The following is a 71,265-nucleotide window of genomic DNA, read 5'->3' as shown; positions in this document are numbered from 1 at the left end:
GGAGGTAGGAGGATCAGGAGTTCAAGGTCATCCCTGGCTGTTTGAGGCCAGCCTGGGCTACAAGAGAACTTGTTTCAAAATTGAGACCTTGCCTCAAAACCAAACCAAACCAAACCAAACCAAGGCTTTGGAGAGATGGCTCAGCTGTCACAGGGTCTCTGCTGCTCTTGCGGAGGGCCCAGATTTGGTTCCCAGCACTCACATGGTAGCTTACAACCTGCCGCTGTAACTCCATGTCCAGGGTATACCCAACATTTCCTCTGGCTTCTGTGTACACACAGTGCACTTACAAACGTGCACGCAGAATATGCAGACACATGATATAAAAATACATCGTTAAAACAAATAAAACCAAAACCCCAAATACCCCCAACAAACAACCAAACAACCACCACCTAATAATTTTGGCAAGTCCAGAGAGAAAAGGGGAGGGGCGCCAGCAGGGAGCCCATCTCTGGAGTTGAGTGTCTGCAGGTCCATAATTATGTCTCTGAATGAATAAGGGGCTGGGGGGGGGGCTGTAGGGAGGTGGGGAGACAGTCCCGTTGAGTGGCCCTGGGTTTTGGCTCTGGGGTGGCCACACCTAGGAAGCCCTGTGTGCGTGGACCTCATCTGTATTTGCTACCAGGCCCAAGGCTCCGGAGACAGGTGGGCAGCGCTGATGTGGGAGAGTGAGCCCCTGGTGTTGGGCGGTGTAGGTTTGGTTGACACCATCCAAATAGACTAAAGAGACAGGAAAGGCCCCAGGTGTTCTCCCACAAGATTAGAGCAGCAATCAGACAAGCTGAGGAAACTCCAGTGATCATAACCCAGAAAACGCAGTCAGTTTGTTTCAGAAAGACCAACCACTGGATGAGGTGGCACACGCCTTTAATCTCAGCACTTGGGAGGCAGAGGCAGGCGGATCGCTGTGAGTTCGAGGCCAGTCTGGTTTATAAAGTGAGTCCAGGACAGCCAAGGCCACACAGAGGAGGCCCAAAGCCAAGCTATGGCCAGCTGAGGAGTCCTTGAGGGCCGTGAGAAATGAAGCAGAGGCAGGCCTCACCTCTGCCCAGAAGCTTGGCTGGGGCCTAAGGGATGACTGGAGGCTGCAAGACTGTGAGCCTCGCCTCCTCTGGGTGAAGTGGGGAGGGACTTATTCTGCCTCTAGCTCCGATGGAGGAACTGAGCCGAAGTGTGACTTACAGGGCCTGCGCAAAGTCAGTTAGTCAAATGGACAGAGCCTGGTTCTGGACTCTTAGATGCCACAATCTTTTAAGTGGAAAATTGAAAGCAATGCAATGCACATGTGAATTACTTGCTGTGCTCATGGCAGTGAACACGGTCTCTGGAGAATTCTAGAAACACACCCTGAAGAGTTCAGACGAAGACACCAGGTTCCAGATGGTTATGAACCACCCAACATGGGTGCTGGAATCTGAACTCTGGTCCTCATGCCTGAGCAGCCAATGCTTTTTTTTTTTTTTTTGGCTTTTTGAGAGGGTTTCTTTGTGTAGCCCTGGCTGTCCTAGACTCGCTTTGTAGACCAGGCTGACCTTGAACTCACATCAATCCACCTGCCTCTGCCTCCTGAGTGCTAGGATTAAAGGCGTGAAGCTGCCGCCGCCGCCACCAGCACCCGGCTCACCTCTTACAGGTTTTAGATACATTTTCTCTACATAGCCTCAAGCACACAGCCCTCCTGCCTCGTGAGTGCTGGAGCTGCGGGCATATGCCACCAAGCCTGGCCTGAACCGTGTGTGCGTATGAACACACCCTGGGATCGGGTCCTGCTGTTTTCCGAGTCCTGTATGGTGTAGCAAATGCTTTCTCACAGCCATACCCTGTCCTTGAGGAAGTCTCCCTTCTTTTAGCTCCGGGATAACCAGGGAACAACACTCACAGGAGAGATCCTTATAAGCAGAGTACCGTGGTGGGGACAACAGGAGGGGCCATTGGGATGGGAACTTTTTAGGTCTTAAGTTGGCCACTGGCTTGCTTGGGTGTCTTGGTCATAGGATCTCAGAAAGGTTATGGATGGCTTTCCCAAGGCCAACTTCCATTACTGTAAACTACTGTAGAGATCCAATGTGAAACTGCTGCTTGCTTCACGAGTCTTCGGGTCTTGTGGAACTCCTCTGAGCCTCGGTTTCTTCACCTGAAAAGTGGAAACCGTATTTTTGCCTTTTTCATGGTGAGACGTGAATACAATCGGATCCATTATTGTTTGAGATGCCTTGCTGTTTATCCATATCATATCACCGGCTGTATAGGGATCGGTTCCATTTTCGTTGTTCTTGTTTGTTGTTGTTCCACAATTCCAGATAGGAAGCCCACAGTTTGAGGTCCCTAATCCAAGATCCAAGTTGGTCAGTAGGGATTGAAGCTCAGGTTTCTGAAACGGAAGGCACAGAGCTGTGCACTGGACCATGAGAGAGGAGTTGCTGCCCTCTGCTGGTCAGTGTTGGTACATCCTGGAAGGGAAGTGTAACAATCTGCCTTGACTCGAAGCCGGGGAGCCTAGTTCAACCTTTCAATTGCTGGGCCAACAGCTCCGGGCAAGCACCAGCTAAGTGCCAAACTCTGATTGCTCATGAAGTGACTGTCCCACGTCAGGACTAATGGCCGCTTTGTCTGCATTCTACCTTAAGTGTTAGATGGGTGTTGTGGCACTGTCATGATTTTAAAGCTCTACTATGTTTGCTATGTTGCTCTTTCTTAAAAAAACAACAACAAAACTTTATTGATCACTTTACTTCTTTAGTGTGTGTGTGCGCGCGCGCGCGCGCGCGCGTGCGTGCACACTCATGCATATGTGTGCAAGTGGATATCAGAGGACACCTGGCCTGGTGTGTCCAGTCTCAAGTTATCGGGTTTGTCCCACAAGCACCTGTACCCACTCAGCCATCTCACTGGCCCCATTGCTGCTTATTTTCTTTTTAAGTGCAATTCTGTATCTGTGATACAAGTAACGAAGAAGAAGGAGGAGGAGGAGGAGAAGGAGGAGGAGGAGGAGGAGAAGGAGGAGGAGGAGGAGAAGAAGGAGGAGGAGGAGAAGAAGGAGGAGGAGGAGGAGGAGGAGAAGGAGGAGGAGGAGGAGAAGGAGGAGGAGAAGGAGGAGGAGAAGGAGGAGGAGGAGGAAGAGGGAGAAGGAGGAGGAGGAGGAGGAGAAGGAGGAGGAAGAGGAGAAGGAGGAGGAGGAGGAGGAGGAGAGGAAATAAGTATTGTTTGTTTGTGTGTTTTTTTTTTAACTAATCCATCTGGGGCAATTTTTACTCGTGCCTGACAAACGTTTGTCATAGGCGTTGTGCCATCTTGCAGACTTGTACAGGCCACACGCGGAGATGTGCACCTCTGAGAGCTTTCTAGTCTGTTACCTCATTTTATCATTGCTGTAACCTTAGGAGGAAGCTGCTTAGTTTTGCTTTCCACACAGTAAATTAAGCTCAAGGTCACCCTGGCCTTTTTGAAGCCAGGGAACTTTCCAAGGCAGCGTGCTGCCACCCTGTGGCATCCTCAGGAGTTACTAACCAGTGCCTCACTAAGTTAGGAATCCCAGAGCTCTCCAACACTTCGCTACGGAAGGGTGCTTTCAGGTTGCTTCTGTGCAATGCCCCCACCCCCTCCTCCCACACTCCCTGGTGCATAAAGGTCTCAGCAGGGGCGTCAGGCATTATTTGCTAGTCTGATCACTAGATATTAGCAGTATGAAGTTCATCACCAGCTCCATGAGTGGGGGAAGAGTGGATTTTGATAGAGGGCTGGAGAGTGATGGAGGCAGTGGAAGCGTACTGTTCGCTCTGCCAGGTAAATGCTCTCTGTGTCTGGAGTTTCTTCTTCTTCTTCTTCTTCTTCTTCTTCTTCTTCTTCTTCTTCTTCTTCTTCTTCTTCTTCTTCTTCTTATTCCTTCTCCTTCTCCTTCTTCTCCTTCTCCTCCTTCTCCTCTCTTCTCCTTCTTCTCTTCTTCTCCCTCCTCCTCCTCCTCCTCCTCCTCCTTCTTCTTCTTCTTCTTCTTCTTCTTCTTCTTCTTCTTCTTCTTCTTCTTCTTTGAGATGGGGTTTCTCTGCATAGCCTTGGCTGTCCTGGAACTCATTCCGTAAGTCAGGCTGGGCAGTGGTGGTGCACACCTTTAATCCCAGCACTGGGGAGGCAGAGGAAGGCAGATCTCTGTGAGTTCAAGGTCAGCCTGGTGTACAGAGTGAGTCTAGGACAGACAGGGCTACACAGAGAAACCTGTCTCAAAAAACAAACAAACAAACAAACACAGTGTTTCTGGTCTGATGAGATGGCTCAGCAGGTAAGAGGACCAAGCCTGACAATCTGAGTTCAGTCCCTGGAACCTACATCATGACGGGAGAGAACAGACACTTGCAAATTGTTTTCTTTCTTCCCTACATGTGTACTATGGCATGTGTACCCCCAACCCTGAGACAAACAAGTAAATAATAAATGTAAAAAAATATGCATCTCTTTCTCCCTGCTATAGCCTCTTGAGAATCTAATAAATGTTCCCCATGTTTTTTTTTTGTTGTTGTGTGTTGTGTTTTTTTCTGATACAAACTGGTAAAGCCTGAAGTTTGTCCCTTGTGGTATTTGTTTCCTAGTCATACTCTTTGGATCCATTTGGACTTGAGCCTTGCTCTGTGTGGAAGTGTTGGGACCTGAGGAACAACCAACACGCCCCCTCAAGGTGGCTGCCTCAGACAGGAGGACTATAGAACCAATTGTGGAGGGACAGGGTGACTTTTTCTTTTCTTTTCCTTTTCTTTTATAATTTATTTATTTTTACTTTGTATGCATTAGTGTTTTGCCCATATGCGTGTCTGTGTGAGGGTGCCAGATTCCCTGCAGTTACAGACAACTGTGAACTGCCATGCTGGTGCTGGGAATTGAACACCTGTCTTCTGGAAGAGCAGCCAGTGCTCTTAAACCACGGAGCTGCCATCCCTCCAGCCTCTTCTTTTGTTTTGTTTTGTTTTTTTAATATAGTGTCTCTCCATGTAGCCCTGGTTGTCTTGGAACTCCTTATGGAGACCAGGCTAGTCTCAAACTCACAGACATCTTTTTGTGTCTCTGCAGTGCTAGGATTAAAGGCCTGTGCCACCACCCCCTAGCTGGCATCTCCAGGTGCGTGGAAGGGCTGTTTCTGTTGGTGAAGGAACACTGACTGGTATAAATTAAGGATTGGAAGGGGTTGAAATTCACCCAGCATTCCCACTATAGTCTCATAATCCATTGCTTCTTTACAAACAGTATGGTCTCAGTCACACTGGAAAGGAGGTGCAGCTAATTTACATGTACTTTGGTCAACCACAAGAGCAGATTGTGGGTTGGGGTCTTCAGTAAGAAAAAAAATCCTGCCAGACATGGTGGCGCACCCCTTTAATTCCAGCACTTGGGAGGCAGAGGCAGGCGGATCTCTGTGAGTTCGAGGCCAGCCTGGTCTACAATGTGAGTCCAGGACAGCCATGACTACCCATAGAAATCCTGTCTTGAAAAAAACAAAACAAAACAAAACAAAAAAAAAAAAACAAAAAACAAAAACAAATCAAAAACCCCAAAGCAAACAAAACCCCAAAGAAACAAAATCTTTCTATGCACAGTGGTGCACATCTGGGATCCCAGCCCTTGAGATGGAGGCAGAAGGATTGTGAGTGTGATGTCAGCCTGGGTTTCATGGCAATACCTTATCTTAGAAAGCGTCCTCTTTAGACTCCATGTTTTCTTGCATTTTGTCTGGGTACTTGGAGGTGTGTGTGTGTGTGTGTGTGTGTGTGTGTGTGTGTGTGTGTGTGTGTTGAAGCTCTGACTTTCTCATAGGCTTAAGATGAGTTCTCCAGCACACTCTGGGGAAACCTGCTCATTCTTCCATGATGTCCTGTGACTGTAGCTGTTTGGTGTATGAAAGCCTTACTTTGTCAAAGGTGCAATGTCTGCAGGTTCTGATATTGCGTTTTGTGGACTAACACTGCCCTACTTTTTCTGACATGAATAAGGCTAGCATCACTTCACAGCACAAGAGATCCACAAATGGGTTGCAGGGCGCATCCTATATAGGAGCGCTGCCTTGAGTTGTGTTAGAAGCCATGTCATGCATTCTGGGAGAGTACAGCACTAGACGCTTGACCAGCTGTGAGAATGAGAGTGTCAGGGTGATGCACAGAGGCCAGATTTATCTTCCCACCTAAAACAGCTTAAACACTGGAAAGCATGGAGCTGGAGAGATGGCTCAGAGGTTAAGAGCACTGGCTGCTCTTCCAAAGGTCCTGAGTTCAAGTCCCAGCAACCACATGGTGGCTCACAACCATCTATAATGAGATCTGGTGCCCGCTTTTAGCATGTACACCGTATACATCATAAGTAAATAATTTAAAAAGTGTAAAGCACACGTGAAACAATAGCTTCCAGGTGTTAAGTGCCAGAGTGATTTTTCCAGAGACGGGAGACAGAGAAGACGAATCTTTCCATTGCCTTTGCTTAGTGACTGCAGGACTTTTACAAGGCTCAGCACAAGGAAAGGTACACCTGTGGAGTACCAGCAGTGTCCCTGAGTTGAGACACAGAGATAGAGAAGACTGGAGAAGACCAAGGGAACTAGAATTTTCCTAGCAGGGTACCTGAGACAAGAGATCTGCTCAGGAGATCTGTGGTATGTCGGAATGTCCTTTACGGCTGAGTATTAATGTGTGTGTGAAGAAAGGAGCCAGGATCCGAGCCAGGAGTACCTTAAAGGCGGAGTGGGGGGAGGGTGTGTTCTAAGCCAGACAAAGCAGAAAACCTTGCAGTCCAACCTTGCCTCCCCTCTGGTCTGCTCTCCGCATTCAGACCTTTGTTCTGATCATCTGATTTTTTGTTCCGCGGAGAGACATAATGTTCTCTCTGTGCTCTGTGACTTTACACATTCTGTCCCTCATACTTCGAATGCTTTCCCACCAGTTATCTGATGTCTGTTCCACATAAGCTCAAGAGTTTTTGACTCCTGGAAAAAAAGAAAATAAAATCTGCCCCCCAAATACAGTCCAAAGGTTGAGCTCTTCTGTGCTTTCAGAAGCTCAGGAAATATTAGCGGTGCTTGATTTAAATGTTTGCAGCAAGGCACGATGGTGCTCCCCAGCGTTTGGGAGGCAAAAGCAGGTGGATATCTCTGCGAGTTCGAGGCCAGCTTGGTGTATGGAGTGGATTTCAGGACAGCCAGGGCTACACAGAGAAACTCTGTCTCACAAAACAAAACAAGACAAAAGTAGGAGATGTACTATCAAGGCTCTGTGAATCCCACCCATTCGAAACCCTTTATAAGCCAAGCTTTAAAAGTCCCCTGCAAAGTAGGAGAGGAGCTTGCAGAGAAGCAAGGGGAGAGCACACACTGGCCAGATTGGAAACAATTGTGGGACACACAGCAGGTCTTCTCAGTTCAGTCACGGAACACAGGAGGCTCAGGAAATGCCAAGGCACACCTGATGGTGGTATACTTTTAGTGACCCTAACTGTAGTTGGGAAAACTATTTTTTTTTTTCTCGAGACAGGGTTTCTCTGTGTAACCTTGGCTGTCCTGGACTCGCATTGTAGCCCAGGTTGGCCTCGAACTCACAGGGATCCACCTGCCTCTGCCTCTGGAGTGCTGGGATTAAAGGCATGCGCCACCACTGCCCGGCTGAAAACTATTTTTAAAACTATATTTATTAGGGCTAGAGAGATGGCTCAGAGGTTAAGAGTACACACTGTCTGCTCTTCCAGAGGTCCTGAGTTCAATTCCCAGCAACCACATGGTGGCTCACAACCATCTATAATGAGATCCGGTGCCTTCTTCTGACGTTTAGGCATATATACAGGCAGAACATTGTATATATATAATAAATAAATCTTTTTAAAGAACCTCAAAAAATAAAAGCTTATATTTATTAGCTGGGTGGTGGTGGCAGCACACACCTTTAATCCAGCATTTGGGAGGCAGAGACAGATGGATCCTTCTGAATTTGAGGCCAGCCTGGTCTACAGAATGAGTTCCAGGACAGCCAGGGCTACACAAAGAAATCCTGTCTTGAAAAAGAAAAAAAAAAAAAAAGATATTAATTGATTGTGTGTGCACACCCCACAGTGTGTGTGTGTGTGTGTGTGTGTGTGTGTGTGTGTGTGTGTAGGTCAGAGGACAACTTGTGGGAATCCATTTTATCCTTCCCACTCTGTTTTCTAGGAAATGAACCACAGTCATCAGGCTTGCACAGCCAACACCCACTTAACCACTACAGCAGCCCTGGCAACTAAGTCTTGACGAGACCTTGGCACCACGGAAGCCGAAATGTTAGGTTCACACTATGTGGCTTTACTGACTGACATCAAGTAGCTGTTGTGCAGAGATTCTTGATTTGATTCAGTGAACCGTCCTGTTGGGAACCTCACAAGTTTGCTTCATTTCCTGCTCGTCAGAGCTGCCTTTGAAAGGCTCTCAGGCACCGGCAGTGACGCACGAGCCCCTCTGTAAACTATTTCTGTTTAGAGCAGCTACAGGATGCTTTGTTGATTTTTATAGTGATATTTTCAGATGGGGGATTTGGACATTACAAAGTCCTGTAAGTTTCTGCCCTCATCCTTCTGGAAGAAACTGTGTATAAAGCTGGATAGAAGTTGGCTTGTGGGAGGAAAGTGACAATCGTCAAGTCTGAGCACCTGCAGCTCTAGAGACAGCAGGGTGCTGATATGTGTGCAAAGATTTGGAATTTTTAAAAAGTACCAAGTTCCTGAAATTCAATAAAATCTTTTTATTAATTTTAATTGAATACAGAGTATCATTGTCTTTTGATGAGCAGATACATCATCTATCTTGCTTTTTAGTCTGTGCTGGGGAGACTCCGGGAGCACAGATGGGCAGCACAGGCTCCGACAAGGCTGAGCGCACAGGGTCTTCATGAGAGCTACGGCTGCACAGGTAGCTGTGTGAAAATCAGTGTGCAAGTGTTTTAAGTTGTGGTTGTCTGTGCTACACCTGCTGAGGTGAAACTGACCAGATTCCAGAGAGTAAGCAAATGGCCAAAGAAAGCTTAGCCTAAAGAGGACAGCTATCAACTCCAATATGACCAAAATTTAAATAAAAGCAGATACTATTAGAACTAGCTGTGCTTCCTACGGTAGAGCAGATATTTGTTGTTGTTGTGTTTGTTTTTCGAGACAGGGTTTCTCTGTGTAGCCCTTGCTGTCCTGGAACTCACTCTAGTCAGACCAGGCTGGCCTCGAACTCACAGCGATCCTCCTGCCTCTGCCTCCCAAGTGCTGGGATTAAAGGCGTGCGCCACCATGTCCGGCTCAGAGCAGATGATTTTTAATACATCAACAAGTTGTAGATCTGAAGAGTTAGCTTTAAAATAAATAAATAAATAAATAAATAGGAGCCAGGTCTGGTGGCACACACCTTTAATCCCAGCAGAGAAAGAAATAGGAACTTGAATGTGCTTTGGTCCATAGGTACAGACTAAACTCATCATAGACACAGAGAGGACCAGTAGTCGTAGGTCCGTGTATGAGGAGCACAGCCATTGCAGGCCAGCGGGGGGACGGTAAGCAAAACTGGACAGTTTAAAGGCCTAAGGAACAAGCAAAGCAAGGTGTCCTGGAGAATAAAAGCAGAGCTAGCTAGCCACTGCAGCTGCTACGGAAGTCCTTGGGCTTTTTTGTTTTGTTTTCATTTAACTGATTATAATAGGTAAAAGCTGAGACTTTTCAACTTTCAGGAATGAAGGGGGCAACAGCTGTTTGAGCAAATTAATTTTCTCATGTTCTAAAATGTGATCTGTGTAATTTTCCTCTATTAAAATCAAAACTTGCAAAAAAAAAAAAAAAAAAAAGTTGGCTTGTGGGGGAGGACCATTTCCCACCCAGACTTCAGAGCTACAATCTTTACTGCCTCACGAAAAATACTTTTTTTTTTTTTTTAAAGACAGAGTTTCTTGTAATTGCTGACCCTCCTGCCTCTATCTCGCACACACGGAGATTGCATGCCACCACGTACCACCACACGCTCCACGTTACCACCACATGCATCACGTACCACCATGCCTGACTGAGTTCTTTCTTTCTTGAACTGAGGATGTGTAAAGAGGAAATGCGATTTAAAAGACCTTCCTTTTGAGTGACTAGTCACTTTCCAGAAAGTTCCTTCCTGCTGACCTGTAACACCAGCTCCTTCCTTAGGGCAGCTCCTGGGTAGCTTTGGGCGTTGGGCCAGTTGCTACTCGAATTGCTGGCCAGCTCGCCTAATCTTGTGGCACTATTTTGAAATCCTAATTACAATTTAGAAAAATGTCTGTGTAAAACCCAAGATACTGTCCCTCTCCCTGCCCTCGTATTTTAATTCCACCTTCAAACTGCTGAGTGTTTCTTTTTCGTTTTTCTAAAATTTTTCTTAAATAAAATTAACTTTAAAAAGTATTTTTTTAAAAAAAATTTGACTTTATTTTGTATGTGTCTGGGTAGTTTGCTAACATGTGTGAGTGCCACTGTGTGCCTGCAGAGGCCAGAAGAGGGCGTCAGATCCAATTGAAACCGGAGCTACAGACAGTTGTGAACCTTCACGTGGGTGCTCTGGGGTCTTAACCCCTGAGTCATCTCTCTACCCCTTACTAGGTGCTTCCTGGTCATGAGTATCTTGGCAATGCCAGTTGCTTTGCTGTGTTGAAAGAAACAGCCCTCACCCCCAAAGGAACAAAAGAGATGGAACCATGTGTGAATGGCCATGGCCTGGGAACGTGTAAATTTAGCTTTCCTCAAATATTATGGTCCAATGCATGGAACAGCTTCATGAAGCTCTATAGGAACAGACCAAGGAAAGTGTAGAGCAAGGCACTCTTCAGATACATTGGTGGGACATGAGGCAGGTGAGAGCCAGGTAGGGAGTCCAGCTACAGGCTTTGTGCTGTGGGGATGGAATTCTCAGTCTTTTTGTTAGTAAAAGCTAGGGGCCTAAGGGTCTGCACAACCAAAGGACTTCTCTCATGGTCACAAAGATGTTAGGTCACATACAGACTGATAAATGGCTATTCAGAGGGCTGAAGATGCCCCAATATAATTTGGCTCTGGACTTGCAACATTTTCTTCACGTCACTGAAGTTCTCCGTCACTTAGTCAGCTTTATTTGTGGCCACAGCTGCTTTCCAGGAGTTCCTCCCACCCCATCTCCCACAAACTCCTCGAATGAGACTGGAAAGTTCTAAGTCAAACGAGACTTTTTTTTTTTTTTTTTTACCTTCTTGACAGTTGGAATCTTAATTGGATTTGTATTGAATTTATAGACTAATTTGGGGGAACCATCTCATCTTTATAATGTCGAGCCTTCCAGTCTGTGAACATGGTGGAGTTAAGCATTGTCCCTTTTAAATGTCAATGAAGTTTTATAACTTCCCCAACCCTCCCCTTTTACTGCTTGTAAATTGCTTCTCTCAGGAGTTTGTCACAGTGGTGGGAAGGCGGGAAGCTGACTGTCAGACACTTTGATAGAATTAAAGTCTTCAGGCCATGATGGGGTGACCTGGGGGTAAAAAGCACCTGGGACAAACCTGCTGTCTAGGACCCAGCACTTGGGAAGAGAAAACTGACTCTAGCAGGCTGCTCTCTGACCTCTGCTTGCACATTTCCCCCACATGTGACATAACTCATTCCTGTTTTAAAAGTCACGTTATCATTTTATGTGCATGAGTGCTTGCCTGTACGTTTGCCTGTGCAGCACAAACATGCCTGGTGCTGGAGGATGCCACTTCTCTGGGAACTGGAGTTCCAGATGGTTTTGAGATGTTAAGTGGGTAGTGGGAATCAAACCCTGGTCTTCTGGAAGAGGAACCAGTGTTCTTAACCACTGAACCATTTCTCAGGCCCAGTTTTATTCTTTATGACTGAATACTGCTCTATTGTGAATCTATACCTATTTTCTTTGCCCATTCGTCTGTTGTTAGCCATAATTTGAATCTGTAACGACTATTATGAATGGCGCTGACTTAGAATCCTTTCTATATATTCCTAGTGGCGTGGCTGGCTTGCACAGTAGTTCTATTTTTACTTTCTTGAGGAAATGCCATGCTGATTTCTGTGTGGCTTCCTAATTTACACCCTCACCAGTGATGTATATGGCTTTCCTTTTCCTGAATTCTTGTCAGTATTTGTTATTTGTTTTCTTTCTTTGAAGATTGATTTTATTCTCACTCGTGTGTATCTGCATGTGTCTGTGCGAATATATGCCATGTATGTTAAGGGGATTGTGGAGGTCAGAAGAGGACATCAGAAGCCCTGGAACTGAAGTTACAGGTGGTTGTGCGCCACCATGTGGGAGTTAGACTCCTGTCCTTTGTAAGACTGCTTGGCTATCTCTGTAGTGCCTATTCATTCTCCTAATGATGACTGTCTTGGCTAGAGTTACTATGGCTGTGATGAAACACCATGATCAAAGGCAATTTGAGGGAAGAAAAAGCTTATTTGGGTAACCTATCCCAAGTCACAAGCCGGGCGGTGGTGGCGCACTCCTTTAATGCCAGCACTCAGGAGGCAGAGGCAGGCGGATCGCTGTGAGTTCGAGGCCAGCCTGGTCTCCAAAGCGAGTCCAGGACAGCCAAGTCTACACAGAGAACACAGAGAAACCCTGTCTTGAAAAACAAAACACAAACAAACAAAAAAACCTCAAAAAAAAAAAAAAAAGTATATCCCAAGTCACAGTACACAGAGAGAAGCCAGGGCAGGAACTCAAATCAGACAGAACAGGGAAGCCGGAGGCGGGAGCTGATGCAGAGGCCATGGAGGGGTGCTGCTTCCTGCCTTGCTCCCCATGGCTTGCTCAGCCTGCTTTCTTATAGAACCCAGGACCACTAGCCCAGGGAAAGAACCAGCCACAATGGGCTGGGCCTTTCATATCAATCATCCATCAGGAAAATGCACCACGGGCCAATCTAGTGGGAGCATTTTCACAACTGAGGTTCCTTTTTCTCAAGTAATTCTAGCTTGGGCCCAGCTGACATAACACTAGCAGCACACTGACCATTCTGAGTGGTGTCTGCCTTTGATTTACATTTCCCTAGTGGCTAAGAAAGCTGAGCACTAGTCCTCACCCCCTGCCCCCAAGACAGGGTTTCTTTGTGTAGCCTTGGCTGTCCTAGACTTGCTTTGTAGCCTAGGCTAGCCTTGAACTCTCAGAGATCCACCTGCCTCTGTCTCCCAGAGTGCCTGAATTAAAGGCGTGTGCCACCACAGCTGGCTGCTCAGCATTTTCTGTAGTGGATGTAAATATGGTTTTTTTTTTTTTTTTGATTGTTGTTTATTTTTCAAGACAGGGTTTCTCTGTTTAGCGTTTGCTGTCCTGGACTCGCTGTGTAGACCAGGCTGGCCTCGAACTCACAATGATCTGCCTACCTCTGCCTCCCCAGTGTTGGGATTAAAGGTGTGCACCACCACACCTGGCATAAACATGATTTTGTTTTGATCCCAAGTGTGGCATGTGAAACAGATTTGTGTAAGGGTGTGCGTTGTTTTTCCACTGAAAACAGACTTGTGAGAGAACAGGTGATGTTTGTCCACTGGAACTGCCTCTTGAGGGCCATGGTCTTTGCCAACTGATAAATATCCTAGTATTGGCTCTAAGAGGAGATATATATTTATGAGCCCAAAACAGGAGGCGGGGCTTTTTGGTCTTGGTTGTTCATCACTCCACTTCAAGATGCTCCTAGAGAGAACTGCTCCAGGGAACACTTCGAGGCTCTGGGTTCCCGCTGCTGCTGCTGTGGGTTCCAGGGGCTGCGGTTACAGTCACCTTCGTTGTGTTGTTGGTTTGCTGCTCCCTTCTCCGTCTTACATCAAGCTCTTTGAGCCCCTTAAATAGATTTTTAGTGCAGTTTAATAATTATAGGTCGAGGGGCTAGAGAGAGTGCTGCCTGCTCTTCCAGAGGTCCTGAGTTCAATTCCCAGCAACCACATGGTGGCTCACAGCCATCTATAATGTGATCTGATGCCCTCTTCTGCAGACAAAGCACTCATATACAATAGATAAATGACTAAATCTGAAAAAAAGAATTATAGATCAAATCCCCTTTTACACGAGGGCATCCAAATTCCCCAGCACAGTTCATTGAAAAGACTCTTTTCTCTGGCATATGTCATTGGCATCTTTGTCAAAAAATCAGGTGACTGTAGCTGTGTTGGCCTGTTTCTGACACTCAGTCACACTCCACTGTCTATTCTAGTCTTGGTTTTGTGTCAGTACCACACTGTTTCTGTTTTTCTTTTTAGTCACCCAAAGGGGGATTTTACTGATGTCCCATGTCCTGGGACTATGGGCTCCTCTGGCCTCCCTCACCTTTACCTGGCCTTCTGTTGGGGGAGAGGCTTGTTGGTGTGGCCTGTACTTCTTGGGGGAGTTGATAGTGTTGGGGTGTGGGCTTGTGTGGCACCTGTGGTGGATTGTCTTTGTACTTCTGGAAAGGAGCCATAGTGTCCCTGCTGTAGTCTGGGAACACACACACACATACAGAGGTTTCTATGTGACTTTTCCCCCCTAGATATTGCTCCAAGCCATCTGGATAACATATAATAAAATTATTTAACGAGAGTGTCTGTAGTAATGTCAATATCCATAGCAACAATTAGCCAGGCAGTGACATTAATGGATGAGCTCCCTGATGCTGGGGAATTTGGGCTCTGAAGCCAAGTCATCCCTGGGAGGGCATCTGTTCACAGTGAGCACTGCGAAGGAGTCAAATGACGGAAGAGGGGTTTGGCTTTCCCCTAGAGGGCAGTAAGACCCATACAAGTATTTTAAAATACATTTATTTATTTGAATGCCACAGACCATATGGGGAGACCAGAGAACAACTTTATTTTTTTTTGCATGCGCACGTGCATGTGTGTGTGTGTATATGTGTGCATGTGTGCGTGCATGCAGATCAGCCTGGCCTGAAACTCAGAGATATGCCCGCCCCTGCTTTTCGAGTATTGGGATTATAGGTGTGTGACAACATGCTTGGCTTTTCTTCTCCCAGAGGACAACTGTGAGCCTCAGTTCTTTCCTTTCACCATGTGGTTCCTGAGGACTGAACTCAAGTTGTCAGGCTAGCAGCAAGCACCCTTAACCAGTTTGTAGAGCCACCATGGCAGCCCAGTGTCTGTCTGTCTGTCTGTCTCTCTGAAAACCCTTTTAAGGCAAGCATAGTGGTGTAAGCCGTAACTCCAGCTCACCACAGGCTGAGGCAGGAGACTCATTTCTAGAAGAAGAAATAACACAGACAACAGCCTGGAATATGAACTAGGTAAGGAATGTGGATATGTGAAGGTCAGTAAGAAGGCTGTTTAAGTCCAGTGATGGAGAGGGAGAGGGAGGAGGAGGGAGAGGGGGAGGGGAAGAGGAGGAAGGAAAGGTGAGAGGGAGAGAGGGAGGTGGGAGAGACGGGGGGTGGGGGGTGGGGTGGGGTCCAATTGAAGCAAGTTGTATTTTGGGACCAGCCAGCTGGCTGTCTCCTAAGTCAGGATTTTAGATAGCAGCATCTTATCGGCCTCTCCAGGTCCTTTTATAGGAGAGGGGAAGTGTTCACAGGCACAGGAGCGTGGGCTGTTATACATTGTTAGAAAGACACAATGAAAGCGAGGGAACAAGGGTAAGGAGATAGATACATGGTGTGATGGGGTCCCACATTTAGTGTAGGTTGAGAGCATGTTTTTCAGTTTACATCAGGTCTAAGATCTTACTCTTTTTTTTTTTTTAAGATCTTATTCTTAATTATAAATGAAAACCTTGACTTGTGAGGACTTATCACAGGACAGGAATTTATTTTTTAACTACAGACAGAAACCTTAATCTGCCCAGGACACATAATTACTTACTCTTAATTGTCTTAAGTGAAAACAAAACAAAACCCTAACCTGTAAGGTATATTTTTGGTCTCCCATTAACTGGCAAGGTATATCGTTCCTGTTTTGGTTGAGAGATAGAGAGAGAGAGAGACAGAGAGAGAGAGAGAGAGAGAGAGAGAGAGAGAGAGAGAGAGACAGAGAGAGACAGAGAGAGAGAGAGAGAACTCACATGACCACTTGTTATTTAAATAATACCAGGCATTATCTAAATACTTCAAGAGAGGTTATTTTCATTTTATAGATGCGGAAATGGAGGCTTAAGTCAAGAGTAATTTGTTCAAGGCCACAAGGGTTCTGGCTCAGGAACTGACTCTCTAGTCTAGCTGTCTAGTCTAGGCTCCTAATCTGAAATGTATACCCTTACCCTCCCAGCACAGAGAGAGAAAAAGAAGTAGCTTGGGGGCTGGAGAGATGGCTCAGTGGTTAAGAGCACTGGCTGCTTTGAAGAGGACCCAAGTTTAATTCCCAGTATCCACCCAGCAGCTGGCCACCATCTGTAACTCCAGTTTCAGGGGATCTGCTGCCCTCTTCTGGCCACTTTGAGCACTACATGCATGGGGTGCACAAAAAATAAAAATAAAGGAAAAAAAAAACAAAAACAAAAACAAAAACAAAAACCAACAAACTAAAAATAAAAAGAAGGAAGTGGCTAAATGGAGAAGATTAAGAAGGAGTTGCCAGCAAGACCGGATGGTTGATGAGATGAGGGTTCATAGGAAATAGGAGCTGAAGTTCAGGCACTAGGCCGACACTGCTCCTCTCTGTGTCTGTGTGGGCGTAATTTTGAGGAGAAAACTGTTGACTTCTCTTGCACACTTACTCCTTTCTCCTTCAGGGAGAGAGAGAGAGAGAGAGAGAGAGAGAGAGAGAGAGAGAGAGAGAGAGAGAGAGAGAGAGAGAGAGAGAGAGAGCATGGCTAGGAGGGAAATGGGTTCAAGCTACTTCGTTCAGTGTTGTTGTTTAAATGACCAGTAATTACCCAATAACGTTTATTATCAGGCCTATAATTACTATTACGATAGTATAACCCACTAGCAATCAATCAAGACACAGACACTGGTTGGGGCAGATACCTGTCCCAATCCCATGCCATCTGCTTCTAGTAATTTCTATCAAGCTACCTCCTATCCATAATCCCAAATACTTGCTAATGTTCTTTATCTGGGCCAAATCCTCCATCCACGCTGGCCCTGTGCTTCTCCTCCACCTAACCCATGGCGGCCTTCTCCTCCTCTCTTCTCCTCAGGTCTCTCTTTTTTCCCCAAGATTCTCTCTCTCTCTCCGAGCCTGGGACCCTTAGCCAAACCTATCCCATTTGCCCTGCCCAGGTGTGCAGGCTTCTTACCAATTAGCATCAAAATACCTCAGACCAACAACTCAGTCTGCATTTTCCTGTCTTAAGTCTTACAGAGATGGGCCACCAAGTGAGAGCCTGGAGTTGCTATGGGCTGTCTTGTTTGGATTTTACCCGTTAAGACAAACTCTGGGAAAGTAACAGAAGTCTAAAACAACAGGTTTGGGTAAGTGTCTGTGCCTGTCTATGCAGCATGCTGCGTTTGCAGCTTGCATTCTGAAGAGCCTTTCAAACAATCCCAGTGCTCGGGAGGCAGAAGCTGGCTGATCTCTGTGAGTTCGAGGCCAGCCTGGTCTACAAAGTGAGTCCAGGACAGCCAAGGCTACACAGAGAAACCCTGCTTCGAAAAACCAAAACCAAACCAAACCAAACCAAAATCTTCCAATTTTGCTTGTGCTATGGAGGTAACCTGCCACCAGATGTCACCAGAGTGCCTTGAGCTTAGCCACACAATAGAGCTGGTTGTCTAGTGCCGTAAACATTCCATTCATTTTGAGAGACAAAGCCCTAGAAACACAACCCTTTCTGTCAGACAACAGAAGCTAAATTCTGTGTCCTCTATACAAAGATATTTTCCTCAAAGGAAGATTTACAAATGAACTTGTAATGACTTGGTTATCACAGGGGCTGATTGGCTAAGGGCTGACCTATGACTTACATTTTGCTAAGCACTGTACCGACTGTTGTTTTACTTTAAAAAGTATTTATTTATTTAATGTTCGTATAGGTGTTTTGTCTGCATGTGTGTATGCATGCCATATGACCGCCTGGTGCCTGCAGAGGTCAGAAGAGGGCATCAGAGCTTCTGGGAACTAGAGTTACAGATGGCTGTGAGCCACCTTGTGGGTGCTTAGAAGCTGAACTCAGGTCCTCTAGAGGAGCAGCAGTGGCTCTTAACCAGTGCTCGCTCCATCTCTGCAATGCATCAGATTCTTCTGAGTGAGATTGGTGGTCCAAGGTTGGGGCAGCCGATATGGGATAGGTATGAAACTAGGCTGCCTCCCCGAGTGCTAGTGTGTGCCCTTCACTTCTCTTCAACCTTGTACCAGAGGGAGGGGTTGCGTCTCCTAGAGCTGGAATTTTAGACAGTTGTGCGTACATGGAGGTCAAAGGAGAACGTGAGGGAGTTGGGTTCTCTCCTTCCGTCCTCGGGATGGAACTCAGGTTGTCAGGCTTGTGCGCTGTCTCACCGGCCCACTGTTTTGTAGTTGGATTAAAAAAAAAATGTGTTGAATGATAGAGGACCTTTGTGTTTTTAGAAGGAACCCTTTGTCAGGTAGATGGCACGTGAGTGTTTCCTCCAGTCCTCTGTGTGCCTTTCTCCGTGTCGTTTGTGTCCTCTGGGGTGGTCTGGTGTAATCTATTCCTTCCTTTGTTGACTGTGGTGTCAGTGCTGAGTATATAAAGCCTGGTGTCTCGATGCTCCCCCACTTCCTGTGTTTCCCCTAAGGGTTGCCAAGTTTCAGGTCTTATGTTTGGTCTCCAATGCATTTTTGAGTCTGTTCTTGTGACAGAGGTTTGATTTCATTCTTTGCTTACACACGATCAGCTCTCTCATCGCCGTTGCTGAAAAGTCTCAGTCCTCTTGTTGGAATCCGCGTTAGTCATTTAGTCACGTCTTCGGGGATTTATTTTTGTTATTTCTGGCCTGCTGTATGGTCCATAGGGCTGCCTTCATAGCAACCCAGCACTGCTTTGATAACTGCAGCCCTGGTACGAATTTTGAAAACATAAAGTATGGTACCCTGGATTTTAACTTTCAGTGTTGTGCTATTCGGGGGTCCCTGGAGAATGATTTTTACTATTTCTGTATAACTACTGGGTTTTGGATAAAAATTATATAGAAGCTGGGCACGGTGGTGCACGCCTTTAATCCCAGCACTTGGGAGGCAGAGGTAGGTGGATCTCTGTGAGTTCGAGGCCAGCCTGGTCTACAACGTGAGTCCAGGAACAGCCAAGGCTACACAGAGAGACCCTGTCTTGAAAAAAACAAAAAAATAAAAAAATAAGAAAATTATATAGAACCTGTATATTGCTTTCTATGGTGCTGAGGGTTTTAAAAGAGATGTGTGTGTGTGTGTGTTTGTGTGTGTGTGTGTGTGTGTGTGTGTGTGTGTGTGTGTGTGTGTGTGTTTATGTGTATAAGTCTTTTGGCTGCGTGTCTGTGTTACTGCGTGTGTGCAGTGCCTACTGAGGTCAGAAGCAGATGTTGTGAGCCATCGTGTGGGTGCTGGGAACCAAACCTGAGTCCTCCGCAAGAGCAGCCAGTGCGCTCAACCATGGAGCTACATTTCCAGCCCTGCCCTTTTGCCGTTAAGATTTAGTTTCGGCATGTTAACATTATTATGTTTTCTATCCCACGAACACAGTGTTTCCCCATATGATGCCACTGAGTTCTGCAGTTTGGTGGTGCAGCTTTCTTTCTTTGTGATTCTGTCATAAAGAGGTGTTTCCGCATAACTTCCTCTTTGGGTTGTTCACTGTTAGCAAATAGGAACACAACTGGTTGGTGTGTGTGTTGATTTTGGATCCTGTAACTTTGCTGAATTCATTTATTATTCTTAGCATTTTAAAAATTATATTTATTTATTTATTATGTATACAATGTTCTATCTGCATGTACAGCTGCAGGCCAGAAGAGGGCATCAGATCACATTATAGATAGTTGTGAGCCACCATGTAGCTGCTGGGAATTGAACTCAGGACCTTTGGAAGAACAGACAGTGCTCTTAACCTCTGAGCCATCTCTCCAGCCCTGTTAGCAATTTTCTTTTGGTGTGGAATATTTAGAGTTTTCTATATAAGATTATGTTACTTGGTTTTTTTTTTTTTTTGAGATTTATGTTTATTATTTTTAAAGTATGTGTATGCATGTATGCCTACGTGCAAGAATATGTACATACATGAGCACAGGTGCACTCTGGCGCCTGAAGAGGGTGGCCCCCTCTCCTGAAGCTGGTCTTACAGGCATTTCTGCACCTCCTACAAGCAGGACATCCTCTTACCTGCTGGGCCATCTCTCCAGCTGCTCATGTTGTTTGTTAATAGAGACAACGTTGCTTCTTATTCTCCAATATGGAGACTGTGATGCTTTGAATAAGAATGCCCCACCCCCCCAGGCTCATATATTCGGATGTTTAGTCTTCAGGGAGTGGCACTACTTGAGAGGGATAAGAAGGCGTGGCCTTGTAGGAGTAGGTGTGGCTTAGTTGGACAGAGTGTATCATTGGGGCCAGGCTTTGAGGCTTCAAAAGCCCAGGTCAGGCCCAGTGTCTCTTCTCTTCCTGCTGCATGGGGATGCAGGTATAGACCTCTCAGCTGCTTCTCCAGCACCATGTCTCTCTGTGAACCATCATGCTCCCTGCTATGGTGATAGTGGACTAATCCTCTGAAGCTGTAAGTCAGCTCCAATTAAATGCTTTGCCGTGGTCATGGTGTCTCTTCACAGCAATAGAACACGGACTAAGACAGGTTGGTTTTCTTGCCTAATTGCTGTGGCGAGGACCTCTAGTGCCATACTAAAGTGCTAAAAGCTGGAATCCTTGTCTTGTTCTTAGTCTTAAGGGCTTTCACTATGGATTATGATGTTATCTGTGAGTCTTTGATACATTATTATAGCTGATTTATTTATTTACATGCACACATACGTGTGTGTGTGTGTGTGTGTGTGTGTGTGTATGTGTGTGTGTATCCTCTTGTTACTCTCTGATTATTCCTTTTGGGGCAGGGTCTCCCCCTACTGCTGAGGATCAATTTTTTTTTCTCAGAATGGGAGCAGCCCCATGAATCCTCCTGTCTCCACCCTCCGTGTAGTTGTTGTTACAGGGGTGTGTGGGATACCTGGCTTGTTACATGGGTGGGTGGGATCTGCGCTCCTGTTTCCCGTGGTTGTGTAAATGCTAAGAACTGTGGGGCTCTCATGCCCAGTCCTGGTAGGTCTTCCGGCCTGGCTTGCTTTCCCTAAGGGTCTCACTCTGTTCTTCTTAGGGCCGTGGGCACTTCATCGGTCTTCATCTGTAGCCTCAGGCCGCCACCAGCCATGGTCAGCAGCGCAACTAGCAGCTTCCACCCAATATCCAAACGACACTGTTGCTGCTGTCAGACCTTTGGGTGACACAGGACAAAATCAGTACCTTCTGTGAGATTCAGACAAATCAGAATGCTGAAAATAGTATTCACTTCCTCTTCTCTCTGTCTCTCTGTCTCTCTCTGTCTCTCTGTCTCTGTCTCTGTCTCTGTCTCTCTCTTTCTCTCGGGAAATGGAGGATTTGGCTGCTTCCAAATTATTCTTTGCCAGAAAGGTCTTAGTCGAAGATGTATAAAAATGTCACGAACTCTCCTACTGCTTAAAAAGTGTTGCTTTGTGGCTGGAGAGCTGGTTCGGCAATTAAGATGACCTGTTGTTTTGGCAGAGGTCAGTGTTTGGTTTTCAGCACCCACCTGGTGGCTCACAACCATCTGTAACCCAAGGGATCCCATACGTGTGGTAATACATACAAGCATGTAGGCAAAATATTCATACACTTAGAAAAAAAGTAAACAAATACAGCTGGATGTGATGATACACGCCTTTAATCCCGCCCGGCATTCCAGGAGTCAGAGGCAGGCTGATCTCTGTGAGTTTGAGGCCGGTCTGCTCTACATACCGAGTTTCAGGACAACCAGAGATATGTAGAGGACCCTGTTTAAAAAAACAACAACAACAAAACCAATAACAAATATAAGAAATTAAAATAGAGTTAAAGATCAGTTGCATTTTCTTGATTGAGCCTCAGCTTGGTTTCTTCAAGTCCCCGTTGTCTTCCAAAACCCCCACAATGCCATTTCTAGTCCATCTGTTGTTTACTTTTCTAGGGGGAATGAGGGTCTGATATTTTTGTCCAATCTTGATGCCACTTTTATTATTATTATTATTTTTCTTTTTTATGGTAGCACATGGTTTTAATCTATTTATCATCTATCTATCTAATTGGTTCTTTGTAAATTTCACATCATGCATTTCAATCTCTCTCATCTCCTCTTCCCCTGTATGTACCCTCCACTCTTGCACCCTCTCTCCAACAGAGAGAGAGAGGAAAAAAAAATCTCATTGTGGAAGCTGTGGTGTGTCCCACAGTATACCCTTTTGTCCACACTTCTTTGCTTGCAAATGTTCATGGCAGTGACTTGTTGGGCTGGTGTGAGGCCTCTGGCTTCTGCTACTCTATCAATGCTGGAACCTCATCGGGACTCCTCTCAGACATCCTGTTGTTGCCTGTGTCATCAGGATGCTGGAGTTTTAGATCTGTAGGACCAGCCCCTTCATATATACTCCAGCAGTTTACCAATGGGGTAAATGTTGGAGCGGGCCAATTCAAAGACCTGGATTCGGGCTTGAGAGGTAACTGAGTTGGTCAGCCTGCCAGCTCTCCCACACCCATTGTCCCTGGGGTGATCTCCTGTCTTGTCCTGGGTGGCTGGATCATCCAATGCTACAGCCAGCAAGGGGCAGAGACAACTCTCCCACTCTCACGCCTCCAGGGCTGGCTCATCTGAGCCCACATCATCAGGGACATCAGCTCTACTGTGCTGCCCAGGTGAGGTGCAGGACACTCTCTCTTAAGTGCTGCAGCAGGCCAGTTCTCGGCACTCTCATGACCTTTGGGGCAGCTCTCCTGCCTGCCAAAGATGATGATGGATAAAGGAGGGGAGGCATTTCTCCCTTGTCCTCACCACTGTGCAGCAGAGAAGAGTCAGGGCTGGCTCTCCCCCGCTTATGGCCTCTGGCCAGCTCACCCACACTCCCCACCTCCAGGCACAGCTCTAGTGTGCTGCCCAGGTGAGGTGCAAGTCTCTCTTTCCCAAATGTTGCAACAGATGAGGTACAGGACCAGTTCTCCTGCATTCATGCCCCCAGGGCCAGCTCTCCTGCTTGCCATAGGTGGCAAGGGAAGATGATGGAGGAGGGCGTCTCTCCCCCATCTCTGCCTACACACAAGTCGTGAAGACAAATTGTGGCAGGCAAGTTGTGGGGCCAGCTCTCCCATGCAGGCTCGACTATGGCCCTGTCACCAGGGTCAGCTCTCTGTGCTTCCGAGGCAAGGTTCAGGGCCTGCTCTTCCAAGTGCTGCAGCAAGTGAGGGACAGGGATAGCTCTCTTGCTCTCATGAACCCAGCAGGGCCATCTCTCTCTCTCTCTCTCTCTCTCTCTCTCTCTCTCTCTCTCTCTCTCTCTCTCTCCTGGCATAGATGGTGAGGGCAAGAGGGAGGGGAGGGGATCTCTCCCTTGAAGACTCTACCGCATAGCAGACAAGAGACATTGACAGCTCCCCTGAACTCATGGCCTTGGGCCAGCTCTACTATGCTGCCCAAGGGAGGTGCAGGGCGTGTTCTCCTGAATGTTGCAGCAGGTGAGGGGCAGGGACAGCTCTCCTGTTCTCATGACCCCAGGGCCAGGTCTCCTACCTGCCACAGGTGGTGAAGGGAGAAGGAGGTATCTCTCCCTCGGTCCATGCCACTCCACGGAAGATGAGCAGCAGGGACAGATCTCACACACTCATATGCCCTCAGGGTGTGCTCACCAGAAACTCCTGCAACTAGGGCCAGTTCTACTGTACTTCCAGGGCAATGTGTGGGGTCTACTCCTCAGAGGACTGTAGCTGGCTAGGGACAGAGTCTCTTGCTTTCGCACCCCGCAGAGCCAGCTTTCCCATGATTTCCAGGCTGGCACAGCCTTCAGACACTCAGATGGCAGCCCAGACCATGGACATCTGCCAGGCCTTTGGGGATAACAAACTCCTGCTGCTACAGGGCCACAGAACCAAATCTGGCCCCCAGTGGCAGCAAAAGCCAAGACCCCAACATGGTCTGGTTGTCATTTCAGGCTAGCTCCCTGTCTGGGCCCCTTGGCACTGGGCTGATGGTCATCTCAGGCTCACTTTTTTTCAGGGAGTGCTAGGCTACTAACCATTCAGGTGTTCACAGGTCATAACACTGAGCTGAGACACAGCCTCCCTCCTCTCTGTCGCCTACTGACACACATGTGACACAGAAGCCGCAACTTCAAAGCCTCTAGGGGCAGTGCCTTTTGCTTTTTGTGTTTGTTTGTTTGTTTGTTTGTTTTTGAGACAAGGCTTCTCTGTGTAGCCCTGGCTGTCCTGGAACTTGCTCTGTAGACCAGGTTGGCCTCAAACTCAGAGACCCACCTTCCTCTGCCTCCTAAGTGCTGGGATTAAGGGCATGTGCCACCATGCCCAGCTTGTTTGTTGTTATTATTTTTAGTATCATATGTTCTCTCTCTCTGAGGAAGTGTGTCACTGGGGATGGGCTTTGAGGTGCCAAAGCCAATGTTAGGCCCAATCCCCCCCGCCCTCTGCCAACAGATCGTGATGTAGCTCTCAGTTTCTGCTCCAGTGCCACGTGTGCCACCATGAATTCAATGCACTTAACTTCTGAAACTGTAAGTAAAGCCCCAGTTAAATGCTGTCTTCTAATAGAGTTGCCTTGGTCATGGTGTCTCTCCACAGTGATAGAATGCTAAGACAGGAAGAACTACTAAGTTTTCTCTGTGCCTCAGTTTTCTTCATTATCCAAAGGAAGAACAAGGCTGGAGCCCTCCTGAGAGAGATGTGTGTGGGTCACTCATACAGATGCAGTGGATGGAGGGGAATAACTGGAAGATTTTGTGCTGTTGGCAAGTGTCCTTGCTGTAGATATTTTTACATCTTTTTATTAGATCTAGTGACCCATTTGTATCCTGGAGACTTAGAGGGGACTGAGCTGATAAAGATGGAGAAAGGTTTAACTTGCTGCTTCACCTAATTAGAGAATTCTGAGAGCTGGCGGAGGTACTAAGGAAGCAGGCTGAATTTGGACAGCAGGCTTTGCTGTGTTCCAGAACTGTGAATTTCCTTCCTCTCACAGTTCCTCATTTGCATCATGGTGCCTGCCTGGATACACAGTGTTTCTCTTGACTTTTTTTTTTTTTTTTTTAACTGATCTAATCATTAACTTGTTATGGAGGCTCCCAGAGTCTTCCTCGTTCATGTGATTCCTGGAGGTAGGGCTAATTGTTTTGAGTACCATTTCTCAGAACCTGGATGGGCTTTCTGTGCTCAGTTCCCTAAGAATTTTTGCTAAAATAGGAACCAGACTCTGGGATTAAATCTAGGAGCCAGGGCCTAGAAGCACTGTGGGAGAGTTGGTTTAATTTTGTTTTTCATCTTTTCTGTGTATCAAATTAACTTTACATTTTTCTGGAAGATTTGCCAGGCATGGTGGTGCACACCTTTTTAACCCCAGCACTTGGGAGGCGTAGACAGGTGGATCTTTGTGAGTTCCATTTCAGTCAGGAATATATAGTGAGACCCTACCTCATAAAAACTGGGATATTATAAAGAATTTGTTCTCAAATCTGGAATTTATTCTTTTTTCTTAGGCTATTTTTTTTTTTTTTTTTTTTGCCTCAAACTAGAAGCAGCATTATGCTGTGGAATGGGCTAGACTTCTGAGTCAAACAGCCGTGACTTCAAATTCGTCCCTATTGGGTCAAGGACCTATCCATGCTATATGACATCGTCTCTGGATGAGTTTTTGCAGGATCTCAAACTCACTCGAACATGATAGACTATGTTTTCCTTGTTATTCGGACGATGTGTAAACTCAGAGGATTTACATGACTAATGGGCCAAAAGTAGCTGGTACTCATCCTTTTGGACCTTACCTTGAGAGCCACCTCATTCTCAGGTTCAATACCCATTTTCTGTGGATTTATGGATGCTGTTCCCCCACTTCTTGCGATAGTTTGTGCATGGAGAGACCTCTAAGAAAACTCAAGTGTTGAAGGCTTGTCCCAAGATGCTGGCCCAATTGAGAGATCATAAGGGCTCCACCTGCACAAATGGTTAATCCGTTGCTGATTTTAGAGTCGAACGGCTTATTGGGTGGTGGGATCTAGACAGAGGAGGTGTGTCATGGGAGCACGCTTGTAAATGATGTATCTTGTCTGTGGGCCCTTCATCTCATGCTCTCGGTGGCATGAGGTGAGCAGCCTGTTCCACCACATGGTCTTCACCACACCACAAGGTCTTCCTCGTAATGGCACAAAGACAGCAGAACCAAGTGAACATGGAGTGAATCCTTTGAAACTCTGAACCAAAGTGAATCTTTTTTCCTTTTGTTGTTTTTGTCACTCTAAAGGTAAAGGATGTTGTTGGCTGGTTCCATGGGGACTGGCTTAATTAATGTTGCACTGCTGTGAGGAGATACAATGACCAAGGAGTAGCTCAGCTGATTTCCTGAGCTTGACCCCGGGATCCAGGGGAGAGGCAGTCTGGTGCTTTCATGCACCCACAATCCTTAAAATTGTTCCTTTCCTTATCTCTGGTGGCCACTGGAGCTGCTTGTGTCAGGTCCCCAGATATTAGCAAACTGATGCCATGTTGGAGGCATCATTCTGACCTTAGAACTCAGCACTGAGGTCCCAACACCTGCCGGAAAGGGAACAAAAACACCCCAGGGCCCACGACTCCCTTTCATGGTCTATCTCCTCAACAAGTCGGCTGTACAGTTGAAAACTCAGAACCCTCCATTCTCCAAAAACCCCCAGGCTCTTTTTAGTCATCTCCAGGCAGCCCTTTGGAGCCACCAGTCAAACTGGGAGGACTGCCAACAGTTCTTGGTCATCTCTTCGTGGCCAAGGAGTGCAACAGAATCCAGTTGAGAGTAGAAAAGCTGCCCTGGGGTCAGGCAGGGGATCCCTGCCTGACAGTGCAGCCCAGATAGAGTGGGTATACTCCTCTGTCCAACCTGACTAGGACCCCAAATACTGACCAAGGCAAGGAGGCTCTGGACCAATTTTCACTAGACCATTTTAGGAAGACTGAAGACAGCTGCTAGAAAACCCACCAATTTGTCTAAGGTGAGTGAGGTAACACAGGAGTTCCAAGAATCACCTGGCAGGTTCCCAGAGCACTTCTATGAGGCTTACCCAGTCTTCTCCCCTGTAGACCCCAGCACACCAAAACCAACCAACCAACCAACCAACCAAACAAACAAATAAACAAACAAACAAAAACAAAACCCAATAAGCCACTACTATGGCTTTTGTTATCCAGTCAGACTCAGATATTAGAAAGAAACTTTAGAAGTTAGAAGGAGCTGGGGTAGAATGGGTCCTAATTACTAGAGATTGCTCAGGAGCCTTATAATTACTGACTCAGTAGAGGAAAAAAGAGTGACCTGAGCAGTAATGGCAGCACTCAGGGAGACCAATAAAAGGAACCCCAGAGGGGAAGTCAGAAACATGGAGGAATGAGGGGGTAAGAGGGCCACCCTGTCCTATCTAGGTGGTTGCAAAGGGGGTCCTTGTCCAGGCACTGGGACGGTGAAAGAGGCCAGTGGCCTACCTATGCAAAAGGCTCAACTCTGTTTCTGCCAGTTGCTGCTACAGCTATGCTAGTAAAAGAAGCTGACAGACTGACTTTGGGTTAGGAACTTCTAACCATCCTACACTCTGTGGAGGACCTCTTGAGGAGGACCTTGGAGAGGCGGATGTCCAATGCTTGAATAATGCATTACCAAGCACTTTTCATAGACAGCCTCGTAGCCAGTTCTTTAAAATTTCAGCCATCAACCAGCCAGCCTACAACCAGATGATAACCCAGGAGTGCTCCTCCGCTATTGCATAGAAGTGACTGATGTGGTCCAATCTGCCAGACCTGTCCTAACCAATGTCTTGCTGCAAAAAGCCAAAGAGGTACTGCACACTGATGGGAGCACACTGATTGGGGCACACTGATGGGAGCACACTGATGGGAGCACATTGATGGGAGCACATTGATGAGAGCACACTGATGGGAGCACACTGATGGGAGCACACTGATGGGAGCACACTGATAGGAGCAGTTCTGTTCATGATGGAATCTGGCATGCTGGGTTTGCAGTTGTCACCTTGGAAAGGACAGTATGGGTGCCCATTCTCTCAGCCAAGGAATATCAGGCACCACAAAAGGCTGAGATCTTGGCATAAACCCAGGCATTTCACTGGGGGAAGGGCAACTGGGTACACCCATGTCCATAGTGCCCATATGGGAAAGGGCACTCCTCACCTTATCCAGAAAGGAAATTAAAAACAAAGAAGAAATTCTGGTACTTCTAGAGACCCCATGGCTGCCAAAAGAGGTATCAGTTGTCCATTGCAAAGGGTGTCAAAAAGGGGGAATCCCTGGGGGCCTAAGGAAACAGGGCAGCAGATTCAGCCACCCAGAAGGTAGCCCTAGAGCTGGTGGAGCCTCTCTAGGTCTTTGGTCATCCTGTCTGAGAACCCTTAGTACTAGTTTTTCAGCCTGGAGCCTGCGGTCATTCTGATAAGATCAGCTTCATTCTGGACTTCTGGGCATGAAACAACAACACCGCCCCTCCCCCCCCTCAGCCACCCCTCTCCCGCTGCCCCCCCCTCCCCGGCCGCCCAGCTGAAAGCCCCAGTTTGGTTTCTGTTAACTTGGAACTAAAAATGTCCTGTCAGCGGCAAATGGGTATCAGAGATGAGCTGTCTCGATTTAACAATGGGCCATGTGGCAGTATAAAATGTGAATTTTCTTTCCCTCTTTCTCTCTTCCACATTGTCTGCCAGTCTTCCACAAAATTCCAAGCCGTGCTTCGCCATGCTTTGCTTCCTGGGGCTCCAGAGTCTGTCAGGCAAGGAGGGCTTGTGACTCAGTTTACCTTTCCTTTTTTACTTAGTCGATCCCCTCACTACTCAGGAATAACTCTTGGTTTCTGAGAATTTGGAATGAAAATTGAGTCTGATTTGAGAACTGGACCTTGAACACATGGGGAGACAGGCGGAGGAGAGTTGACTTTTCACTGTTGCATACTCTCTGTGTTTCTGCCTCTCAGCCGGGTGCCATATGGTGCCAGGCATGTGGTGTGTTTTAGTAAGTATTGGCAGGCTGAAGGGAAGAGGGCGCGCGCGTGCGCGCGCGCGCACACACACACACACACACACACACACACACACACACCCCAGAATGAAATATGTGATCTCAGCCCTTTGGTGGTCTCCTGGTCCCGTTGGCAACATGATCTCAGTAAGGTCTTCAGTCCACCAGAGTGAGGGGAGTGGGGAGGGGCTAAGGGAGGCTTTGAGGAGGAATCACTTAGGTTGGTTCTGTAAAGACAGTTGGGTTTCCGTGAGGGGACTAATGGAGAAGGATTTGTAAAATGAGCACGGTGTCCTCTCAGGGCTGTGTGTAGTCAGGGCTGTGGGTGGGCTGTGCAGCTAGAGGTACGGGGTCTAGCTGGTGAAGGGGAGCATCTGTCAGGGTGGCTGAGATGCCACTAATGCATCGTGGGGGGCAGGGGAGTCTAGTTGTAAGTGACACAGCCACTAATGCATCGTGGGGGGCAGGGGCATCTAGTTGTAAGTGACACAAGTCAGATATTGTAGCTTCTCTCTCTCTATTATTATTATTATTATTATTATTATTATTATTATTATTATTATCATTATCATCATCATCATCATCATCATCATCATCATCACCACCACCACCACCACCACCACCATCATCATCATCATCAGCTTATTATTGTTTTGCAGCAGGAGACAATTTCCTTCAAGCTGAAGGTTGATTCTAGGATTCTCCAGCCTTGACTCCTACCCCTGCCTCCTTATACCCCATCTCTGCTGTTAGAGCTAGGCAGGGAGTGAGACAGGAAAGGGAGTGATGTCTTCCCAGCTGGATTCCTGCTTGGAGACCAAGGGACCAGTAGTGACCTCTCTTTTGGGTGTCTACCTCCTTTGAACTTCTGGCCTACTCTGTCAGAGTCTCCCACAGATTGTTCTTGTGGGGAAAAACCTAACCATCCTGATTGTTGGTATCTACAGAGCCATGTGTTCCTGAGTGGTCTCCTTGTCCACCGCAGCCTGAATATTTCTGGCAGCCTGGATGCCAGACTTGATGGCAGTGTCCACCCAGGCATGGGGCATGTGAGTGTGCTCACCCGCGAAGTGGATGCGGTCCTCTGGCTGGAAAAGCTGCTTTGAATAGTCCTCAAATTGATAGGATTTGAACTCAGAAAAGGCACCAACGGTGAGGGAGTTCTGAGACCAGTGCTTGACCACTGATTTTGGGCACATGTCTCTTAGCTCATCCTTGGATATGTGGTGCACTGTGGCCAGGTCATCCAGGACAATAGACACCACCTGGTCGCGGTTCAGGGAGGTAAAGAAGATGGAATCATCACCCACAGTATAAAGAGGCCAGCAGGACACCCTTGCCACCTGGCAAGCTGTGGCTGGGATAGTAGATGTAGCGGGAGGGCCGGTCTGTGATGGAGACACCTCCCCGTATACCTTCCTGTTCCCAGAAGGGTTTTTTGCACACAAAAGCCACCTTGGTGGCACTACTGTAATGCACGGAGCGCAGGGCATGCATTTTGTCTGGGGACAAGGGTGGCTGGAAGGTGATGAGGCGTGTGGCCTTGGCCGAGGCTGAGATGATGGCGTAGTCAGCAGTGACTCTGTGCAGCGCAGAGACAGGCCCATTCGTCCTGTACAAAACCTCAACCTTAGGCCCGTCTCTCACCACTGTTTCTACTCTGGACTTCAGGCGGATGGTGCCAGGCTTCAGGCTGGCGCCGAGGCCATTGGGGAGTTGGTCAAAGCCACCGGTGATTTCTGAAAATCTGCAGTGGTGGAGAGGGAAAGATGAGTGGGGGACACTACCAGATCTCTGTGTCCTAGCGCCGGCCGCTCTTCTGACCTGAAAAGGGAAGAACCTGTCTCCTGCACTCTTGTTTGGGACACTTCATAATCATCACCTTCGTGAATACACAGCCCCAAGTCAGGCAGGGATTGTCACTTGAGGGGCCCCTACATAGCAAATACCCAATAAACCAGTGCTGGCGACTTGGTTCTTCCTAGCACTGGGTCAGCCTTACTCTTCGGTTTTGGAGAAGATGCTAGCACTCCTCAGGGACTCCAGGAAAGAATCATAGTATCCAGAAATCTCACTCATCACATCTTCAATCATCTGGACGGCTCCTTTGCTTAGCATTTCTTCTTTCACCAGGAAAGCCTGTCGGGAGGGGGAGCACCATAGATGCAAGTCTGGGTCACAGGGTCTGGTACATAGGAAGGCTTTAGTACGGGCTTAGGCCCAGCAAGAGTAGATTTGGGCTTGAGGGAGGCAATGGCTTTGGCAGTAGGAAGAGAACGTCCTGTGGTTGGGACACTGTCCCAGGGCCTTGCATCCTGGGGCCTCATGTTTCACTTACCTTGGTGGAGTAAGACTCATAAAGGGACATCAGCTGGCTGCAGTTGAATGTCTTCATGCGTTGTGTGCTCTGTGGAAGGGGAGCAGAAACATCATCAAGATGGCCCTGCAGGAAACGTGCCTCACAGGCCTTTAGATTAGAGTTGGTTTCTCTGGCTGTCTCTTGGAGAGGCTGGGAAAGGCGGACAAAGGGAAGTTCCCAGAACTCCTGGGGGCACCTTCTTCCCTGAGTATGTCCCTTTCATTGAAGGAAACGTGTGCTTTTGTTGAGACAGGGTCTCACGTAGCCTAGGTTGGCTTCCAACTCACCATAGAGCTGAGGCAGGCTGCCCTTCAATTCTAGATCCTTCTGCCTCTACCTCCCCAAGTACTGGGACTAAAAGCATGAACCACCACACCGGATTTGAAATGAAAGATGGGTCCAAGACAAAAATTTAAGGTGAATAATCAGCTGATAGAATACTTGCTGTACAAGATTGAGGACTTGAGTTCTACTCCCAGCATCCATATAAAAATAGCATGTGTTGGGGATGGACAAATGGCTCTGTGGCTATGAGCACTGGCTGCCCTTCCAGAGGACCTGGGTTCAATTCCCAGTACCCATATGGCAGCTCACAACTGTCTGTAACTCCAGTTCCAGGAGATCTGACACCCTCACCCAGACATAAATGTAGACAAAACGTCAACGCACATAGTAAAAAGCAAGGTGTGAGCTGGGCAATGGTGGCACGTGCCTTTAATCCCAGCACCCAGGAGGCAGAGGCAGGCAGATCTCTTTGAGTTTTAGACCAGCCTGGTCCTACAAAGTGAGATCCAGGACAGCCAAGGCTACACAAAGAAACCCTGTCTCAAAACAAAACAAGTGGGATGTGGTGTCACTGGGAAGACAGAAACACTAGGTGCTCTGAGGCTTGTTAGCTAGCCTGTTTAGCAGAATTAGCAAGCTGCAGGTCCAGTGAGAAACTCTGCCAAAAATAAAATAAAATAAAATAAGGTAGAAAGCAGTCAAGGAAGACATCTAATGCTGACTACTAGTTTCTACAAAAATGTGCACATGCACCCACATTCACCTAAACATCTATAAACACACACACACACCAGGATCCCAGCTGGGAAAGGCAGCAGATACCTTAGCAATGGCTTGGTAGAAGAGGTGTTCGGCTGTTTTGTTCTTCTCTGTGGGCCTCGTGGGGTAGCCCAAGATGTCTGGGTTAGCTTTGACTTCCCACGCACGATGACGTCGTCCATTAAGTAGGTACCAGGTGTTGTTGTTATACTGGATGAACTTATTCAGCTTCAGGCCAAGTTTCTTGACATAGGTGTGGGTTAGCCTGGAGCAGAAACACACATAACATTCTTTTTTTTTTTTTTAAATTCCGTTTCTTTTCTTTTCTTTTAAAAAGAGATTTATTTATTACATATATAGTGCTCTGCCTGCATGTACACCCGCAGGCCAGAGGAGGGCATCAGATCACATTATAGACCGTTGTGAGCCACCGTGTGGTTGCTGGGAATTGAACTCAGGACCTCTGGAGGAGAAGTCAGTGCCTTTAACCTCTGAGCCATCTCTCCAGCCCCCCAACACATAACATTCTTCTTCCTTCTGGTCCCACAGTAGAAACTACTTCAGGTAGAATCAGTGTAAGGCTATGCCTAGGAACTCAGACGAATTGCTTGTTCAGTTGTAAACTCATTTAACGTTGTGGGCGTTAGTTCCCCGACTCCCAAGGCCGTAGAAGGTGAGAAGCCTCTTTCGTCAAGAACAAAGGTCCTTGACGAAATCCCAACTAGTGGTACTCAAACGCTCAGACGGATGTCTCTTGCTCCTGACAGCATTTGAGATCCCATTGTGCAATGTTAACTAACTGTGGGGCTGAATTCAATGACACCCACTCTGGGCTGGAGCAGTTGTGCTTGTTATTGGTGGTTTAGAGGATAAGTGTGGGTTCAATTCATTTTAAAGGCAAACAAACAAACAAACAAAAAGAAAAGCAACATTTGTGGAGATAAGGTCTAGAAAAAAGTGCTGAGCAAGTGGCAGATGTTGTTAATAGAAACGGGTTATAATGTTTCAGCTTCTTTTGATGTGACTGAGAAACAGGAAGCTGCCAATATTTTCACTATAGTTTGATGAGCTGGCGTACAACCTGGGATCTACCATTTCTTGTGTGACCCTCAGCTTCCTGTGATCTCAGGTATTCTTTCAGAGGTGGGGGATGACTATCATCCCCGACTACTTGGGTTGGATCACATGACACAGTGACTCTGAAAGCCTGGATGGCACCGGGGTCCCTCCTACCGTTTCCTCATCCCTTCCCCGCTATATCCCTTTTGCTCCTTGTCTTGCACAGGACTTACTTATGGCTTTCTGGGATTCGCATTGGTCCTAGCTCAAAGTACCAGCCTTCCTTCTTGTCTCTGAGTGTGGCCACCCGGCCTCCGATGCTGTTACTGGCTTCCAGGATGGTCACCTGGGGAGCAAAGAAGATGCTATCATTCCTAGGGAGTGCTGTCTTTTCTTCCCACCCCACTTCCCACCCCCAAATAGCCATAGGCTCTGGCCTGGAGGCCCTGAAGACGCAGGATAACCTCATCGGGTCCTGAGCGATTCGAGGCCCCTGCGTGGCAGCATAGGTCCTCACTCTTGTCTCCACGAACAGCAGTTAGCCAATGATTAGGGGCCAGGGGGTTCGGAGGCTTGTCTCCATGCAATCGTGCCTCGTTCGCTGTTGGCCTATTCACTCTTTTCCCACCCACGGACTCAAATCGGAGGCTGATGATCATGGCTTCCTCAAAGCCTTCTTACCATATGCCCAGCATCCTGTAGGGTCTTCGCTGCCACTAGGCCTGCCATCCCAGCTCCTACCACCACCACATTCTTGTGCAGCAGGGAGGTATGGAGCCCATTCTGGGCTATGAGAAGGAAGGCCTCATAATCGGGGTCCTGGAAACACTCGCGAAGGTCCTCATAGACCGCAAGGCAGCTGGAGATGGACAGCAAGATCCCCCAAATAAGGATTCCTGTGGGCAGAGAGAGCAAGGAGCCCAGGGCTCTGGGACCTATTTATCCAGGGTGAGCTTGGCTGTGGGAGCCAGTGCAGGGCAGTCAGATGAGAGTCTGGTCTGACAAGTGTGTGGTGGTAGATATGACTGTATGACGGCAATTGTGTTGTGCAGTGTGTGGGTCTAACGTGAACTGCAGTGTTATTTGTGTGATCGATGTGTGACTGTGAGCATGGCTTCCACCCTGGGAACTCGTGGGTGTGGGAGGCTCATAGGTGACCGTTCATGTGCCTGCTCCTGACGGCGAGTGTGCATGTGCCTTCACCCAAGAGTTGTAAAGGACTGTGGTTGCGTATGCCTGCCAGTTTGTGCATGGGAATGTGGTCCTAGCTTGTGCTTGCCTCCTATGACTGCATAGTTCGTGGCTCTGTGTGAGGGATGAAGGGGTGGAGCAGTGTGGACGCCTGGGTGCTTTTGAATCTGCGTGGGAAGTTGAGGTGGATTGCGAAGCGTGAGTTGGGCTGGATTTGAGAGTGAGGGGGATGAGATGTGATCCTCTGAGTCCGAGGGAGAATGGGGAGACCTATGTGGGTGCTGTGAGAACATCTGGAAAGTAAAGCTGTGTGGGGGAGAGAGTGAGACAGCGAATGAGAGGGGGAGAGAGGGTGTGTATACTTGTGAAAACGTGAGAGTGCGTGAGGGAGGAAGGTTCAGGTTTCTCACAGGGAGTGAGGAGTGACATGTGAGAAACAGGTGGTCCCTGTGCCCCCCCCCCCCCACCTCCAGCATTATCTATGCTTCCCAGGTATTTAGCATGATACCAGGAATAGGACTCACCACTCAGACAGTCAGTGACTACCATATAAGATCTTGAGTGACTTGATTTTCCTTTTCACAGCTGGCCTTGTCTCAACGAAGGCTTACCTGGATCCCGCAGTATCATCTGCTCTTAAGTGGACCAGGCAAGGACTGTACACCCTGAGATCTTTCCACAAGCTGAGTTTTTGGCTGGGGTGAACCCCTTAGTTTGGTCTTGGAAGAGGGTTTTTAGGGGCTACTAGCTGAGGAGGCACACTATACCCTTTCCAATGCTATGACAGCCTTCCATTGGGACAACGCATTAGAAAAGAGGAAAGACATTATCAGACCCAAGGGAGAGAATCTCTAAATCTGACACCCCATCCAAAACCCCGGATCTGCCTCAGCCTTCTTATCCAGTCTCCAGCCCTTACCTTCCCCCCGAACTAGCAGCATTTGTTTCTTGGCCCCCGTGTTGTTTCTCTCAAATGGCTCCAACCCATCCTTGAACTTGTTTTCAACATCCTGGCCCAGCGCAGGCTTTGAGAAAGCCGAATTCCCATCTCAATTCTTAGTCTCTTTACTTTTCTGTGGTCCTCGGGTGAGACCTCCGCAGACCTCCGCCTCGCCTGTTGACCCATGTCCCTCTCTAATCCAGCACCCCTGCCTATTTCAGCATCTAACACTTCCTTGCTCAGTCTCTTCCAGACCCAGGGGAGGACCCTACTTACCACTTTTCTTGGCCATGGCCCTGGAACTCATGCTGGACTCTCAGCAGCTCATCCTCCCTTTATGAAGAAGCAGCACCCCTCTGGTAATATTTGGCCCTTATCCCACCAATCCGCCTCTGGCGCTATTGACTCAGCCAAGCTGGGCAGCCCTGTACTAAGGTCTGACCCGTCAGGTGAGATGACAGTGGTTAACTGACTCCACCTTCCCCTCATCTTCTTCATCCCAAGTTTCCCCTGACTGCCTCTTCTAGAAAAGCCCCTTTCCAAGTCCGGTCTTCCCGTTGCTAAGGAGCAGGTGGGCCACGGTACACTTCCTGTGATCATCCTGGGAAGGGCTGAGGGCTAGGCTGGGCATCCAGTTTTCAAACTTCCAGCACAAGCCGGCACTCCTGATGGCCCCCAGTATATAATGCCTGCTTTCCTGCTGCTGTTCACAATGACCCTTTGTCCTGTTGCCTGTTGGGCATTGTCCAAGAGCTCCTGTACAACAGTCATGCTCTCTTTGCCCTGCTCCCTCCAAGGCTCCCAGGTTGGTAGGCAGGTAGGCCTGGCCCATTTGCAGAGCAGAACATTTTCTGCCCCTCTGGGACCTCCAGGGCTTCCTTAGACACAGTGTGCTTCTCTGGCAATGGACTTCTTTCCCATAAGGAATGGAGCCAGGTAGCTGTTCTGCCAAGACTAGCTTTTGTTTACAGGCTGGCTGGCAAGAGCTGTGAATAGAATGTCTGTACCCAACCTGTAGCGTGGGGCTGGGGGGAGGGCAGAAGCGGGGAAGGTAGAGGCACATGGTATCCAGGGCCTAGGGCTGGGATTCTGGCATCAGGTGGTATGGGGGAAGTGTGGCAGCAACAGAACTGACAGAGCTGGGTTTGAGACCTGATTTGTCCTGAAGAGTTGTGTGTCTTGGGATATGGAATCAATATTTTTCTGAACTTAGGTTTTCTTTCTTTCCTTCCCCCCTCCCCCCGGTTTTTCGAGACAGGGTTTCTCTGTGTAGCCCCGACTGTCCTGGACTCACTTTGTAGACCAGGCTGGCCTTGAACTCACAGAGATCCACCTGCCTCTGCCTCCCAAGTGCTGGGATTAAAGGTATGCGCCACCACTGCCCAGTCTTTCTTTTTTCTTTTGTTTTGATTTTGCTTCTTGGAAGATAAAATTTTCTATAATTTATTAGAGGGAAGAAATGAGAATAGAAACAGTTACCCTCCCCCCTGGAGTATACATCCCAGGATCCCTGTTAGATGTCTAAAAAACAGATAGGACCACATTCTATTTAAAATGTGTTTTTTCAGGGCTGTGGAGATGGCTCAGAGGTTAAGAGCACCAGCTGCTCTTCCGAAGGTCCCAAGTTCAATTCCCAGCAACCACATGGTGGCTCATGGCTACCTATAATGAGATCTGGTGCCTTCTTGTGGTGGGCAGGCACACATGAGGGTAGAATACTGTATATATAATAAATAAATCTTAAAAAAATAATATATGTTTTTTTTCTTACACATACATAACATTGATGAAGCTTAATTTAGAATTAGGCACAGTAAGAAAATAACAATAACAACAATAAAACAGAACAATTATAACAATATGTAAAACTACCTTTTATTTGCCTGATTTAATTGTCTCCAAGGCTTACGCCTCCATCTGCTAACCTAGGCCTCAGCCTGGAAGCTTCTAACCTCTGTGCAATCTGCTCTAGGCCTAGAATTTTTTCATCCTCTGAGACTGACTTCTGGATAAGCTCACCCTTTCTAGTTCTTTCTGAACTCTGGCCTGATGGTTCAACTCAGCTGTTCTGGCTCATACTCCTCTCCAAGATGACTGATTCAATCTGGCTTCTCTCAGTTTCTCACTGAATTGCTCTGCTTGACCTCAAACTAACTCTAGCAATCTGTTCTAATCTTCTGGTTCTGTCTCATTCTCTGGCTCATTCTGTCTTCACCTGTGTCTGGCTCATTCTTCCTTCAACCCTGTCTCTGTCAAACTCTCCCAGTAAAAACTGCCCCTGAATTCCTCCAACTGAACTGCTATGAGCTCAACTCCACTACACTGCCTCTCAACCCACTCTCCACAGAACTGCCTGAACGGCACTGACTAGAACTCAGAGATCTGCATACCTGTCTCTTGAGTGCTTGGACTAAAGGTGTGTACCATCACACCTGGACCTAAGCTTTTCTTTATCTGAAGCGTGCTCTGTACCAGGCTGGCCTTGAACTCAGAGATCTGCTTGCCTCTGTCTCTTGGGATTAAAAGTTTGTCTGTTTTCCATCTGGAGCACAAAGAACTAGAAGATTTTTCTTTGGATGCGATCTCTTGCAGAGCAGCCATGTTCTGAATTAAAATTCCTCTATAATATGCTATGATAAAATTGCAATATTATTAGCCTTATACTTTGGGGGTACTATTAAAAATAAGAGGGACTTAAACAGCTCGGTAGCCATGATGGCTAGTAAGTGACTAATAGTTGAGTAGCTTAAACACTGTGAACACATTGAACAAAAGAATGATTTATATGCCAAGAAGGATGGAATACAATGGGGTCAGACGTCACAAGACTTTATCACACTGCTCAGAGCAGTACATAATTTAAGATTTATGAACTGGTGTGGTGGTTTGAATGAGAGTGGTCCCCATAGACTCATATATTTTCATGCTTAGTCTCCAGTTGATTGGGAAGGATTGGTAGGTGAGGCCATATGTATGTCCTTGTTGGAGGAGATGTGACACTGGGGGTGGGCGTGGAAGTTTCAAAAGTCTATGACAGGCCCAGTCTCTTCCTCTTCCTTCCTTCCTTCCTTCCTTTTTCTTCTTCTTCTTCTTCTTCTTCTTCTTCTTCTTCTTCTTCTTCTTCTTCTTCTTCTTCTTCTTCTTTTCTCTCTCTCTCTCTCTCTCTCTCTCTCTCTCTCTCTCTCTCTCTCTCTCTCTCTCTTTCTCTTTCTCCCCGCCCTTTGCCTGTAGATCAAGATGTAATGCTCCCAGTTACTGCTTCAGCACCATACCTGCCGCCATGCTCCCTGTCATGATGGTAATGAACTCACCTGTAAGCAAGCCCCCAGTTAAATGCTTTCTTTTATAAGAGTTGCCTCAGTCATGCAGAACAATAGAATAATAACTAAGACAATTGGTTATTTCCAGAATTTCCCATTTACTAATTTCAGACCATAATTGACAGCAAACAACTAAATTCTCAGAAATCAATGACACAGATAAGAGGATGTACTACATTAGAAAAGGAAGGGAAGCTGTTTGTGGGAGTTAAAAGGACTTTTACCATTCCTGAATGTGGCTCTATACGCTCGAAGGGCCTGTCAACGAGACCCTCAAATTGTTTATTTTCAGTTTTTAAATTTTTATTTATTTATTCTTTGCTCATACATCACACCCTGACCACACTTTTCACTCCCTCCTCTCCTTACAGTTCTCTTCCCCATCTCCACTCTCCCCCAGATACACTCCTTCTTTGTTTCCCTTGAGAAAAGGGCAGGCCTTCCAGGGACATGAACCAGACACGGCATAACAAGTTACAATAAGACTAGGCACAAACCCTCATATCAAGGCTGGGCCAGGCAACCCAGTAGGAGGAAAAGGGTTTCCAAAAGCAGGCAAAAGAGTCAGAGACACCCTCACTCCCACTGTTAGGCATCCCACAGAACACCAAGCCACACAGCCATAACACATATGCAGAGGACCGAGCTCAGATTCACACAGGCTCCCCGTTTGCTGCTTCGGTCTCTGGGTGCCTCAATGACCCTGTTTAGCTGATTTTTGTGGATCATGCTCTTGTGCTGCCCTTGACACCTCTGGCTCCTAAAATCCTTCCTTCTCATCTTCCATGGGATTCAAGCTTGCGTTTTCTTATCTGAGGCACAGGCCAATAATACTTTCTTCCCTGGAATTAAAAAAAAAAAATGTTTTTTTTTTTTTTTTAAACTAGAAGTTTCTGGATGTATAGATCAGGACGACTTTGCACTCTAAGTCCTCCTGCCTTAGCTTTCTAATTGTTTGAATTACATCACCATATGCTTCATACCATTTCAAGGCTGATCTGGATGATGTGTATAGTATTATTTATTCATTTATTTATTTAGTTTTTAGGTTTGACATGATCATCACTGTCTTGAAGCAAAACGAGCATGGTGATTTGGAAAGGCCTCAGCTACAGGCAAGGCAATAGAATAATCAGGGCAATGCTGTCTAGGATAATGTGATTATCCTGTCACAGCCATTACAGTGTCCTTAGCCTATTGTAACCTTTATATAGTCATTAGGTAAGTCTGGGATAATGAGGCTGCTGACAGTCCCTTATGGAAGGAGGTGGGGGAGGCTGTCAAGTCCTTTATCTGAGGCTCAAGGCACCATTCCCTCCTCACTAAGTTGTACAGGATCTTGGGGGTGGGGCAGGATATATAAGAGGTAAAAGGTTGAGGTGGGGGTGGGGCTTTGGTGAGTCACCCCTGCTCCTGTAAGTAAACCAGAGTGCTCATTGTTTCAGCAATGTATGGTGTGTGAAGAATCCGGCATACACCTTGTGAGAGTGAAATGGTATCTTTCTATGGTTTTGGCATTCATGTCCCTGATGGCTATTGAGGAGGAATAGCCTTCACATGCTTGTTGCTCAGTCATGTAGGCCCTTCAGAGAAATGTCTATTGAAGTCATTTACCCTTTTTTTAATTTTTTTGAGACAGGGTTTCTCTGTGTAGCCTTGGCTGTCCTGGACCTGTTTTGTAGACCAGGCTGGCCTCGAACTCACAGCGTTCTGCCTGCCTCTGCCTCCCAAGTGCTGGGATTAAAGGTGTGCACCACCACGCCTGGCTGCCATTTACCTATCTTACCAATGGGTTATCTCTCTAAATTATTGAGCTTTCAGGTTTTATTTATTTATTTATTTATTTTGTTTTTTCGAGAAAGGGTTTCTCTATGTTACTCGCTTTGTACACCAGGCTGACCTCGAACTCACAGGGATCCACCTGCTTCTGTCTCCTGAATGCTGGGATTAAAGGCATGTGTCACCACTGCCCCGCCAGGATTTATTTTTTAATACTTATTTTATATTAAGTATGTACATGTTTTGCCTGCATGTATGTCCATGCACCACATGTGTGCAGTGCCACTGGAGGTCAGAAGAGGGTCTGATCCTTAGAACTGCAGTTACAGATGCTTGTGAGCATCCATGTAGGTACTTGGAACTGAACCAGGGTTCTCTGGGAGAGTAGCAAGTGCTCTTAACCACTGAACCATCTCTTCATCCCTGAGCTTTAAGACTTTGAAAGATATAGATACAAGCCTTTAATCATATATTTAATGTGCAAATATTTTATATGCATTTGTATTATGGCTTTCTTTTATTTTTTATGATATTTTATTTTTATTAATTATTTGACAAATTTATGCAATGTATTTTGATCATATTCATTCTCACTTCCTCCTTTTAGCTCCTCACAGATTCATCTCCATCTCCCTAACTCTCCAAGTTTGTGCCCTCTTTAAAAATTTTTTAATTTAATAGCCCATCAAGTACACAGAAACTGCTGTTAATATATTTGTATGTATGAGGCCATACCCTGGAGCATGATCAAACTACAGGGTCCAGGCTGGCTTTGTAGCTGAGGTTGGAACTCCTGATTTTCCTGCCTCTACTTCCCAGGTGCTGCAATTACAGGCTTGTAGTATCACCTTGGTTGACTTTTCTTGATGGCCTTCTTTGTATTATAAAAGTTTTCCACTTGGATAAAATTCAATTAATTTTTTCTCTTGTTACTTTTGGAGCAGATATGCCACCACGCCTGCTAGATTTATTTATTTTTATTTTATGTGCATTGGCGTTTTGCCAGCATGTATGTCTGTGTGAGTGTGCCATTTCCTCTTAAGCTAGAATAAAAAACAATTATGAGCTGTCATGTGAATGCTGGGAATTGAACTTGGGTCTTCTGAAAGAGCTACCAGTGCTCTTAAGCACTGAGCCATCTCTCCAGCCTCCCCTTTCCCCTATCCCCAGCCAATAGATTTTAAGTCTGGACTGTCAGTTCTAATCTATTATATGCTAGTCCTTATGCTAGGCCATACTGCTAAAGTTTTTGAAATTGTGAAACAAGAGTCCTCCAACTTTATTGTTAATTGCTAAGACTGAGTTCTGAGTTCCTTGACTGTTTTGAAGAAAACCAGCAGCATCTGCTGATTAGTTAGTTTAGGATGCATTGACATCTTAACAATATGAAGTCAGGGCTGGAGCCATTAAGAGTCTGCACTGCCCTTTCTGAGTTCAGTTTGAAGCACCCATGTTGGGTGGCTCTCAGTTGCTTGTAACTCCAGCTCCAGGAGACTGGCTGTACTTTTCTAGACTCTGTGAGCACCAGACATCACAAACACACATATTGCCCTCCCATAGACACACAACTAAAAAAAAAAAAATAAGCCTTTAAAAACAATGTAAAGTCTTCTGATGGTAAACTTGAAAACTCACAAAGTCACTACATGACATGAATTCACAATGTGAAGCCAGGGTTATCTGACTTCTCAGGCCACAGAGCTGGCAGCTCTGCCGATGCACACCACCAGATGCCAGTGTGCATCCAGGATGAGTGCTAGTGGTCCCTGTGACCTGCTGCTACTTTCCCCTCTACAGCCTGAATGTATGGTCTCCCCGGTGAATTCTCTATGATTGACTGAAGAGCAGCAAACTCACGCTGGCTGCAGATGATTCTCTGTCATGTGCCTGTCTACTTGAAAGTTGATAGCGAGAACACCATGTCTCTTTTTGGAACATGCCTGAGGACAATGGTGAAGAGGAACTGGCCCCGGGGACAAGACAGTGAGCAGGGTGTTTGTTTGCTCCGTTGGTTTAGGAGAATAAATGGCTTACAGGTAAAAGTCTATATTGACGAATGCACTGTGGTCACAAGTTGGTTAGCTGTGTGGCTGTGTGGTCAGTGACCTGGATGGAAGTCTTTTAGATAACTCGTGAGGACGAGTGTTGGGGAGAGATCTGTGGACAACTGTGCTTGAACTGGAAAATGTAAAAAAAAAAAAAAATGTGTCTCAGATGAATGCTCACCAAAGAGTCTAAATAGAAAAAAAAAAAAAAAAAAAAAAGAGTTGGCTAATTAAGTGGATTGTATGACACTCTCTGTGGATATCTCTCTTTCCCTTGTCACCATCCAATGGGGTCATAAGCAAAGCAGCTGAGATGTCAGGATGGAAGCTATGCTCAGGCTCAGCACCACAGACTATGACCTAATTTTATCCTCTTTTAATCTTCACTCTTTATAGAGAGAGCTAGTTATTAAGCAATTTACAACATTACTACATGATAAGTCCTACCTTGTTAATCACTACAAGGAAGCTTACCCACAGGATAGTTCATAGCTGTGTTCCAGATATTAAATGGGTTATTACGAGTAGCTACTTAAAAGAACACCAGGCACACAAGAAGAAACATATTATGACGATTTGCTGTTATCACCATTATTATGATGTAAATATTGGTTGGTATTTCTGTCATTATTGTTCATTGAAATTGTATTTCTATCAGTTTAGTAGAACTCTATGTCCCTTGTTGGCTCATATAAGATTCATAGCCTTGGGGATGTAAAAATTCAGCACTCAAGATACTGAGGGCAAACAGGGTGATATCTTTAAATTAGATAATTGTTGCTGGGCAGAGGGACAGATCTTGCTCTAGTCTTTTAGAGAGCAGAGTGCCAGGAGATACCCAGGAGTGATGATTGGGGTACAGAGTTGAGAGTGATTGGTGGGGCAGTGAGCTGATAAGCAAGACACCAAGGTTCCGGACTCCAGTGTTAACACAGCTGGTTACAGAGAACATTTCTCTTGTGGGAGGGAACTTCAGTTTTCAGGAGTAGGGATGTGCTGACCTTGAAATCATTTGCTGAGCCAGAGAGTAACAAAATGACCAAACTCAGTGCTGGGGTCTTCTTCATGCTTTGTCCATCGCAAGTCATCAGTGTTGTCGTCCCCATGGTCCTCATCACAGTGATGTGAAAGAGAGGAGGGACTATAGCTCCTATCTCCTAGGCCTACCATGAGGACTTGGTGAAAAAAAACCACATGTCAAAGTGCTTTGTAAGCTGTGACATCTGATGTGGTTTCCCAAGGGACCATTTCAATGCTCCCAAACTCTAATATCCAGACAGCCTCCCTTCAGTTTCTCCACTAGACACTAGCTCAGAAAACTTTCTGAAGTGCTCACCTTACCAACATGAGCCGACTCTCACATGGTCCCTCAATGAGGCATTGTCGGCTTGGGCCAAGTAGGGGGTCTCTGCTTGTTAGGATGGTGTTTAGCTAAGCTCAATACCTCCCTGGAGTCTGTGGGCTCACCTCATTGAGGAAGAAACTTCTCGAATTTCCCTTACTCCTCATGCTGACCTCTGAGATGGCAGCACCGTGCTGATGGTGGAGACGGACCAGCCCTTAGCAGTCAGAGCCCGCTTACCATAAACTTAACTGAGGACACTATGCAATTTGCCAATTCACTCTTGACTCAGGAGGCAAGTGGCTAGGTTTCGGTGTTGGCTTTCCCATTGTCTCGTTGTGCAATCTTTGCCTGATTGCTCCTATCTTCTGGATTCATTTGTCTGAAAAATCAAGCAGGTGGGACCACCCATGACTTTTAAGTATCTTTTAAGTGTCTCCGATATTTGCAAATCAAGGTGGCTAACACATTGTCCTCTCTGCGGCCCTAGATAGATTCTTTCCTGAGGTATCACAGACTGTCTCAGTCAGGTATAGGTCCTTGGGAACAAGAGTTCTCAAAGCACCGGTGGACAAAGATAGGAGAGTGACAAACAGAGACAAACCAGGGGTAGTGTTTGAATCTGAGTGTATTTTTCAGGCAAGCAAGCTAGGTTTTTATACACATTTAAAAAAAAATTTTTTTTGGAAATGGGGAGTGTTTTTGTGGTTACATTTTTTTTCATACAATTCAAAATATAGGATGCAGAGTAATAATGTTGTCATCAATCTTAAGTCATCATTCTTTTTTTTTAAAAAATAATTTATTTAATTTTATTTTAGTGTGAGGGTGTTGCCATTGGAACTGGTGTTACAGACAGCTGTGAGCTGCCATGTGGTGGCTGAGGAATTGAACCTGGGTCCTTTGGGAAGAGCAGACGGTGCTTTTAACCACTGAGCCATCTCTCCAGCCCCAAGTCATCATTCTTAAGTCATTAGATTGGTATCAGTACGCATGTGCCCTCTTTATCAAAGGTCAATGTTCTCTCATTATACCAAACATCTGTGAGTCAAGACAGTTTTTCCTTGGCTCAGCTCGTCACTATCTGGAGCTTTCTTAAACACTTTATTTGTAAGTCATAATATAAACTATGATTAATCCTTACCCTTGTTTTTTGTTTTTTTTTGTTTTTAAATAAGTGGAGCATAACCTGAATGGCCCCTGGCTGCAGTCTCAAGTTAGGGCGTCTCCTAGAACACAGTTACATTTGAAAAGTTCTGATAAGAAAGTAAAAACAGCTTTCTGGACCCAGCAAAGCAGGAGGCGCCATCACAGGTGTTGACATTTGTCACAGCAAGGACCGAAAGGTTCGGCGCAAGGAGACCAAGATCCAGGACATCTGCCTGCTGCTGCTAGTTCTGGCCAGAAGAACCAACTCCACCTTCAATCAGGTTGTGCTGAAGAGGTTATTCATGAGTCGCACCAACTGGGCACCTCTGTCCCTGTCACGCACGATCCAAAAGATGAAGCTTCCTGGCCAAGAAAACAAAACTGCTGTGGTTGTGGGGACGGTCACAGATAATGTGAAGGATCCTGGAAGTGCCCAAGCTGAAGGTGTATGCACTGAGGGTGAGCAGCCGGGCCTGAAGTCGTATCCTCAAGGTGGGGGGCGGGGGGTAAGATCCTCACCTTCGATCAACTGGCCCTGGAGTCTCCCAAAGGCCAAGGCACCGTGCTCTTGTCTGGTCCTTGGAAGGGCCGAGAAGTGTACCGGCGTTTTGGCAAGGCCCCAGGGACCTCACACAGCCACACCAAACCCTATGTCTGCTCCAAGGGCTGGAAATTCAAGCGTGCCAGAGGCTGAAGGGCCAGCCGAGGCTACAAGAGTTAACCCTGGATCTTACTGTTATTAAAAAGCTTTGGATGTTGGGGGGGGGGGCGGTGAGCAAAAACAAAGGCAGAATGTTCCAAAACAATGAGTAAGAAAAAAACTGCAGTCAGTTACTCCTGACAGGAACATTAGACCCATTCCAGGAGGCTCTCCCTTGGGCGGGGAGGGGGGGTCGTCACCTTGGGTTGTGCAGTGTCATTTGTCACACAGACTCCACTCGAGGCGTCGTGACACTGAGGCAAGCGACTCCATCTCTCTGAACCTCCGTTTCCCCATCCTTCTAAGGTGAGTGAGATGAACACAGTTTTGGATTGGACTGTCTCCTAAGAGCTGAAGGGAGGCAGAGACAGGCTGGTCTCTGTGAGTTGGAGCCAGCCCAGGTCTACGTACAGTGAGCTGTATGCTCAGAGTGAGACCATTGTCTCAAAACAGATATGCTAAAGTGAAAGTCAGGGACACACAAGGAGAGGGAAGGATTCTGGAATGGCTGGCTTCCTTCCTCCATCCCTCCCTGCCTTCTTCCCCTTCCCTTTCTCTTTCCTTCTCCCTCCATTTCTTTCTTTGAATTTATGGTGCTCCCAAATTCTGTAGTATAAATACACACTGGTTATACTTGTTTTATTTCTTATGTTTACATTTTCCCACATTTGCTGAAGAGTTGGAAACAATGTTTACAATGAGTGAAATTCTACTTCATGTGAGATATTCCTCTTCTGTGAGCCATTTGAGCATCTCAGAATAATATGTTCTAATTCCTCTCTCCCTTCCCTTATGGAGTTGTTACTAACTCTACTTTTACATAAGCATGTTTAAGCCTATATTTATTATGACTACATAATTAGCATGAATTAAGAATAGGAATATTAAACTTTCTATTTTACCCTAATTTAACTTTTCCTTTAATGTTCTTTCTTTTTTTAAATTTTATTTGTTTATTTATTCATTCATATTTCATCTCAATTGCTATCCCATCCCTTCTATCCTCCCATTCCTCCCTCCCTCCCACTTTCACCCTATTTTCCTCCCCTATGACTGTGACTGAGGGGGACCTCCTCCCCCTGTATATGATCATAGGGTATAGAGTCTCTTCTTGGTAGCCTGCTGTCCTTCCCCTAGTGCTACTGGGCGTCCCCATCAAGGGGACATGGTCAAATATGGGGCACCAGAGTTCAGGTGAAAGTCAATCCTCACTCTTCACTCATCTGTAGAGAATGACCTGTCCCTTGGCTAGATCTGGGTAGGGATTCAATGTTTACTGCATGTACTGTCCTTGGCTGGTGCCATAGTTTGTGCAAAGGCAGTATAATTTCATCATTGAATGTGTTTGTATTTTGACTCACTACCAAACAAACTCCAAGAGTAACTAACCCTGTCAGCGCGCGCGCGCGCGCGCACACACACACACACACACACACACACACACACACACACACACGGATGGACTGAAACGTATTCAAATAATTGGCATATGAAGAGTTTTGAGCATTTAGTGTCACTGGGTTTTTTAATTAATTAATTAACTTTTTTTCTTAGGTGGGGGGGCAGAGTCTCACTATGTATCTTTGGCTGGCCTGGAACTCATTTTATAGACCAGGCTGACCTTGAATTCAGAAGTCTTCCTGCTTTTCACCCTCCTGGGTGCTGGCATGTTTAAGGTTTTTTTTTGGGGGGGGTTGTTTATTATTTATTTATTTATTGTTTGTTTGTTTGTTGTTGTTTTAGGGCTCAAGCACACTAGCTGAGTGATTTGCCTCTGAGCCATGTTTCCAGCCATGTGGTCTTTGTTTTTAGTGCAGTTTATTGAAACATTGTTTTATAATTTCTAAACTGTTATCAGTTGCTCCAGTGGTCTGCCTTGGATGGGCCCCACAGTTCAACATCCCTCTAAATGGTTGGAAAACAAAGCACAGATATATCTGGGGTGGCCGTTCATGGTAGTAGAATGTTTGTGGCCGTTCATGGTAGTAGAATGTTTGCCAGCACATATGCCAGTACACCAGCTCTGTCACATTTAACTCTCCCAGCAACCCCAGAAGGGTGGAAGTTATTATCAACATTCAAAAGAGGGAACAACTGAGTCAGAATAACAGTGAGTGTAAGAGAGCATGGAACAGAAGTTTCTAGATCTGGGTCCAAATTCTGTCTCTACACCTGTGAGATGTGAGCTCCTGGGTGTAATCACATCATAGGGGCGACACTGATGACCGCTAGACGTTTCTTGCCAGAACCTGATTCAAGATATGGCATAAGCTTGGCAGACTCTTCATTATCACAGGAGATACTGGGTAGCTTGTTGTGGGTGTTTTATAGGTGGAGGATGGGAGACTTCAATTTGCTTAAGGGCTGTTGAGGAAGGAATAGAAGTGTGACTCAAATATGGTCTAACGGACACGTTGGGGCTCAGGAGTTCAGGATCAAGAATTATGCCATTAGTGTGTCTACCAGTGTTCAGGTCCCGCCTCCTCTGCTCATATCCCTCAAGAAGTCTGGAAAAGGAAATAGGTCACCACCCCTCCCTCTGTGGCATGGTTTCTTCTTCTCTGTCCGCAGAGGCCTCTTTTATTGTAGTGTTCTTGTTGATAACATTCAGAGAACTCTATATTGGCACAGAGGGTGGGTGGAGGCCAGGCTGTAGACCCTCAGCAGCTTGTCCCATTGGAGGAAGCTGGGATGGCCAAGTCTTGCTTTTTCTGTATCCCAGGATCCTTTGGGCACTGCCTTCAGGGGCCAGTTCTGGCTTGATCCGTGGAAGAAGTCAGAGAGGCCAGACCCAGAACTCTCAGAAACCTTGGGAGTTGTTCAGGAAAAGGAGTTTCCTGGAATCCCAAAGCTCTGGGTTTGCCTATGGGGCTTCCTGTTAAGATCTGCTCTCTAAGAGTCTTGTGGACCCAGTAGGTATGAGGCAGCTTCTCATCTTTAGGCTCCAGGTGTCTGTGAGCCTGGTGGTCAGAAGTAACCAGGACATTACATCCATTTTTTTTTTCTCAAATGTACATCCTAACACTCCTGTAGCCCTTTCCCCCAACTGCTTGCTTTTCTTTCCCTGCTGGCCACCATGCCACCCCTCTCTTATTCCTTCCTCAAATAATTATTTACCGAGAATTCCAGTATGTCACCAGATTGGTCATAATTTCCTAACTCAATTTCCATTGATTTCCCTTGCCTTTTCAACCAACTCTATGGCCTGGCACACTCAAGTATGAGGGTAGATGGAGGAGGACGTCTTATGATGAGATGTACTTTGTGCTGACCATCCCACCTGCCTCATGTAGGAAGGTTTGGTCCAGTCTTGTGCTGTGTCATTACTTCTGATTCTGCACAGGCCATGGTTCCATAGGGGCCTGTGTGAGACCTCCATGAGCTCAACAAGCTCAACTAGGTGTGCTGTGTGAAGACTTTGCATTCTTTACCTCCCGTTTTGGAGCCTGCGTGCCAGGGAGGTACTGTACAAGAGCCAGGCTCTGCTGTCAGGCCAGGTCAACTCATCTCCCAGTTCTACCAAAGTATGCCATCTAGGACAAACCACTTCTCTATGAAAACAAATTTAAAACTTTCTTATTAATTCTCTCTCTCTCTCTCTCTCTCTCTCTCTCTCTCTCTCTCTCTCTCTCTCTCTTTCTCTCTCTCTCTCCCTCTCTCTCCCTCTCTCGTGTGTGCAATATGTGTTATGTGAGTTTGAATCTGGACACATGGAGGTCCTAGGACAACCTGTTGGATCTGGCTCTGCCTCTCCACTGTGCATTCTGAGGACTGAATTCAGGTCATCTGGCATGCACTGCAAATGCGTTTCCACACTAAGCAGTTGTGCCACTCACCACCTATTTCACACATGCCTTAGTTTTTCACCTATCGGTGGTGTAGGCAGACGGACTTTCCTCAACAAGTTCTAGGGAAGTTGAAGTAAGGTTAGTAGAATGGCATGTGACATATAAGTTCTATTTTCCTATTGGTTGCAGATGCCCTTCTCAATTCTGGGTACATTTCTCTGTAGTCATTATGGTAGTTGTGTGTCTGCAGGAGTGAAAGGTTGAGGAGAGAGGAGCAATGGCTACAGTGCAGTCCCCTTTTACAGTTCCCAAATGCTGAGCACTGTTTTGCTTAGCGGGTGGTTATTGAGATAGTATCTTCCGTGAAGTGTCTTTTACTCACATTCCATTATTCGATTTAGTCTGTTTCCTTGTTAGTCAGTAGGAGACCTTTAAAACAAATACCAATCTTTTGACTGCCGCTTGTTAATATATTCTGGTTTCTGACTTTTTTCTTGGTGGTAAGTGTCTTGTTTAAGAAATCTATACCTGGGGCTGGAGATATAGCTCGGCAGTTAAGAGTACCTGCAGCTCCTCCAGAGGACCCATGTTCAATTCCCAACACCCACATGACAGCTTAGAAGTGTCTGCAACTCTAGAGGTACTTCACACATGTGGTGCACAGATATACATACTGGCAAAACACTCATATACATAAAATAAAAATAAACAAATCTTTTTTAATTAAAAATGTTTCTGTTTGTTTTTTTTGAGGCAGGGTTTCTCTATGTAGCCTTGGCTGTCCTGAACTTTCTCTGTAGAACAGGCTGGCCTCAATTGATCCACCTACCTCTGCTTCCCTGAGTGTTGCGATTAAAAGCATGTGCAACCACACCCATCTCCTTTTTTTTTTTAAAAAACATCATTTCTTTTCTTTTTTTCTTTTTAAAAAGATTTATTTATTCATTATTATATATACAATGCTCTGTCTATATGAATACTTGCAGGCCAGAAGAGAGCATTAGATCACATTATAGATGGTTGTGAGCCACAACATGGTTGCTGGGTAATGAACTCAGGATCTTTGAAAGAGCAGTCAGTGTTCTTAACCTCCGAGCCATCTCTCCAACCCCCAGCTTCTTTTCTTACGTATTACATCCTAATTACAGTTTCTCTTCTCTCCTCTCTTCAGGTCTTTAATCCACTTGGATTTTAGTTTTGTACACAGTGATAAATATGGATGTATTTGCATTTTTTTTTTACAACTGGACTTCCAGTTAGACCAGCACCATTTGTTGAAGATCCTGTCTTTTTTCCATTGTATGGTTTTGGTTTCTTTGTCACATATCAAATAACTATGGGTGTGTGGATTTATTTCTGGGTCTTCAATTCAATTTCATTGATCAACTGGTCTATTTCTATGTCAATACCATGCTGTTTTTATTATGGTTGCTCTCTAGTACAACTTGAGATCAGGGATGGAGATTCCTCTGGAAGATCTTTTATTGTATTGGATTATTTTAGCTATACTGGGTTTTATTTTTCCATAAAAAATTGAGAATTTATCTTTCCAGGTCAGAAAAACATTGTGTTGGTATTTTGATAATGATTGCATTGAATCTGTAGATTGCTTTTGGTAAAAAGGCCATTTTTACTATGTTGATTCTCCCAATCCATGAGCATGGGAGAGCTTTCCATTTTCTGATATCTTTTTCAATTTTCTTCTTCAGAGACTTGAATTTTTTTTTCATATAAGTCTTTCACTTGCATGGTTAGAGTTGCACCAGGATACTTTATATTATTTGTGGCTATTGTGAAGGGTGTGGTTTCCCTAATTTCTTTCTCAGCCCATTTGTCATTAGTATACATGAGGGCTACTGACTTTTTTTGAGTTGATTTTCTATCCAGACACTTTGCTGAAGGTGTTTATCAGCTGTAGGAGTTCCTTGGTAGAATTTTTGGGGTCATTGATGTATACTATCATGCCATCTATGAATAGTGAAATTTTAAGTTCTTTCTTTCCTATTTGTGTGCCCTTGATCTCCTTTAGTTGTCTTATTGCTCCACCTATGACTTCAAGTACTATACTGAAGAGAAACAGAGAGAGTGGCAGCCTTGTCTTGTCCCTGATTTCAGTGGAATTGATTTAAGTTTCTCTTCATTTAGTTTGATGTTGGCAATAGGCTTGCTGTATATTGCTGTTACTATGTTTAGGTATGTGTCTTGTATCCCTGATCTCCCTAAGACTTTTAACATGAAAGGATGTTGGGTTTTGTCAAATGCTTTTTCGGCATCTAAGGAGATGATCATGTGTTTTTTTTTTCCTTCAGTTTGTTTATGTGGTTGATTACATTGATGGATTTCCATATATTGAAACCACCACTGCATGCCTGGGGATGAAGCCTACTTGGTCCTGGTGGATGAGATTTTTGATATGGTCTTGGATTCGATTTGCCAGTATTTTATTGAGTATTTTTGCAGCAATGTTCATAAGGGAAATTGGTCTGAAATTCTCTTTCTTTGTTGAGTCTTTCTGTGGTTTAGATATTATGGTGACTGTGGCTTCATAGAATGAGTCTGGTAGTGATCCTTCTGTTTCTATTTTGTGGAATAGTTTGGAGTATTGGTATTAGTTCTTCTTTGAAGGTTTGGTAGAATTATGCACTGAATCCATTTGGCCCAGGGCTTTTTTTTTTTTTTTTTTTTTTTCTGAATGGGAGAATTTTGATTAATGTTTCTATTTCCTTAGGAGATATAGGACAATTTAATTTGTTTGTCTGATCTTGATTCCCTTTTGGTAAGTGGCATTTATCAAGAAAATTGTCCATATCATTTAGATTTTCAAATTTTGTGGCATATAGACTTTTGAAGTAAGAACTACTTATTCTTTGGATTTCCTCGGTATCTGTTGTTATCTTTCCCTTTTCATTTCTGATTTTGTTGATTTGAATACTTCCTTTTTGCCTTTTAGTTTGGCTAAGGGTTTGCTATCTTGTTTATTTTCTAAAAGAACTAGCTCTTGGCTTTGTTGACTCTTTGAATTATCTCCTTAGTTTCTAATTTATTGATTTCAGCCCTGAGTTTGATGATTTCCAGCTGTCTACTCCTCTTGGGTGTGTCTGCTTCTTCTTTTTTTCCCCCTAGGGTTTTCAGTTGTTCCATTAAGTTGCTTGTATGCAATGTCTCCAATTTCTTTATGAAGGCACTTAATGCTATGAACTTTCCTCTTTGCACTACTTTCGCTGTGTCCCAAAGGTTTTAATATGTTGTGCCTTCATTTTCTTTTAATTCTAGGAAGTCTTTAATTTCTTTCTTTCTTTCATCCCTGACCCAGTTGTCATTGAGTAGAGCATTGTTCAGTTTCCATGTGTGTGTAGGCTTTTTGTTAATTCTATTGTTGTTGATGCTCAGCTTTAGACTGCAGTGGTCTGATAGATGCAGAGAATTATTTCAGTTATTTTGTATCTGTTGAGGCTTGTGACTGATTAAATGGTTAATTTTGGAGATGTTTCCATGTGGTGCTGAGAAGGTATATTCTTTTGTGTTTGGGTGCAAAGTCCTGTGGCTTTCTGTTAGGTTCATTTGATTCATGACCTATGTTAGCTTCATTATTTGTTTATTTAGTTTCTGTTGGCTCTGCTCCTTAACAATTAGGTTTTATTATGAATTTATTAGACAAAGGTATCTTCCTTACAGCTCAACTACCCTAAGCAAGAGAGAAAAGAGGTTAAAAAGAACAAGAATAAACCTTCTGGGTCTCAGTTTCACGAAATGAGTCCCTAGGTGTCTAGGGGCCTGTATGCAGATCCTTTCCCCAAGAGAAGCAGTCTGCCCCTCATTGTCCGATCCCGAAGTCTTCTCTCTCGTCCTCCATCTTCTTCTTCTGGTCAGTCCGAAACCCCTGGTCTCCTCTCTGGTTCCCTTCTCCCATTTATGGTCAATTTGCAATACAATAGGCCAGCTGGAGTCCTCCCCACTCCCATCCTTTTTCTTAATTCTGGACCCAGGATGGCCAAGACTGCTTTCACCTGGGGCCATTCATGTTCCTTCCACAAGTTTCTGCCTTGAAGATCTGTCCATTGGTGAGAATGGGGTATTAAGGTCTCCCAGTATTGATGTGTTGGGAATGATGTGTGAGTTAAGCTTTAAAAGCATTGTTGTTGTTGTTGTTTGTTTATTTGTTTTAACTAATATCGGTGCCCTTGTGTTTGGGGCATAGATATTCAGGATTATGATGTCCTATCGGTGGATTTTTTCCTTTGATGAGAAGGAAGTGTCCTTCCCCATCTTTCCTGATTAATTTTAATTGACAGTTTATTTTATTAGATAGTAGAATGGCTACTCCAGCTTGCTTCTTGGGTCATCTTTTTCCAGCCCTTTACTTTCAGGTAATGCCTATCTTTGTTGGTGAGGTATGTTTCTTGAATGTAGCAGAATGTGGGATCTTGTTTCTGCATCCATTTGTTAGTCTGTGTCTTTTAACTGGAGAGTTGAGGCCATTGATAGTGAGAGATATTAGTGACCAATGATGGTTGGATCCTTTTATTGAGGAGTTGGTGGTGATCATGTGTAGTTTTGCTGCTGTGTTTTCTTGGGTATAGTTGATCTCATTGTATTGGGGTTTTCCTTCTAATATCTTCTGTAGAGCTGGGTTGGTACATAGATATTTTTTAAATTTGGTTTTGTCATGGAATATCTTGTTTTCTCCATCTATGGTGATTGAAAATTTTGCTGGATATAACAATTTGGGTTGGTATTTGTGGTCTCTTAATGTCTGCATGACATCAACCCAGACCTTCTGGCTTTCATGGTTTCTGTTGAGAAGTCAGGTGTAATTCTAATGGGTCTGCCTTTATGTGTTATTTGGCCTTTTTCCCTTGCTGATTTTAATATCTTTTCTTTGTTCTGCAGATTTGGTGTTTTGATTATTATGTGATGGGAGGAATTTCCTTTCTGATCTAGCCTATGTGGTGTCCTATAGGCCTCTTTTATGTTCAAGGGCATCTCTTTTTTTTTTTTTTTTTTTTGTTATAGATAGTTTATTGCTTCTATAGAAACATATGCTTTAATTATGAAAAACAGACTTAATATTTTACCATCATTTCTCGGCAGTCATCAGATTAGTATATTTTTTTTTTTATTAATTTATTCTTGTTACATCTCAATGTTTATCCCATCCCTTGTATCCTCCCATTCCTCCCCCCCCCATTTTCCCATTATTCCCCTCCCCTATGACTGTTCCTGAGGGGGATTACCTCCCCCTATATATTCTCATAGGGTATCAAGTCTCTTCTTGGCTACTTGCTGTCCTTCCTCTGAGTGCCACCAGGTCTCCCCCTCCAGGGGACATGGTCAAATGTGAGGCACCAGAGTATGTGAGAAAGTCATATCACACTCTCCACTCAACTGTGGAGAATATTCTGACCATTGGCTAGATCTGGGAAGGGGTTTAAAGTTTACCTCCTGTATTGTCCTTGGCTGGTGCCTTAGTTTGAGCGGGACCCCTGGGCCCAAATCTGCCTATCATATTGTTCTACTTGTAGGGGCATCTCTTTCTTTAGGTTGGGAAATTTTTTCTTCTATGAATTTAAAAAAAAAATTTTCTTGTCCTTGGAACCTAGCATCTTTCTTTTCATCTACTCCTATAATCCTGAGATTATGCCTTCTCATGGTGTCTTTGATTTCTTGGATGCTCCAGTATTCAAAGAAGTTCAAGGTGCTCGAGGTTTGTTACTTCCAAATCTGGGGCATATCCAACCGTGATGGGCTGGAGGGGGAGGGAGGCTTCTTCTGTATCTCCCCAATTGTTCAGTCTGAGAAGTCCCCTAGACTGTGTTTTGGGTTAGTAGCCTGTTCCATCACTTGTTTTGCTGTGTTGCCACTTCTCTCTTCCACTGCTTCTTTGCTCTCAGCAAGTGGACTTTCTTTTGTGGTCTAATCTATTTGGTGGTTTTTATGCCTCTTCTATTTTTTTTAGGCATTTTCCTATTAGGTTGGAATATTTTTCTTCTATAATTTTGTTGAAAATATTTTCTGGGCATTTGAGCTGGGATTTTCTCCTATTCCTATTATTCTTAGGTTTGGTTTTTTTTTTTTTGTTTTTTTTTTGTTTTTGTTTTTTTTTTTTTTTTAATAGTGTCCCATATTTTCTGATGTTTTGTTTTAGGAACTTTTTAAGATTTAACATTTTCTTTAATTGATGTATCTGTTTCTTCTATCATATCCTAAATGCCTGAGATTATCTCTTCGATCTCTTGGATTCTGTTGGTGATGCTTGTGTCTGTAGTTCCTGAGTTTTTGTTTGTTTAACTTAGATTTTCCATTTTTAGAATTCCCTCAGTGTGTGTGTATGTGTTATTTTTTAAATTGTTTTATTTCCATTTTCAAGTCTTGAGTACTTTTATTCATTTCCTTCAACTATCTGTTTTTTTTTTTTTTTTTTTTTTTTTTATTGGCTGTCCTTAAGATATTTACTCATTTCCTCCATTTTTTTTTGGTTTGTCTTTCCTTGATATTTTTAAGGGATTTCTTTACTTTTTAAAGGACCTCTGTCAACGTCATGAAGTTGATTTTAAGGTCTTTTTCTTCTGCTTCAGTTGTGTTGTAATATCCAGTTATTGTAGTAGGTTAACTAGGCTCTGGTGGTGACATATTGCCCTGGCTGTCATTGCTTGTGTTTTTATGGCATCTAGGTATCTGGGTTTGTGGTGACTATAGGCCTAGGTGCTGATTTCTCAGTTTGTCCTTGTTGGGTGGATGTTTTGTTCCTTGGTTTCTGTTTCCTTTCTGGTCTTTGTGCCTGTGTGGTCTATGGTTGAGCAGAGAGTACCCAAGCTGGGGGTTGGACTTTCAATAGCCCCTGTGGTTTCTTGTTGAGCAGGGAGTCTCTGCCTGAGTCAGGGGCAGGAGTGTTTGTAGACTCATTGGCTTCTGATGCAGCAGGGAGTGTCTTCCCAAGGTGGGGGCTGAGGAATAGCAACAAGAAGGGGAGGAGACGCTGGGGATAAGGTGGGCATCCTATTTGGCCTTCTGGCAGGTGTGGCTTGTAGTTGGTCAGGGATGTTAGCATGAGAGAGAAGAATATGTGTGTACGCCCAGGGTGGCAGGCCTAGCTGGTCTTTTGGCAGGCATGGCCTGTGGTTGGGCAGGAGAGGGAACTGAGAGAATCCTATTTTAGTATCTTAATATGCAAAGTCCTGTTGGAGACACTGCCGTGTTACTAACTCTGGAAACCAAGGGTAATACTACATTTCATAGGGATGTTCTGGCTGTGAAATAAATTATTTTAAGTAAAAGGTAACATTATTAGATATGACTATTAATATGATCATCACCATCATCCTTATAGACTGTTTGTTGTTTTTGCTGATATCATCTGCATTCTGATCAACATCCTCTGTGATATTTCACACAGCCGTGAAAGTACGAACACAACTCTGGATGCTGAGAATATATACAGGAAGATCCTGCAGTGGGCTAATTAAGTTGGACAGCAGGACAGATATTTCTTTAAGTCCCTGGAGGACAAGGCAGAAGGAAAATCCTGGGGTGATGGAGAAGGCCATACATGGAGATTCCAGGCTCCCATACTAGTCCACCTACTTGATAATCACTTTTATTTGGAGGATTTAGATTTGAATTTGGTTCACATGGCTCTAAAAGAGTAAGGCGTTGACTATACAGGCCTTACTGGCCCTTTCTGACTCAGAAAAGAGCAAAATGCCCTAAACCAGCATCAGTAACTCTCTTGGGCTTGGCCATGGCAAAGACTGTCATCATTATCACCTCATCTTTGAATGTGGACCCTAGGTCTACCTCCTAGGCCCCCCTGAGAGGATCTGATGAAGAGACACATGTGAAAGTAGCTATGACGTTCAGTGTGATGACTCAAGGGACTATTTTCATGCCCTCAGTGTTTAGTAACAGCACAAACTCTTGCAGTTTCCCTTGTTTTTTTCCTCCAGACAGTAACTCAGCAAACTTTATGAAGTAGCGATAAGGCATCATCAGCTGGGGCCAATTAAGAAGTCCCTGGTTGTAAGAGCTGTGGATCTTCTGGCTCACCCTTTCTCAAAGCCTTCCATTTTCTCCTTCAGGCCTGTGTGTCCTCCTAGTGCAGAATGAACCTCTAGAGTTGGACTTTTCCTTCGTGATGACTTCTGGGATGCCCCCCTCCCACTGTGCTGTGGGCCCAGCTCTGAGCAGCAGGAGCGTTTTTGGTTAGAGCCCAGGTAGGTACAGCCATTAGCCCAACCTCAAACAGTGAAGCATGTGGCAGACATGGCAGATTCAGCCTCAGCCAAGAGACAAGTGGCCAGGCCTGGAGTTGCTTCTACTGCTCACCAGCTGGGTGACCTTTGCCCACTGACTCATGTCTTCTATGTCATTGTTATTATCCAGCAATGGACAGGGATCATGTTTAACACTCTCTTGATGCTGAAGTCATAGAAAAAACAGAAGCAAAAACAAAACACGGTGTGTAGTGAGCCATGAGACTCTGTTATGTCTGCCTACATTTTCAGTCCTCACTCAAAAAGGTGTAACATTAACCCCTTTTCCATTTTTTCCTTTTTCTTCTGCAAGACCCCAAATATATTTTCTGTGGGACATTAGTCTTTTTCACTTTTCTCAATTCTGTCCCCATCATGTGACTGCTTTTCTGCCATGTTGCTGACACCCATATCTAACTCAAATGCTCTCCCCTCCCTCCCTCTCTTTCTCCTTCCCTTCCTCTTGAGCCTCTCCTTATAAATCTAAAATAAAATCTCCACTACTAAACCCAACAGAGCCAGAGTGGGCTGTGTCATTCTTTATGTAGTACTTCATCTGTTGTGTGGTTCTCTGTAAACTTCTGTCTCCTTATCAGTCTTGGTGGAGACCAGTCTCTGCCTGGACTCAGCTGCCTCTCCAGAGGATCATTAACCTTAGTGAGAAGATCTGGATTCAGAGCTGTGAGCAACAGCACTGTAGGGACCAGGGCTGAGGCCAAGACACTGCTGATTAATGATGGCTGCCAATTATTGAGGTGCAAATACACTTATTGTGTCTAATGTCATGTTTTCCAACATGCCACTGAACACAGTTGAGATTTCACAATATTATATAGTGTTTCAGAAGCAAATGTACCACCATGGTACACAGCTGCTAGAACACAGACCACAGGAAACTGTAGTTGCCCATCAGGATGTAAAAACTTTTGGAGCTTTTGTTGCCTTTTGTTTTTAATGTTATGACTCGAACTCTAGCCTCAAGCAGTCTATTTATGAAGGCGTATACAGATGAGCTGCATTTTCAGAAACTCTTTTTTTTTGTTTCCAACACAATTTATTTAATTTTCATTTGAAATAAACTTTCAATATTGGCTGTGTTTAGGGATCAGTTCACAGAAATTCAAAAACCGTATCAATCACTCTAATCAGGAAAAGCTTTATAGTCCAGTCTTCTCCTCCTTCTGGAGAAGGGAACCAAGACTCAGAATATCCTGGGCTGGATATTCAGCACCATGGAACATTGGTCAGTACTTGTAGCAGGTGCAGGGCGTGATCACAGTTTATTCCAGCAATCCTAGAAGGGCATGCATTTTTGGAATTCTACAGGAGAGGACACTGGGGCAGAATAGCAGCAAGTTCACGAGCACATGCTCCAGAGCTTGATATATTTCATCCCCAAGTCTAATTTGCATCCAAGAGACAAGAGCCCCTGGGAGAGTTTGCACAGTCCACTGGCGTGGGGCTGTCACTGCTGACTTCCATGATCATTGTTGACTTCCATGTTGCTGTGTCCTGGTTGACTCTTTTATATTTGCTTTTTCATTTATGTGGATGAACATTTTTGCCTGCATATACATATGTATGTTACATGCATGCATAGTCCTGGGGAGGTCAGCAGAGGGTACCAGCTCCTCTAGAACTGGGGATATAGATGGTAGTGAGTTGCCATGTGTGTGCTGTAGCGCAAACTAAGTGTTCCATAAGAGCAGCAAATCCTTTTCTTCTTTGCCTCCTTGTTGACTCTTGGTCAGCATCAGAGTGTTGGGGTAACTTGCTCAGACATTACACACCTGAGAAAAAAGACTTTGGTTTACCCAAAAGTGGTGGAGGAAGGAGGAGGGCATGACCTAAACGTGGTCTCATTGCAAGTCAGCACTCAGGGTTGGGACAGTAACAGTGAAGTCACAGGGAGAACTTAAGTCCCTGACCAGGTTACCACCTCAAGCATTCTATTTACTCAGGTGTATACAGATGAGCTACATTTTCGGCTGACCAGGCCTCACCCCCTGTTCTCTGAGCTGCTCTTATTCTCCAATTAGTCTAGAAAAGGCAACATGTCACCACTCCCCCACCTGAGGGTTGTTCCCTCTGCTCTGTCCCCAAGGGTCTCACTTGTAGAATCTTGACAGCATCCAGGGAATCATCCTAGCATCTCTACTAGGCACAGAAATGGTCCTTTCCCAGCTCTCCTGGGGAGGCTCAGATGGGAAGAGGGGTCATAAACTTCAGCAGCAGGTGCCACTGGGAAGAGGTGAGGATGTGCGAGCTTACCTGTGTTAAGCAGGACTTGATAGGTAGCATCTCCAGGAGCCAGAGGCAGAAGAAGCTGGAGGCTCAGCCTCTCAAACTCCATAGCACCTTGGAATTTTTCAGAAGACTGGGCAGCCAAGATTCCTGACCCCTTGTCCTCAGTTTCTTTAGTGGCTTCCTCTTTAGTTTCATTCTCTTAAGAGCAAGAAACAGCCACTGAGTGACAGATTCCTTGGATCTATCAGTGGTGAGATGTTCACTGGAGTGTGGTTTGTGGGTGGGTTCCAGGCATCTGGTGGACAGGAGATAAGAAGTAGCAAAGCATCCATCTTCAATTCCCTGGTGCATATAACTCAAATTCCCAGACCTCTTCTCTCATTGCCTGTGCCATGGAAAGCACACCTCAAATCTTCTTTCATGGGACCCTTCTCATTTCAGTCCATCCTGGGTCCTCTCACACTCAGACATGAGGGAAGTCTCCTCTGGAGAGCAGATCTGTGTGTAGCCATCCAGCTCTGTCCTAGGAGCTCTGGCCCATGCTGAATCTCAGTGAGCTCAACTGGATGGACACTGTGCAGACTCTGCAGTCTTCACCTCCCACGTGAGAGCCTGTGAGCCAGAGCAGAGGAGATTTGGGACTGAGAGCCAGGCTCTGAGGCCACCTGAACTCCCACTTCTAGCTGTAATCTGGAACAAACTGTGTCTTCAGGCCTTACCACACAGGTAATAGCATTTTCTTCAGTGAGATGTTGTGATGTTAAGTTAAAGTTATGTGAGCAATAGCAGGAATAGACAAATTACTCAATAAATGTTACTTGTTTTCAGTATTGTAAAGGTCAGGAAATCACCAGTACAGCCATACTCTATCATAGAGAATTCTTTATTAGTTCTGTTTGGATTCAGCTAACAGGAAAGAAAAGAGGAGTTTGACCAAGTTGTTTGGTGTCAAAATTGTCATCAGACCCCCTAGGAGTCTTCAGATTTTAAACTGCCAATAAACAAGTAATGTAGGTTGAATCCCGCCTGGGTTAGAAGCAGGTGATGGTGGCACAACAGGGAAGGCTTCCTGGCTGGGCTGAGTTCTGCTGAGTCACAGGGTGCCCAACAGTGCAGGTGTTAGTCTCATGACGGTAAGCTAGGCAAGTGCCTTAAGGTGTGAGAGAGGCTGAGGTGTGCACTGTACCAGAGATTTGTTCCTGGAGAGAGGGGAGATGGAGAGGACGACTGTGCTATGAGGCTTGGTCTTCACAAGCAGGCTGGTTAGGAATGACCTGAGACTCTGCCTGAAATGATGGTGTGGGGAACTCTTAAAAGACTTCTAACAAGGGCCAGATAAGACCAGTGTGAAAATTTGAGAAACCACTGCAGCAGTTCCAGGAAGAGCCTGTTGACACAGACAAATGTCCACCCAGAGAAGACAAATGGACAAAAGTCCCACCCGCAAACAAGAACCTATTTTCAACTGATACCTGTTAGCAAAGGGAAGGTCGATTTTCTCTTATGGAACATCACTGGGCATGTTCAGTCACACTCCAAGGCAGGCCACATGCCCAGGAGTAGTTGGGCAGCACAAGCTGACTCCATGTGGGTGTTGGTTTTGTAAGGTTTTGCTTCCATTTTATTTATTTTAGTTTGTATTTTTCATTTTTCTTATTTTGTTTTGCCTTAAAAATGAGAGTTGGAGGAGAAAGAATATGAAGTTAGAGGAAGGAAAAATAACATAATCAAAGTATGTTTATGTAAATAATTTAATTAAAAATCTATATAATGGTGGTGCACACCTTTAACCCTAGCACTCTAAGGCTGAGGCAGGTGGATCTCTGAATTCCAGGTGTGCTTGGTCAATTGAATGAGTTCAAAGACATCCAGGATTACACAGCGAAACCTTGTCAAGAACCAAACTAACCCAGACCAAACCAAACCAAGACTGTACTGAAGGAGAAAAATTTAGAGGCAAAGGTTGCATGGAGACTCTGAAATGCCAGGAGAGATGATGAGCAAGAAAGGATGGCTGTGAGGGTAATGTGCAGTAGACTGGTCAGGAGAGGGGTGGGGACAAGAAAGGGAACACTGAGTCTCCTTCGTATTCCTACTCCCGTCAAAATCAACTTCTGCCTTAACCATGGTTTTGCTGTCTAGTGTTTAGAGCATGAGTGGCACCCCAGTTCAAACTATTTAGAGTAGTGTTTGGGATTTTCCTTTCATGTCCCTCCTTGAACATATGTGTGTTTGTGTCTACGTGTTTACATATTTTTCAGAATTATAGTTAATATTTGTATTGCTAGGTAATGGATTCAATGTGCTCAACTTTAGGGAACACAGCCAAGCACACAGTAAAGGGATCATTTTAATTTTCTCTCCCATTGGATATGGTTACTCCTGTCAATAACAGATGTGTGTTATTGTAGCCCTGCTGGGAGCCTCTGTAAACGTCATTGGTCTGCATGCCCCTCTGTCTCTGTCTGCCTCTCTCTGTGTTTGTCTGTCTGTCTGTCTGTCTGTCTGTCTGTCTGTCTGTCTCTCTCTCTCTCTCTGTATGTTTGTGCGCACGTGGGTGGGTTTGTGGTCATCTTATTGCATCTTCTTCATGAGGCAGGTTCTCTCAGTTGACCCTAGTGCTCATCACTTCAGCTAGTGCAGCCAGAGCCCTCTTGTTGTTGGGATCTCTGTCTCTGTCTGCCCAGAACTGGAATGAGAGTGTGAGACAGCATCTGACCTGTCATGTGATAGCCGTTGTTTCCAGGAGTTCTGTGCAAGGCTTTAGATATTCATCATCATCCAGGGAGGTCAGTGTCATCAGCCTCATTTGACAGATGTGGAGCCTGAAGCATCGGGACGTTCAGGAACCCGAGAAGAGTACGCACAACTGAACACTGCTCAGAGCCCACATCCCAGCATGTCTTTTCTTATTTTAAAAGAATCATTTTCTATTTTGTGTGTGTGAGTTTTGGTGTATATACATGCTTCTGTACCATGTGTGTCTATCTGTCCTGTGCATGTGAGAGGAGCGGGTCAGATCCCATGACAACATAGTTACAGACAACTTTAAGCTGTCTGATACCGTGGAACAAAGGAAACTGTTATTATCTTTTGATCCATCTCTTCAGCCTGTATCTTCCCTTTCTGCCTCTATAGCTGGCACGTATCAGGTGACACATAGATAAATGGGATCCTCTTACAGCCTCCACCATGTGGACGATCCCAGCGCAGAACCAAAGCTGGGTTTCCGAGTTCATCCTGCTTGGCTTCTCCAGTGACCCCACAACCAACAGCATCCTCTTCGTTGTGTTCCTTCCCATCTACCTGAGCTCAGTCCTGGGCAATGGGCTCATCTTCATGCTGGTCTGCCTGGACACACAGCTGCACACTCCCATGTACTTCTTCCTCTGTACCCTCTCCCTGCTGGATATGAGCTATGTGACCACCACCATGCCCCAAATGTTGGTGCATCTTCTTGCTCACTCTCAGACCATCTCCTTTGCTGGCTGCTGGCTGCAGATGTATGTGTTTGGTGCCCTGGGTATGGCTGAGTGCATCTTATTTGTGGTCATGGCTTATGACCGATATGTGGCCATTTGCTATCCTCTGCGTTATACTGTCATCCTCAACTGGGGAATGTGCGTATGGTTGGCAGCTGGGACTTGGATCTGTGGTTTGTTTTCCTCTTTGTTGCATACTTTCTTCACCATGAATCTGCCATATTGTGGGCCCAACAGGGTCAACCACTACTTCTGTGAAGGTCCTTCAGTGCGTAGCCTGGCTTGCATGGATACCCACGTCATTGAGCTGGTGGACCTGGTCTTGAGTGTTTTTGTGGTTGTTACTCCAATTTCCCTCATTGTGGCTTCCTATATTCGTATTGCTGTGGAAATTCTCAAGATCAAGTCCATGCAGGCCCGCTGCAAGGCGTTCTCTACCTGTGCCTCCCACCTGACTGTGGTCACATTCTTCTATGCTCCATGCACCTACATCTACATGAGACCCAACTCCAGCTACTCCCCTGAGCGGGACAAGCAGATCTCACTCTTCTACAATGTCTTCACAGCCTTGCTCAACCCTGTGGTCTACAGTCTGAGGAACAAAGACATCAAGAGGGCATTTCTCAAGGTGATGGGACATGGTAGGGCGGAGTGGTGAACCAGGTCCTGGGGAAGTTAGAGTATTCACTGTGTAAGAAAAGAACAGTGTCTTTATCATGTGATATCAACCTATGCATTTAATCCAATTTAGTACTTAGTAGTTGCAACAAAATTTCATGAAGCCAAGATGGCTGTATTGATTGACAGCCTACACTAAGGTATAATTGTCAACACCTCAGTGATCTTACTGGATCTTAACCAGAATGGCCCATTTATTGCTAGGGTTTGTAGTATGGATTTGTAGTGTCCTTTAGTGTTCTCACCTCCATTGAAGGCGGAGCCTTATAGCCAACATGTCAAGGAGCAGTGGGCACACTCTCAATGACTCAGCTTCTCTACAGTGGCCTGCTTCTCTTTCCACACGAATATGCCCACAGTAGGTGCCCTTCGTTCTTTGTTAATACTCATGATTATTGTTTATTTACGTATTTAGTTTTTGAGAAGGCTCACATATCTTAGACTAGCCTGGAACTTTCCCACATACCTGAAAATATCCTTGAATTTTTTTTTTATCTCTCTGACTTCACTTCCCCAATGCTGGGATTACAGGCTTGTGGCACATCTGGGGAAACCTTTGCTTCTTTGATGATTTTCTTTGATTTTTTTTTAACATATTCATGTTAGCAAAATCTACTTCATTCTTGAAGGCTTCAAACTTTTTCGAACCTACTTTATTTGGGGTTCTTTCATGCTGATACCTCCCTTCCAACCCACCTACTCTAGATGGAGAAAAGAGGTTAATGGAAAAGTAGACCATTTTAGATTCAGTTCCGCTGGCATAGTCAGCAGGATTCTAACAGACCTGTTAAACAGTTAGAAAAGTGACTGCATTCATAGCCACTGGAACCCAGAGCAGCAGCTGGGTCCTGGAACCTCAACGTGTTCACTGGAGCAGTTGTCTCTAGGAGTGTATTGAAGTGGAATGATCAGCAGCAAAGAGCAAAAAGCCCTGCCTCTTGTTTTGGACTCCTTTTTGAGTCTGTCCTAGGATGTTTATCAGTTGGAAAAGACCATGTTTCTCCCTAAGAGGCGATACTTCTTCTAGTGGACAGGCATCACATGTTCTCTCACTAGTCTGTTTTCAGCAGAAAAACACTGCACATACATACACAAGTCTGTTTTACATCTCGCACTTGGGATCAAAACAAAAACATGCTTACATCCACTACATATGGTCTTTAAATTTTTTTTTCAGACAGATTCAGCCTTTGTGTCCTAGAACTCACTATGTAGACCTAGCTGCCATCAAACTCTTATAGATACCCAGCCCCCTTAATTGTATTAAAAGCATACTCCAGCATACCTGTCCAAGTACTTTTATCTCTTGTTATTTTGTAGTAGATCTAAGAAATTATCTTTTGTGCCATGAATATTTACTCCTGTATTTTGTTATTAAAGATCCTTTAGGTTTTTATTTTAATTTTTCCAACTGAATATTTTTATTACTTATTTGACAAATTTACACAATGCTCCCCAATCACACTCACTTCCCAGCCTTCCCATGTTCACTCCCCAAATCTTGTGCCCTCCCCAACCAATAAAAAGAAGAAAATAAAATTAAAGAGATGAAAGAAGCACACATCAATCCAATTGTGTTGCCCACATACTTTTTGGAGTATTGTTAAACACTCTAAAAGATAACTGAGTCCTACCTCAGCCCCACCCCTTGCCAAAAGCTCTCAAATGTGAAGAGCTACACTTCAGCACCCATCACAATATTTGATGCCTCTCTTTAATGGATTCCTATCTAAACTGTTTCTTTATCCTTGGAGATGGAGTGGAGATGGGATGTTGTCATAGAAGCCTTCCATGTCACTTATTCTCAACTGTGGGTCTGCAGTCATCATTGATATGATTGCAAGAGAAACTTTATTACCCATATCAGCCAGCAGCAGCCTAGACCATCATCTTCCAGGTGGTTTCTGGAGACAGCACAGACCATGAACATTCACAGGGCCCTGGTGGCTACATGGAACATAGACACCAACACGGATCTTGGTTGCAGCACAGACTCTTTTCGTCTATGTTGCTGACTTCATGGCAGGTAAAGGGCAAGCTCTACTGATAATTTCACATAAGTCACCCCAATCACACTCAGTTCTCAGTCCTTCCAGTCTGCTCCCCAACACTTTTGCTCTCTCCTAAAAAGAAGAAAATTAGAAATAAAAGTAAAAAATAATACTCCAAGTGAAATTTGTGTTGCCCATGATCTTATTCAGTATTGTCAAACTATCACTGGCCAGCCCATTAATGACACCTGAGTTCTTTTCAATCCCAATCATTTTCTGAAGCCTCAGTTGTGAAGACCTACATTTCAGTCACTATTTTTTTTTTTTTACTTTACATCCTTATTTCAGCTTTTCCTGCATCCTTTTCTCCCAGTCACTCTCACCCTTCCCCTCCCTCCATTGACCCCTCCACCCTTATCTTCAGAAAATGGGAGGCCTCCCATGGGTATCTGCCAACTTTGCAATATCAAGTTGCAGTGAGACTAGGAGCATCTTCATCTACTAAGGCTAAACATGGCAGCCCAGTTAAGGGAAAGGGATGCAAAGGCAGGCAATGTAGCCAGAGACATGCCCTGCTCCCACTTTCAAAGCCCAACAGGAAGACCCAGCTTCAGGACTGTTACATATGTGCAGGAGGCCAAGTCTGTCCCATGCCTGCTCTTTGGTTGGCGGCTCAGCCTTTATGAGCCCATATAAGCCCTGATTAAATGATTCTGTAGGTTTACTTGTTATATCCGTGACTCCTCTTGTTACTTCAATCTTTCCCTCCACTCTTCCAAAGGATACCCCAAGCACCACTTCAATTTTGAATGTGGGATTCAACACAAGTTTCCATCAGTTATTAGGTGAAACTTCTCTGATGACAGTTATGCCAGCCTCTGTCAGCAAGTATAGCAGAATATCATTAATAATGTCAGGTGTGGGCTCCCTCTCAGGGCATGGGTCTCAAGCTGGGCCATTCTTTGCTTGTCCCTTCCCTCATTTTCTGCTCCATCTTTTACCACTGCATATCTTGTAGGTAGGGCAAATTGTGGGTCTAAGGTTTTGTGGCTGGGTTGCTGTCCCAGTACCTCCATTGGAAGTCTTGCTAGAGTCAGCATCATATAATCCTGGCAGTTTCCATTGTCCTAGGTTTCTCCCAGATATGCCCCCTAAATGCAGTTTTCTCTCCCAGTACTCTCTATTTCTCTGTCTTTCCCCAAGCTCATCCCTCTTGTTCCTATCCCATGCCTCTCCCACACAGTACCCTTCCCTGTATCCCTCACCTCCCAATTCTAACTATGTCTTCTTCTCAATGACATTGAAGCGTCCCCTCTTGGGCCTGCCTTGTTTCTTAGCTTCTTTGTGTTTGCAGAATGTAACATGGTTTTCCTGTACTTTATAACTAATATCCACTTATAAGTGAGTACATACTATGTTTGTCTTTCTTGTTCTTGTTACCTCATTCAGGATGATCTTCTCTAGTTCCATCCATTTGCCTATGAGTGCCTTTGTGTTCAATGGCTGAGTAATATCTAATTGTGTAAATGTACTACATTTTCTTTATCTATTCTTTAGTTGAGGACGTGTAGGTGATTTGCAGATTCTGGGAATATGAATAAAGGTGCTATAAAAATGGTTTAACAGTTGTCCTTATTGTATGGTAGAATATTTTTGGGAATATGCACAGAACTGGAATAGCTTGGACTAGATTTGAATTATTCCCAATTACCTGAGAAACAACCAAATTGATTTCCAAAGTGGTGGTATAAGTGTGACCACCTACCAGCAATGGAGGAGTAGTCCATTTGCTCCACATTTTAGTGATCATGAACTGTGAGTTGAGTATATGATCTTAGCTAATAGATGGGTGTTACATGGAATTTCAGAGGCACCTTGATTTGCATTTCCCCAATGACTTAGTATGTTCAACATTTCATTAAGAGCTACTTGGCCACTAGATATTCTTCTGTTGAGAATACCCTATTTAGATCTGTGCCACATTTTAATGGGGTTTCTGGTTACTTGATTTCTTTATATATTTGGATATCAGCCCTCCTTTGGATGTGGGGTTGGTAAAAAACTTTCCCTATCTCTAGGCTACCATTTTATCCTTTTGACAGTGTTCTTTGTCTTAAAGAAGCTTTTCAGTTCCATGAGGTTTCATTTATTAATTGTGGCTCTTAGTGCCTGAGCTATGAGTGTTCTGTTCAGGAAGTTGTCTCCTGTGCCAGTGCATTCAAGGCTATTTCTCTCTTTCTCTTCAATTGATGAGAAAGCTGTAGTGTAGTGTCTCTGGTTTTATGTTGAAGAGATGTGGTGTATCTGGTTATATGTTGAGTTATATGAGCCCCTTGGACTTGAGATATGTGCAGGGTGGTAGATATGCATTCTTCTACATGCTGACATCCAGTTAGAGTAGCACTATTTGTTGAAGATGCTTTCTTTTTTCCATGGTATATATTCCTGGCTTCTTTATCATCAAGTGTCCATAAATGTGTGGATTTGCATCTAGGTTTTCAATTCAATTCCACTGATCAACATGTCTGTTTTTATGTCAACACCATGTGGTTTTTATTACTGTTGCTCTGTAGTACAGCCTGAAAGCATGGATGTTGATACCTCTCGAAGTTCCTTCATTGTTCAGGATTTCTTTTTTAAATTTTATTTAATTAATTTATTCAGATTACATCTTAATTGTTATCCCGTCCCTTGTATCCTCCCATTCCTCCCTCCCTCCCACTTTCACCCTATTCCCCTCTCCTATGTCTGTGACCTAGGGGGCCCTCTTCCCACACTATATGGTCATAGCTATCAGGTCTTATCTTGGTAGCTTGCTTATTCTTTCTCGGAGTGCCACCAGGCCTCCCCACCACTGGGAAGTGGTCAAATATGGGGTACCAGAGTTCATGTCTGAGTCAATCCCTGCTCTTCACGTAACTATGGAGAATGTCCGTCCATTGGCTAGATATGAAAAGGGGTTCAATGTTTACTGCAGATATTGTCCTTAGTTGGTGAAGTAGTTTGAGCAGAACCCCTGGGTCCAGATCTGCCCATCATGATGTTCTTCCTGTAGGTTTCTAGGACCATCTGGATCCTTCTATTTCCCCATTATCCCAAAGTTCTCTCACCTAGAGTCCCAATAGGATGTCCTCACAACTATCCCAATCTCCTGGTAAGTGAATACTTTCATTGGACATGCCTTTTGGGCTAGTGTCCAATTCTAAGTGAGTGTATACCATGTGAGTCTTTCTGCTTCTGGGTTAACTCAGTCATTAAGATCATTTCTAGTTCCCTCCATTTGTCCACAAATTTCGGGATTTCTTTGTTTTTTATACCTGAGTAGTATTCCATAGTGTAAATGCACCACAGTCTCTTTATCCATTCTTTGACTGAGGGACATTTAGGTTGTTTCCGGGTTCTGGCTATTATGAATACAGGCACTATGAACATGGTTGAGCATATGTCCTTGTTGTGTGGTGGAACATCTTCTGGGTATATTTCAAGGAGTGGAATACTGGATCTTGAGGAAGCCCTATTCAAAAATTTCTGAGAAAGCTCCAGATAAATTTCCAAAGTACTTGTACAAGTTCTCATTCCCACCAGCAATGAAGGAGTGTTTCCCTTTCTCCACATCCTCGCCAGCATGTGGTGTCCCTTGAGCTTTTTTTCTATCTTAGCCATTCTGATGGGTATAAGATGGAATCTCAGAGTCATTTTGATTTGCATTTCTCTGATGACTAAAGACATTGAGCCTTTCTTTAAGTGTTTCTCAGCCATTTGATATTCTTCTGCTGAGAATTCTCTGTTTAGTTCTGAGCTGCATTTCTTAATTGGGTTATTTGGTTTGGTGGTGTTTGATTTCTTGAGTTCTTTATATATTTTGGATATTAGACCTTTGTCAGATGTAGGGTTGGTGAAAATATTTTCCCAGTCTGTGGACTGTCGCTTTGTTCTGTTAACAGTGTTTTCTGCCTTACAGAAGCTTCTCAGCCTCATGAGGTCTCATTTACTGACTGTTGACTTTAAGGCTTGGGCTGTTGGTGTTCTGTTCAAGAAGCTGTCTCCTGTGCCAATGTATTCCAGGCTCTTCCTCACTTTTTCTTCTAACCAATTTAGTGTCTCTGGTTTTATGTTGAGGTCTTTAATCCATCTGGACTTGAGTTTTGTGCATGGTGATAAACATAGGTCTAATTGCATTTTTCTACATGTAGACATCCAGTAGACCAGCACCATTTGTTGAAGATGCAATCCTTTTTCCATTGAATAGATTTGGCTTCTTTGTCAAAAATCAAGTGACCATATGTGTGTGGATTCATTTCTGGGTCTTTGATTTGATTCCATTGATCAACCAGCCTATTGCTGTGCCAGTACCATGCTGTTTCAATTACAGCTTGAGATCAGGTATGGAGATTGCTCTGGAGAATCTTTTATTGTACAGGATTGTTTTAGCTATTCTTAGATTTTTGTTTTCACATATGAAGTTGAGAATTGAATTTTCAGTGTCTTTTAAAAATTGTGTAGGTATTTTGATAGGGATTGCATTGAATATGTAAATAGCTTTTGGTAATATGGCCATTTTTACTATGTTAATTCTCCTGATCCATGAACAAGGGAGATCTTTCCATCTTCTGATGTCATCTTCAATATCTTTCTTCAGAGATTTGAAGTTTTTTTTTTCAAACAAGTCCTTCACCTGCTTTTTTAGAGTTACTCCTAGATATTTTATATTGCTGTGGCTAACGCGAAGGGTGTGGTTTTCCTAATTTCTTCCTCTGCATGATTGTCATTTGTTTTTA

General features: G+C 45.0%; 2 protein-coding genes, 1 non-coding gene and 1 pseudogene across 3 annotated transcripts; 2 read left to right on the top strand and 2 right to left on the bottom strand.

Moving 5' to 3' along the window:
- Positions 1-24,132: 24,132 nt before the first annotated feature.
- Positions 24,133-24,264, bottom strand: LOC127212099 (small nucleolar RNA SNORA17). The gene has a single exon (XR_007833484.1). It is a non-coding gene; the product is annotated as a small nucleolar RNA SNORA17 (small nucleolar RNA).
- A 5,506-nt stretch (positions 24,265-29,770) lies between these two features.
- Positions 29,771-38,999, bottom strand: LOC127211956 (L-amino-acid oxidase-like). Its single transcript, XM_051172043.1, is given in 8 exon segments — positions 29,771-30,440; positions 30,442-30,871; positions 31,127-31,263; positions 31,463-31,531; positions 32,591-32,792; positions 33,820-33,932; positions 34,268-34,482; positions 38,990-38,999. Coding segments are annotated over 8 exon segments (1,551 nt in total). The 3' UTR covers positions 29,771-30,065.
- Positions 39,000-42,752: 3,753 nt separating this feature from the next.
- On the top strand, positions 42,753-46,073 carry LOC127211955 (60S ribosomal protein L18-like; annotated as a pseudogene).
- A 17,446-nt stretch (positions 46,074-63,519) lies between these two features.
- Positions 63,520-64,476, top strand: LOC127211837 (olfactory receptor 2A12-like). Its single transcript, XM_051171902.1, has one exon. The coding sequence runs from the start codon at positions 63,529-63,531 to the stop codon at positions 64,474-64,476; it is 948 nt and encodes a 315-aa protein (XP_051027859.1). The 5' UTR covers positions 63,520-63,528.
- The last annotated feature ends 6,789 nt before the right edge of the window (positions 64,477-71,265 follow it).

The sequence above is a fragment of the Acomys russatus genome, chromosome 29, assembly GCF_903995435.1.
Source record: "Acomys russatus chromosome 29, mAcoRus1.1, whole genome shotgun sequence".
NCBI lineage: Eukaryota > Metazoa > Chordata > Mammalia > Rodentia > Muridae > Acomys > Acomys russatus.
This window is presented reverse-complemented; position numbering and strand designations above follow the sequence as displayed.

Excerpts from the sequence above, each read along its gene's own strand:
- LOC127211837 (XM_051171902.1), top strand. The coding sequence starts at position 63,529 with ATGTGGACGATCCCAGCGCAGAACCAAAGCTGGGTTTCCGAGTTCATC.